The sequence below is a fragment of the Mytilus californianus genome, unplaced genomic scaffold (assembly GCF_021869535.1).
Source record: "Mytilus californianus isolate M0D057914Y unplaced genomic scaffold, xbMytCali1.0.p SCAF_12, whole genome shotgun sequence".
NCBI lineage: Eukaryota > Metazoa > Mollusca > Bivalvia > Mytilida > Mytilidae > Mytilus > Mytilus californianus.
Genome location: NW_026262604.1, coordinates 1,901,996 through 1,974,084, shown reverse-complemented (window position 1 = coordinate 1,974,084; position 72,089 = coordinate 1,901,996). Strand labels below are relative to the sequence as shown.

At 34.1% G+C, this 72,089-nt stretch overlaps 3 protein-coding genes across 3 annotated transcripts; 1 reads left to right on the top strand and 2 right to left on the bottom strand.

Moving 5' to 3' along the window:
- Positions 1-20,335: 20,335 nt before the first annotated feature.
- LOC127721196 (probable G-protein coupled receptor Mth-like 4) lies at positions 20,336-22,079 on the top strand. Its single transcript, XM_052227877.1, has one exon. The coding sequence runs from the start codon at positions 20,596-20,598 to the stop codon at positions 21,943-21,945; it is 1,350 nt and encodes a 449-aa protein (XP_052083837.1). The 5' UTR covers positions 20,336-20,595; the 3' UTR covers positions 21,946-22,079.
- Positions 22,080-36,665: 14,586 nt separating this feature from the next.
- On the bottom strand, positions 36,666-42,807 carry LOC127721197 (uncharacterized). The gene is made up of 5 exons (XM_052227879.1): positions 41,973-42,807; positions 40,621-40,794; positions 39,313-39,333; positions 38,281-38,346; positions 36,666-36,925 (listed from the first exon to the last, which is right to left on the bottom strand). The coding sequence occupies exons 1-5, from the start codon at positions 42,253-42,255 to the stop codon at positions 36,684-36,686; spliced, it is 786 nt and encodes a 261-aa protein (XP_052083839.1). The 5' UTR covers positions 42,256-42,807; the 3' UTR covers positions 36,666-36,683.
- A 537-nt stretch (positions 42,808-43,344) lies between these two features.
- On the bottom strand, positions 43,345-48,505 carry LOC127722329 (uncharacterized). The gene is made up of 5 exons (XM_052229217.1): positions 48,423-48,505; positions 47,826-47,897; positions 46,860-46,971; positions 45,282-45,367; positions 43,345-44,027 (listed from the first exon to the last, which is right to left on the bottom strand). Exons 2-5 carry the CDS (start codon positions 47,895-47,897, stop codon positions 43,926-43,928), a joined length of 372 nt encoding a protein of 123 aa, XP_052085177.1. The 5' UTR covers positions 48,423-48,505; the 3' UTR covers positions 43,345-43,925.
- Between the last annotated feature and the right edge of the window lie 23,584 nt (positions 48,506-72,089).

Genomic DNA, 72,089 nt, shown 5'->3' with positions numbered 1-72,089 from the left:
TAGAATAACATTCATTATCAACATTAACAAAACAATAATTAATGAAACTTAATGCTTTATTTTGAAATATATCCTGGAATATTAGTACAGTCTCTTGGTCTGCAACCCCCAAGGGTGACTGGGGAATAGAAGTATGGTCACCATTGGTCTTCCTCCGACCGGCAGTAAAACCCGTGCTAAAGTGGGGCGTCCGTTTGGCTGTGCGGGATGTACAAATTTGCAGCCACGTCCGGTCAGAATGGGGACGTTAAATCCGATGACTCGTGTAAAGAGAGTGCCACGCTCTTTGCACGTTAAGAACCCTTGCAACAACTCATTGAGGGGTCCGTAGGTGACCTGTTGCAAGGCTAAATTTCTGTCCCTATCCAATATACCCTCATTTCCCGTGGCAGTCTAAATTTCTCCGACCTAAATCCCTTAATCTTTTACAGAACCTACCTATTGTATTTATTGTGAACTTGTTCTTGTCCTGAATATGCATGAAATATTTGCCACTGGACGTTAAGCAACCAACCATCAATCAATCAATCTTGGTCTGCATCGTCCATTACAATAGTTGGGACAGAGAGCTCGTAGTGCTGAATCGCTGCAAATCTGTATTTCACAGTCAACCTTATGACATGCGTATTCAGAGAAATAATCTCCACAGACATTAGGTGTGTTAAGATGCGTCGTTACTACTGGAAGTAAAGTTGTATGTTGTATCATAGAACTGGCGGTAGTCTGAAGCTCGGCTGTTGAAGGAAATAATTAAAAATATCGCTATTGTTATCCTAATGTCACAGCTAGCAGTCATTTTCTAAACAGTTATTTTTGTATCGATAGTTATTAAAACTGTTTTGGGAAAACAATTCATTACATAAAGAGCGAATTGTTCATTTAATACTGTGTCGAAGTGTTGAAAATATCAATATCATAGTATTCTAAATGGCACAATGTGATTAACTAGGCCAATAGAGTCCTAACAACAATCAATTCAAAAACAAATACCCCCTCCCCAAATTACCAATGCGCGTTTTAAATTATATACTAGTTATGAATAGTTCCAAATTAGTAGTGAGAAAACATTGAGCCAGGTCAGTTCAACCATTTTTTGCTTTCAAGTTGATTAAGCTGGCAAGATATTAATACAGATATTACTAGTTATGTGTCTCATAAGCCAAAGCATTGCCTAGGTATTAATTGTAATTGTAAAAATATACAATCAATATGTGACACAATAATAAAATAAAATGTGTATTATTAGTATATGTATATATATTCAACTATTGGGATTTTTTGTTAAAAAATGCATAAAATTTTATTTCCTTTTGTTCTGATGCACCAATGGTTTTATGTGTCAAAAACCAGCATACCGCATGAAATATATTTCAGAAACACGCGGTGTGTGTAACGAACCTTTTTATAACCACTTGATCGAAGCCGATATTGGTGGATGTTTTGTCCCCTGATGTATCACCAGCCCAATAGTCACAACTTTTGTGCTGACATTAAACTTCATTGAAATGTTCTTTTGGGGTAATTCAATGTTTATAAACTGTAGACTTATTCAAAACACTGCATTTTTCTAAAATGTATTAAAAAATGCTCTCCAGCTTAGTATTCGATCAATCCTGTAAATGGTTTTGATTCGAGCGCCACTGATGAGCCTAACGAAGACAAAAGGCGCGTCTGAAAGTAGGAGAGGAATTATACAATTATAAGTCACTATATGGCCTCAATAATGGTTCAAATTGCCTGATTTGGTAAATGCTCAGAATTTAACTCTATGTACTTTGTCTATAAAGCGGGTATAAGCAATTTTGTATTTCTTTGTTGAAATAGTTGTTTTATAGTGAGTAAGATTATATTACAATGTTGACTGCTCTGCCGAAATTTTTGACATTTTTACTTATTGTGTCTGTTTGTTTTGCTCACACATTGATGTAAATATAATGGATTTCCAGGCCACTGTCATACAAGTGAGAGTTTTAGTTAGTTACATGTATATCACCAGGTTTAATCCACCATTTTCTACATAAGGAAATATCTGTACCAAAACAGGAATATGACAGTTGTTTTCCATTCGTTTGATGTAATTGAGCTTTTGGTTTTGCCATTTGAAATGGGACTTTCAGTTTTGAATTTTCCTTGTAGTGCGGTATTTTTGTTGTTTTACTTTTTATGTTGTATATTTTTCAACGGTGAATAGCTAGATCTTTACCAGAGAAGTGTTAGGTCAGAATCTCTTCTCACGTCATCATTAACAGTTATTTGCACATGTAATGCCACCGATAAACAATACATTCATGATAATTGTGTTTTTGTGAGAACTATTTTGAAAAAACTAATCGTGTTTTAGTAATCAAAAATTGTGTCTCACAAAATTACACTGCTGGACTCTAATTACTTACATGTAACAGTGGCTGCAGAGTTAGTGGTAGTCTGATCAGAAGGACTAGTTGATATTACTATTGGTGCTGAAATAGTATTTCAAAAACCAAGATTTGATAGTTTCCAACTAATTTCTAAAAATTCAAGCTTTGTTACGCCACTAACAGTTTAGTAATAGTAAAAGTTCAATGATAAGTTAATATTGATATTCAAGGACCTTCGAACAAAAAGGGATGTTAAGATCATAAGAGGGCGTGTCTAATTAGTCATGCCCGATTAACTTTCAGTAAATTGGACCTCAACTTAAAGACCTACACCGGGTTAATAAGTTCGAGGTACAATAAGTAAACATAAGAGATCCTTTATGAAATGAGATCGTCTCAGGTATCATAGATAATTATTTTGCGTTGAATAACAATAAAAAAAATGCACGAACAAGTTTGTAAGTATTGTTAGCCCTAGACTTTAAAACTTTTAAGGTATCATAATATAATGAAAGAATAAAGAGAGTATTGTTGTTTAAGACATCCCTCATATCAAACTTGATAATTCAACCATTCAACACTGTTATTAGATCTTTGAATATTGTTTTTCTTGGCTTTAATATTGATTTTGTTATCAGTAAATTAAAAGCAAACTAAATTTTTTTTTTTTTTTTTTGTCTTTTTTTATTTTTTATTGATCTTTTTGGTGTTCAAACTACAGTGCATACATACATTTTTACAAGCCATAAGTGGATGACATGACATTTATGGCATTGTTATACTATTGATATTATGCGAATAAGACATAGTAAAAAAATTACAAGTTGAAGATGTGCATACTCAGTATATAATACATCTTAAAAATACTTTGGAATACATTAAATATATAATCAGATTAAAAATAAATTTAATTAAATAACTTCCATAAATCCCCCAATTCCATGACGAGTAGAGAAATCAACTAAATGTGCATTGTGACTTTGACAAATCACCTGAAATCAGATTAAAATACAAACAAACGGAAATGTCATGATCATAAGACACGCCCGTCAACATCATGTACTGCATTAGAGTCCGTATATATCAGACTTTTAATTGTAATGCTTATAATAAGATAGATTACAATTGTTAGGCTTTAATGTATTCTGTATTTTTATAAACATTCCAGTCGATAACACGCGACATTTCTTAAATAATTAAAGTGTATATTATAATTCATTGGAAACTGTCTACAAGTCTGCGCCTTCCCAGCTTATGTTTTGCTAGGCATAAAAAGATACGGCAATCAACTATCAACAAATCCCTCTACCGAAACCAAGATTAAGCAACATAGTCCCAACCAGAAACTGTAAGCTGAGAAGATCCGACAAGGATCGCCAGGTCCTTCTTCACTAGTGGTTCTGTCGTATTACTTTTTAATAGAATGCGTTAATGAAACATATCAGATGTTACGGCATGCATATCAAAAGGATTGTTAAATCTAATTACCCAAATTTGGAGACTTTTAGGATCGTTGCACGCGAAAACAATATTTCTTTTAGAGTTCCGAATGTGACATATTTCATGACATAATTTCTCTCTATCAAACATACCCTTTTTTCAAGAGGCATTTAAATTTTTCAACTTTTTTTCGGTCAAATGATTTAGAAAGACTTTTCTCATAGATTTGTAAGTATATCGTTGTCCTTCTGAGTATGCCTGATATTTACCACCAGATGTTAATCACACGTAAATTATTTAACCAGGCGTACATTTATTCATATTTCCTTTTTTAATAATTAATTTTCCATTATCATTTGGAAAATTTGATCCTTACAATTCACGTTTAATGATATCTTCAAGCTATTTATTTTCTTTAGCTGCATTCCACGTCGTAGGGGTTAATCTGACTAAATAACACGACCCATGGACATTTTAAAATCCAGCTGGACATTCTATAATATTGTGTGTATAAAAATTATTGACAAACGTATGCATAACGACTTTATATTAAAAATGAAATTCAATTCATAGAATGTTCAGCATTCAAACAACACCGAACAAGTTATGTTATATTCTGCTTTAGAACATATACTAATTTCAAAAACTTAGATACAGAAAACACATTTATTTGGCCTATTTCATGTGTACACGAAGAAATATGCAACTCTGTGGACTTGGTTTGTTATAAATGTTTTATAATATCAAAAAAAAGCTGCTATAGTTAATTACATATCACTTTCGTTTAGTTCTTGTATTTTTTTAATGCTATTATTATGTTTTTTGAAAGTCAACTATCCCATTAAATGCAAGGATAATATCAGAATATATTTTAAAACTTAGGAATGCCTTTGCTAGCTGCCATTGGCTGTCTCTTTGCTAAAGGTATAATTATAAGACAAAACATTGCATTTTGTATATGCATTAATTATGCTGCTACGTTTCTGTCAGAATGTTTGTTGAGTATGTTTGTTATTAGAAGAGGGAAGCTTTATATCATTGTCCAGTTCTTACATTTTTCATTCTAAGTAAAAAATGTATCTGATAAACATATAATTGATATAAAACAATAATTTCATTTCATGAGAACAGTGTGACTTTGTTGAAAGAGTTGTCGACCCTAAATTTATAAACAGAACTTTAAACTGTTATCATTTGTACAAATATGTTTTTCATAGATTTACATTTTACACTCGAACGACAATAATGAATACTTTAAACAAATTTCTCTTATTCTTATCAGATTTATCCTTTTCCTGACCCGTTAATTATTTTGTTCAAATCAACGCGATCTCAGTTCTTCATTGGTCAAAATTCGATTATGACGTCAATTTTTCTTGCTTTCCTCTGAATTTCCTATTGTGACGTCATGAAAAAAGGCGACCATGCCTGATGACTTCACATAGAAATAACACTTTTTTTGCAGATTATTTGAAGGATTAGATTTTTCTGCATATCGTATAAGAATCAATTGAGAAACAGATTCCACCACCAAATCTCGTGCAATACGATATTTCTACCCTCTTTCGGAAAGTTAAATCTTAAACATTTAAATCATTCGGCGAGCCTCGAGTTTAAAATTTGAAAATTTCAATGTCTCTACTTTATAAATATCGAATCACACTCGATGCATTGGAAGAAGCTATATATATATATATATATATACCATCTTTCCACAAGTTTATTGTTTTCTGTTTGGTATTTAATTAATATTAAGATCCATTTTGTTAGATCTGGTGATCAATTTATTTGGCAATTGCCAATGGCAGTCAGCAGGGTTTAAGAACATCAGTTGTTCGACCTGTTAGTCAAATGCGTTTTGTTAAAATAGACTTTTTCACTTTTTTTTGGTCTTTTGGAAATTGTTGTTTGTGCTGTATTTAGACCCCTCTACCAAGAAATTTGTTTTGCATGCACACGTATAAAAATTGCGGTTTTTATCCAACGCAATCATAGGTTTGAACGTTGTTTTCAATTTAGACTTTTTATATTTTTTCGTTTGGGCTTGTATTACATTTTCCTTCGGGTTTATATGATCCGTTCATCCTATTTCGACTCTTTAAAATTCAAGAGTCTATCCTAAATTGAGGTAAATCATATGGCCTTCCAAATACCGTTTCGATCCCTAACATCACTGAAGAGACATTTATTGTCGAAATCCGGATATGGTGTACAAATTTTTGCACCTCATGTTTGTGGTATACCATCTTTTCCACAAGTTTATTGTTTTCTGTTTGGTATTTAATTAATATTAAGATCCATTTTGTTAGATCTGGTGATCAATTTATTTGGCAATCGCCAATGGCAGTCAGCAGGGTTTAAGAACATCAGTTGTTCGACCTGTTAGTCAAATGCGTTTTGTTAAAATAGACTTTTTCACTTTTTTTTTGGTCTTTTGGAAATTGTTGTTTGTGCTGTATTTAGACCCCTCTACCAAGAAATTTGTTTTGCATGCACACGTATAAAAATTGCGGTTTTTATCCAACGCAATCATAGGTTTGAACGTTGTTTTCAATTTAGACTTTTTATATTTTTTCGTTTGGGCTTGTATTACATTTTCCTTCGGGTTTATATGATCCGTTCATCCTATTTCGACTCTTTAAAATTCAAGAGTCTATCCTAAATTGAGGTAAATCATATGGCCTTCCAAATACCGTTTCGATCCCTAACATCACTGAAGAGACATTTATTGTCGAAATCCGGATATGGTGTACAAATTTTTGCACCTCATGTTTGTGGTATACCATCTTTTCCACAAGTTTATTGTTTTCTGTTTGGTATTTAATTAATATTAAGATCCATTTTGTTAGATCTGGTGATCAATTTATTTGGCAATCGCCAATGGCAGTCAGCAGGGTTTAAGAACATCAGTTGTTCGACCTGTTAGTCAAATGCGTTTTGTTAAAATAGACTTTTTCACTTTTTTTTGGTCTTTTGGAAATTGTTGTTTGTGCTGTATTTAGACCCCTCTACCAAGAAATTTGTTTTGCATGCACACGTATAAAATTTGCGGTTTTTATCCAACGCAATCATAGGTTTGAACGTTGTTTTCAATTTAGACTTTTTATATTTTTTCGTTTGGGCTTGTATTACATTTTCCTTCGGGTTTATATGTTCCGTTCATCCTATTTCGACTCTTTAAAATTCAAGAGTCTATCCTAAATTGAGGTAAATCATATGGCCTTCCAAATACCGTTTCGATCCCTAACATCACTGAAGAGACATTTATTGTCGAAATCCGGATATGGTGTACAAATTTTTGCACCTCATGTTTGTGGTATACCATCTTTTCCACAAGTTTATTGTTTTCTGTTTGGTATTTAATTAATATTAAGATCCATTTTGTTAGATCTGGTGATCAATTTATTTGGCAATCGCCAATGGCAGTCAGCAGGGTTTAAGAACATCAGTTGTTCGACCTGTTAGTCAAATGCGTTTTGTTAAAATAGACTTTTTCACTTTTTTTTTGGTCTTTTGGAAATTGTTGTTTGTGCTGTATTTAGACCCCTCTACCAAGAAATTTGTTTTGCATGCACACGTATAAAAATTGCGGTTTTTATCCAACGCAATCATAGGTTTGAACGTTGTTTTCAATTTAGACTTTTTATATTTTTTCGTTTGGGCTTGTATTACATTTTCCTTCGGGTTTATATGATCCGTTCATCCTATTTCGACTCTTTAAAATTCAAGAGTCTATCCTAAATTGAGGTAAATCATATGGCCTTCCAAATACCGTTTCGATCCCTAACATCACTGAAGAGACATTTATTGTCGAAATCCGGATATGGTGTACAAATTTTTGCACCTCATGTTTGTGGTATACCATCTTTTCCACAAGTTTATTGTTTTCTGTTTGGTATTTAATTAATATTAAGATCCATTTTGTTAGATCTGGTGATCAATTTATTTGGCAATCGCCAATGGCAGTCAGCAGGGTTTAAGAACATCAGTTGTTCGACCTGTTAGTCAAATGCGTTTTGTTAAAATAGACTTTTTCACATTTTTTTGGTCTTTTGGAAATTGTTGTTTGTGTTGTATTTAGACCCCTCTACCAAGAAATTTGTTTTGCATGCACACGTATCAAAATTGCGGTTTTTATCCAACGCAATCATAGGTTTGAACGTTGTTTTCAATTTAGACTTTATATATATATATATATATATATATATATAAACACGTCTAAATTGAAAACAACGTTCAAACCTATGATTGCGTTGGATAAAAACCGCAATTTTTATACGTGTGCATGCAAGACACATTTCGTGGTAGAGGGGTCTAAATACAGCACAAACAACATTTTTCAAAAGACCAAAAAAGTGAAAAAGTATATTTTAACAAAACGCATTTGACTAACAGGTCGAACAACTGATGTTCTTAAACCCTGCTGACTGCCATTGGCGATTGCCAAATAAACGGATCACCTGATGTAACAAAATGTATCTTATTATTAATTTATTATCAAACAGAAAACAATAAGTTTGCGGAAAAGATTGGAATACCTCAAATATGAGGTGCAAAAATGCGTACACCATATCCGGATTTCGACAATTAATGTCTCTTCAGTGATGTTGAGAATCGGAACGGTATTTGGAAGGCCATATAATTTACCTCAATTTAGGTAATATTGTATATATATATATATATATATATATACTGTAGGTAGACTAGCATAAACATTTTAACTTACAACAAATTTCACAATATCTTACAGTTTTTTTAAAAAACTAGGATTGCTACACATGTCCGGTTCGATGCGTTCCATTATATCACATGCTTTAGTATCAAGATCTTCGCATACCTTTGAATTCGCTATGCAAATTGCCGCTGCTGTTGAAATTATAATAAAACCAATGACATATATGATAATAAAATGTTTGACTTTACATATAATACGTATGAAAATACATATTCAAAAGTAATAGAATAAGAAGATCTTAAGAATATATCAATTAGACAGCAACCCAAAAATATCTTAAGGTTAACACATGATCTTTAAAAATATACACGTTCCTGATTCGTACTTTATCTAGGTTTGATGTCGCTCTGTCAATACTAATCTCTCAAAACGTCAGTGCTAAATATTGAGATAAATTCCATAGCAGCGTATGAAAAGTATAAATATAAGACAATGTGGTATGATTTCCAATGAGACAATTATTCACCAAAGACCAATTGATGTAGATGTAAGTAACTATAGGTTACTGTACTACAGCCTTCAACAGTGAACAAAACCCATACCGTATTGTAACCTATAAAAGGCTTCGAAATTTCAACATGAAGACCGATGTACAATATATGTTTGACTTTAATTGAACAAGATCTAGTTATTAAATACTTTTCAAATTGGTCTAACTGGATTTGAACTATTTAAACTTAACGAAATTATTTATTTCAAATTGACAAAATTTTGAAGATTATTAAATGTACTGTTACACATTAAAGACAGTCAACCTACATTTTGCCAACTACAAACACAAACAAAGGTAGCTCTAGCAAAGTCAGGATAAAATGCTCATCTCTTTCCCATTTTCTATTCTTTCGTTTGAAAGACGTCATTTAATGTAGTTTTTAGTTATTTATCTAGTAGACTAATTCCCAACATTATCCACACTTATGTATAGAGTTGATCTGAATAATGTAATGTTCTTGTCTTATATATATAATCTTATCTATCTATTTATATAGACGGTGACACGGTGCTTTAGATGACATGTCTTAATTTATAACAGCCAGTGAGCCACAATTTAATCTTAATTTGCATATGATTAAACACATAATTGACTGACTAGGTCAATGAAAAATGTAATGGTCCCATTTCTTCTTTTATTATGTAGTAAACACACAACAGCAAACGCTATATTTTTTTATAAATACATTAGGTTAAAACAGTTTCTTCTTCCAATAATCTGACGATTAAAATACTTATTGGACTGTCACAACTTCTGATGAATTCAATTAAATGCATGATGAGATTTCATCAACCCTTTCTAGAGGTTAGCTAACTTATGTTGTAACACATCTTAACCAAATTATGTGCCGTCTGTCTTATTTGGCTTGTTCAAGTATGTGGTGAACCTGTTCGTAGCTGCAATGTGTAGGTTTTAATTGTGTGTTATGATTATACGACACACGGTCTAGATAGGCCAAAGTGCTGGTTTTGTACAAAGATTTTAATGGTTAAATTCCTACATATTGTGTGCCTATATTAAGTCCGACTTTAGGACTATGTGCTGATTTTTGTATCTCTTTGTTGTTTATCTTTGTTTGTCTGTTTTTTCTCTCGATATAATCGGATGTTGTGTTTTTGTACCAGTTTATTTTTTATCTTTTTCCTGTTATTGTTTTGATGAGTAAAGAACTCATCACAGATACCAGGCTTATGAAATTTACAAATTCTCATGTCACAAATGAGCTCCATGTTCTTGTTGTAAAGTTTGAACAAACGCATCAACAATCACTAAAGTGCTAAGAGGAATATTTCTTCTTTATGTATTATTTTAAAAATATTTGTAAAACATCTGGGAATATTGTCATCCATTTTACTGTGTTGTGTTCGGTTATGGTACTTATTCCTAATCGTGATAAATATATTTTGTGTTGCTCTATCTTTGATAATTATGTGATTAATGTAATATTATTTGTAATCTTTCGTAAGTGTTATTTAGGTTTTCATCGTCGCCGGATAAGAAGTGAAACGGTAAATACTCGTATGATTATTCATTTAGGAATAATAGAATAAATATCGTATAATAACTTTGACCTCCGAAAGATATTAATGTAACCATTGGAATTCATATTTGGTTCGTATACACCAACTTGATGTATTGAACACTTTTGTGTTAAAATGGGAGATGTTTATAAATGAACGTGTATCGTGTGTAATCAAGACTCTTCGGCATATATGCGACTAAGATAGGTCCGAGAACAACCGCATGTCTCCTTTCATTACCCTGTTCTGTTGAACATCAGGGAAAAGAAAATATCAGCATCTTATTCAATTTGTGAAATATTGAAAATAAACATTGTAATATTATCTTAACGGTCATACTAAAAAATAAATAAAAGATAAATTAGTTGCAGTAAGCAAACATACAACATGTACAATATTAGAGAAAGATATGTTAATTTCAAGAGTAGTTTTAGAAAGATAGCGCCATACAATCTCTATCCAAAATCGGAAGGGTTAAATTAAGGTACCTAGGTGGGACATGTATTTTTGTCTATACCTGTGTCACCATCGTATTGTTCGAGACAAATAAAACGGTGTTGATGTGTCGATGTATGTCAAAACGAGGACAGATAGAAATGACTGTGATCAGACAAACGTAATATGCATATGCATGGTCATCTTCAAAAATTAAAGGCCTGGTCGTTCAACAAAATGCATTATGGAATTTTCGACAAAATGACGCCTTTGAAATATAGCTTTTTATCATAGTATATGCTTAAGTATTGTCGTTTACAATATTTCACATTTTTCATATTGGGGCCTTTTATAGCCGACTTTTCGGTATTGGTTTTTATCATGCTGAAGGCCGTACGGTGGCCTATAATTGATTAATTCCACTTTATTTTGACTCTAGTGGATATTTGTGTCATTGGCAATCCTACCGCATCTTCTCATCTTTATATAGATTGCATATTATCCCCAAGACTGTAACGACATCAACAGTTGGATATCAACTAAATATGTAATAAAAAATATCTCCTTCTAAATTATACGTCCTAATCTCTTTAATTTCCTGAACGGTACCAAACATATTCGTAAATAAAGAAAACATAATTTTCGTAATAGACATAATACGAAAAAAAGGAAGGCAAAAAGCTATCGATTTCCAACTTTTGTTCACAGAGTATAGAATCTGTAAGAAAAGAGGCGGAAGATACCAATGGGACATTCAAAGTTCATAGCACGAGGAGAAACTGACAACAAACACAATACAACGAAATGACAAACACATCTCATGGTCAACTACGACAGTGAATATAGAAACGCATTTGTCTCTTAATTGTGAGGTTGCAAATACAGAAAGATCCATTAACGTATTAAAGATATGGCTTAAAAAGTCGAGATGAACTAAACATATTTAACGATATTTATAAGATTGCTTCCATTTAGGTATGAGATGTGGTTGTGTATTAACCAAACAATACAAAAGGAAATAACCAGCACAGGAGCTTTTTTAATTGAATAGAACTGACCATTTGTAAGTAGAAAAAGTAGGTTACATTTATCAGTGGTATCACACGATTAATATTTACAAATTGTTATATGATGACACACTAGGTGATGTCTCATTTAAATAAACAATGATAAACTAATACCACGATTAATTTAGTACGCCAGACGCGAGTTTTGTTTACAAAAAAACTCAGTGACGCTGGATTCAAAATAGTTAAAAAGCCCACATAAAGTACGAAGTTGAAAAGTGTTGAGCACAACAAATTCCGAAGGGTTTTTCAAAATACAGCTAAAGTAATCCTTTCCCGGGTTAAGAAAAAAACATAAGTATTTCGCAAATTCTTTAGTTTCTAAGCATATAGTTTGTAGTTATGAGCATATCAATGATAATTCATGTCAACACAGAAGTGTTGATTACTGGGCTGGTGATACTTTCGGTGAGAAAGTTCATTATTTAGGGGTTATTTGTTATAACATTTAACGAGTCACTTATCGATATTGTATATCACTTGATCAATTCTACCAGAGTAAACAACGGCAATGTCATGAATTATACATATTCGTAAATGGGATTGTAATAATATTCAAAGTTGGAAGTGTTCCAGAGAGAATCACATACTTTACTCAAATAGCACAATACTAAATTGTATTACCTTATTTCATATAAAATATAATCATTTGAAATTCTCAAAACTCCTCAAAGCGACAGTAGCTCTTAGGATTAAAATGTTCTTATAAACTGTCATTAAATTATTAATTAAGTTTAACGTGCTTAATGATGATTGCGTTTGTCACATATAAAAGCTCAGATTGCGCAGACTAGTTTGAAAAGTATCACTGGTATGAAAGGAAATATAATATCTGAGAAGAGGTTTGTATAAATCATAACAATGCAGTAAAATATTTAAATTATACTAATAGCAATTGAAGATTTGAAGGCATACGACGTTATAAAGAAAGTTTAATAAAAGTAAGAGAAAATAGTGTGGGAATATAGGGAATTTGTTTACTTCCATTAATATAGATTTTTATAATAACATATTGTAAAGACGCTTGAGTTTTGTTGAAAACAATGATGACATCAAAATGCATTTGATTGTTTATGTCGTCAGATTGCTGTCTCGTTTACATTTTTCCCATAACTCCTGTTGCTTTCATGTTTGTATACGAAATCATTCAGTTGTGTAGGTTCTTATTAAATAATTGAGATTGAACATCGGTATATTATCTTTGTCTAAATTTAAAACAGTATCTACCTTTTTTAAACCGTACTAGAAATATGTAATATAATACCTTTAAAATCATTGTGCAGGACCATGACGGTAATGTACAATTTTTCATGGTCTGTTTGTTTCTATCAACAATGATGTACAATCCACATTAATTTCCTTATAAATACATCATTTTCCTACGAAGCATAGCATAAGTATTTATTTTGATATTTAGATGTGATAAATTGTTGTCAAAATATTTTTATTGTAATTGAATATCATAGGATTTTTTCTTGCTTTAATCAGGTTTTTCTATATAAACTCCAGTTTAAGATTCTTTGTGTTCTTTTGTAGCGTAATAAAATATATTTCCGCTTAAACAAGGATTTTGGCCGTTTAAAAGTTGCATGTGGTTGCATTTTTATCGGATCATAATTGAAAAGATATACTTATCGTTTTCAAACATTTAAAGTGGCGTAAACATAACATACCAGTGAAGCTTATAAAATTAGTATAATTATACAGAATCAACTTTGATAGAAAAATGGAGAATAGAATAAAACAATTTGATAGTACATTTGTAACTAAATGTCTTCCGCAAGCTCTTGATTTTTATTGACATTTTTTTTGTTGTTGTTCTTTTTTTTATTGTTTATTTTTTTTTTAAATGAAAATACGATACTGTAACATTCATCTTTCATTTGAAGGATCCAGCCATATCTTCTTGGAACTCAGTATGACATTTAAGTCATGTGTGTCATTTGAAAAAATGAAATAAGCAGTTGGTATTTAATGCATTGGACCTTAAATTTTCTTTCATGTAAGTTCTACTCATTTTAACCAATTCATTGTATCAATTCAATATAATCACATGACATACCTCTCACACTTGTGTAAAGATAACAATAACAATAACACAAACAACTACAATTTAAAAACAACTTATTGTCGAAACATAACATGAACTATCAAAACGACTACAAAGTGGCAGTAGACCAACATCACCACAACAAGAAGATAACAAAATCTACATTACATTTTGTTTTTCTTTGTTGAAATAGTTATTTGTGTTTATAAGGGACTTTCCGTTTTGAATTTTCCTTGGAGTCCTGTATTTTTGTTATTTTACTTTTTATGTCATCAACACACGGTAATGATACCCATCCGTAATGACCCGTCAGAAATCATCCATTCCCCTGTGCCTGTCGGTTCAAACTCTCTTGAACATCATTCTACAACATAACCTTTATCTCAGACGTTCACATGTTCACTGTCGCAACAATAAATTACACATATTGCAATGCAGTTGAAAGAAATTTTACTCATTAACGGTATGCCGGATTGTGTCTAGGGTGAAACATCGGAGAAGACTACTGAGCTTGTCACGAAACTAATGAAGTATATAGACGGTAATTTTCAAGAGGGAGACACGGTTAGGTCACAAAGAATAGGCACACTACGAAGTTATCTGAGACCAGTCAAAACACCATAATTCAAAGACAAATCATCGTCAGATTAAGAGACACAGCTATAAAGAAACAGACAGTTAAATGTAAAAGGCATATGAAGGAAAGATTGAACCTAAAAAAATAAATATTAAAGAAAAGCAATAGTAGTATACCGCTGTTCAATAGTCATAAACCGATTAAGCGAAAACAAATCCAGGTCACAAACCAAAACCGAGTGAAACACAGAAAACCTAACAAAAATCTGCAATAATGTTGCTTAACATTTGAGACTGGTGAAAATCGAAAGCTTGCTCAAAGATAAGTTTCCAGTCAACGAAAATATTCTCGTCAAAGACAACCACGAATAAGTAAACGTCGTCAGTACTATGGCTGCATTTATGAAATTCTGTTCTTTGTACTGCTTTTCAGGGACTTAAACTTCTTTAGCAGACTTGATCTTCAGGCTAAAGGGAGGCGGTATGATATAGAAGTACAACAAGCCCAAATAAAAAACTTTAAACATATGCCGAACCTTTAGTCGCAGCATAATCCGGCGCTAACGGTCAATCCTGACAATAAATCGTGTGCTCGTCAGTAGAATATCTATTATAGTTACTTTCTAAAAATAATTTATTTACTTTTTAAAGACTTAGTTGTAGTATTAATACTACGCGGTTCTATATAACTTCTATACTCTACTATTGTGATTCCTTATTACATCAGTAATTAATTGCACGAAGTAGTACCATTTCAACAGAGACAAAATGTGTCTCTCTTTAATTATTCAATATTATTATGGTTATTATCTTTCCTATCTATTTTCTTTTTATTTTCATTTTCGTATGTCAATATATATTTAGCGTTATTTCGTAATAATACCAGCAATGAGCTGAACTATCCACACAAATGAGTTTCATTTGATACATCTATACAAAGCAACAAATAATGAAATGGAATATTTAACAAAAGAAATATATGTAGTGAGTTCGAACCCTGCAGATGACAGGTGCGTTTGACTTCATCTTAATTGACTAGGATTATCAGTTTTCCTGTCGAAAGTCAGTGGTTTCATCCGGGCACTCCATCGCCCGTCACCAATTAAAACTGACCGCCACAAAATAGTCTATAGTTCTGAAAGTGGCGTTAAACATCAATCAATCAATCAATCTTAAAGAAATAGACCGACACAATCCGTTTTTAGCGATCCTTTTACATATTTGTACTCTGACACATTACATTATTCATCGCATATATTATGTTTTGAAAATGTTTTAACAATCCAAATATATGTATAAACCTGTTTTATTGAAAAGTACAGTGAAAATGTACATCTATTAATTCAAAACGATTTTTCTCTTTCCAGATGTTTAATTATTTTGTTTTGGACAAAGTTGTTGTCAGCAGTTGAGAATCTAAAAGAGGATTCCTATCATATTAAACTTTCAGATTGACATCCTTTCTGTGGAATTATCAGGAAATCTATAGCAGCTCTCATGATGCGTTTCATTGTAATGTTCTTTTGGGTCTTTACACCAGCGTTGATGTACAATTACAGCAATATCATAGAACATTATCTTCGTGTGTGTGGTCCAGAATATATGTGCCACCATGATTATGTGGACTCTTCACACATACCAGACAATTCTTACAAATATCTAAAGTTGTGTCCTGAATGTTTTTGTAATTTGACATGCATTCTGAATGAAAACTGTTGTCCGGATGTATTTTTCAAACTTCCTGAACAAACCTGTGTGGAATCCGTGATTCTCGATTCAACCCAATACAACTTCACTGAAGTATATCCAATGGTTACACGTTGTCCATTTGGGTCCAATAACACAGAAAGTAGACTGTGCACAACGAACAATACTATGTTAAAACGTATAATAGCCCCTCACGTGACGTCTAAGATCACACATATGACATACCTCAATAAACACTGCGCATATTGTCATGGTGAAACCACATATTACCAATGGGATTTGAATATTTCATGTTACCAGTTTTCTGATTTTAATTACTTATCTACCCACCAACAGGTTTTAGACCATGCTAAGGCGAGACAGTGCGTTATAAAGTACCAATCTTATCCCGGTGATGTACGAAACTGTTCCCGAAATGAAGAAGTTCCTTATAACAAGTGTAATATGACAGGTTTGTGGGACAAATTTGATCCCGATCTTCAGTTCGCGTGCGAATCTACATATATGTTAAAATACAAAGTTTTTCAAAACATATTTTGCTACATCTGTAATCCGATTGATCGAATAAATAATAAATCTTTTCGGGATTGCAACGTAACTGGTTTTTGGACTCCTTATGACAAAGGACTTCAGAAAGCATGTCAGTTCTATCGACACACAGACACCAAGTTTTCTTTTATAAATGTATTTTGTTTCTTATGCAATAGAAATAACACCAATAGCAGTTCATTTCAAGATGCCGAGGCTGCTGTAACATTTTTCGCTAAAGGGAAAATTTACTTTTATAAATTAACAAATATTAAAAATTATAACCTACCGAGTTTTAAACAATATATGAAAGAACAAATGAACAACACCATTGCTACTACCATTGGAAACAAGAGTTTTACGTTAAACTTTACACAGGTTTTGCTAAAAGCATATGCACATACTCCTCTTCTTCCGGGATTATGCAACGACACGCTACTGCAGCCCCATGCTCTCAACATAATTAAATCAACAATGAAAGCATGTAGTTGTAATTTGTCCTCATTTTACAACGGAGATTTACCACTTTGCTTAGATTTGTCTCTTTCTAATCCATTTATTTGTGTCAGCAATGTTATAAATTTTGGATATTATGGGAAAACTGGAGAACGCATTTATGCTATGGTAGGAAGGTGTTCTGTAAATGTTTATTCCACAGTACTTAAAGAAAGGTGTGCATGGAATGCAAATGATATCTATTCATTTCTCCCCGTAGTAGACACACTGATGAATATTCAATACAAAAATGTCCATTGCTTTATTTGCAACCAAGTTACAGATGTTGACGATGTCGATAATGTTTTTAACAGTGATAATTATAGGTCTATGTTTGCTATAAATATCATTTGTAAACAGACGTATATTGATATTTCGCGATCGTTGTCTTTAACGGAGATAATACGGATTGCGTTGATAAATAATTGTAGAATTAGCCTTTTAAATCCTATAGTTCACCCTATATCGTGTCATAATGACGGGATAATGGAACTGAACAGTATACACCAGTGTAACAATTCCGGATTATGGCCAGAGCTTGACTTGGATATTAAGTGGGCATGCGAACAGTTTTCTTATGTGGATTTTAGGATGGTCGATGTTAATAATGAATTATTCAAGAATATGTTTTGTTCCATTTGCAACCCTCCCTATTTTGATGAAGAAATGATAACAAATTGTAGCATATCCGATTCCTGTCCTATCATATCTGAAAACAGAGCAACTGGATGTCGCGTATTTCCAAAGGTGGTCAAGCATCTGCCGTATAAAAATGATTTTTGTTATATGTGCAATGAACACCCTTGTCGTAAGAAATTTCGTCCAGAAATAGATATTGAATTCATGCCAGATACTGGTACATGTCTTCCATATGATTTTGAGCCTTACAATTGTGCTTGTCTCGGTCCAGGATGCGCTGTTCCGAAAGACATCCCAGGAGTTAAAATCCGAAATCTGTTTCGCATTGATGAAATCAAAACACATATGATACGGCCTGCTGCTCAACATTGTACTAATGGACAGTTTTTCGACCTTTTTGAGGTAAGTTATTCGTATAATTATTATGTAGTCATAACATACGTGTACATCTCTGCATTCAGTCAAATAATTGATCAATGGTTCAGTATTGTTTAAATATAATGTGACAAGATAAAATATTCATCAAATAAAGGAAAAAAGTACTGCAGTGGAAAAGTTGCCACGGTCAACTGTCAATTTGACGGTCGAATATTCGGCAACACATAGCGGAGATATTTAAACGGGATTTAGCGACCGTCGAATCCCATTAGACTGTGTCAACTTTTCAATTACCGTTTGTGTTTATTTTTCTATTCTAATGCATCACAAAATGAAATATTACATACGAACTTGTAAAATGTACAAAGTTTAATAAAATAATTATCTTCGAAACTTGATGAATGATTTTGGTGTAAAAATCACAACAAATGACAAACTGAATGTTAATTCATTACTTGTAAGATTAAGATCTGGATAATATCTCATTAAAACTGCATTTCTGAGGTAGGTGTTGTTGCATTTTCGATCGTATTATACTAATCGAACTTACGTGGATTCCAACAATTCAATATGGCGGCTTAAAATATGGTAATTATGAATTTGACGGTACATGTTACCTCATGTAAAAAATTGATACTTAAAGATTTCATTATAAAAGAAAGGCGATAGATACCAAAGGGACATTTAAACTAATAAGTCGAAAATAAACTGACAACGCCATGGCTAAAAATGAAAATGACCAACAGACAAACAATAGTACACAAAACACAACATACAAAACTAAAGACTGAGCAACACGAACCAACCCAACCAAAAACTGGGGGTGATCTCAGGTGCTCCGAAAGGGTAAGCAGATCCTGCTCCACATGTGGCCCCCGTCGTGTTGATCATGTTAGTACAAACCCGGTAATAAGTCTAAATCGGTAGGTCACATTCGGGGAAAAGGGGACGGGATTGTAGTTACGATATTTGGAAACATTCCGCTATCATCTGTGAAACGGATAATCTGTAACGGTCAGCCAACTCTTGATGGCGTCCGTAAAATTCACGAAGGGATGATTCCAACTTCGACACTTGGAACTCTTGGTTTAATAGCTTCCATGTGAGCAGAATCCTCTATCAAGGAAATCATGATAGGAAATACAAGCCCTGGAATATCGTATCAACTTGGAGATATATACTCCGTATGCCGGCTGCTGGAATGTTACGACATAGAATAATTAATTGTTATGATTAAAATCATCAACAAAGAGGAATAAAAAATGATAACAACACTTTATAAATTTAATGCGTCCGACAACTTTTCTGGATTTATACCTTCAGCACTAAAACTGAATATTTGAAAGCTTAGAATGTAAGAGAACCGAAACATTTGAAGAGGTATAAAATAAAACAGGACCTTAAAATAATAAATAAATCCATTTCAGGTCAACTATGCAATCTTTGAGTACTAGTTTGAGAATAAGTTAAACACGTTATTATCATTAAAGTATTGAAAAAATATTAATGAAATTTAATGATTCAGATTTGTGATCACTGCAAGAACACATGAGATATCACAATTTTGTTCTTGTATTACACTCTCAAACAATGAGCCTCCTCATGAGGTTTTTGATTATATGATTACTTGGCCGTTTTTATAGTGATTATTTGATAACCAGACCAAATATTTCATGATTATTTGATTATTTGATAATCTAGGACTGTATTTCTGATTATTTGATTATCTTGTTTAAAAAAATAATTAATAACTATGTGATTATATTGGCAAAAAAATTGTGATTATGTGATTATAATTGGACATCCCCATGAGGGGCCTCAACAAAAAATTGCACCATTTGTGTTATGGTTGTCATATTATTTTTTTTTTTAATTTTTAATTTTTTTAAATTTTATTTTTTCCAGAATATCTGCCGCAACGTTACCTGCTTTCCTGGAAGGTATTTAAAAGATGACAAATGTGATCCTTTGTTCCCTATTGCAAGGAATATTCGATATAACTTGGGCATCTTCATAACAAATCAGACAAGACTATGGAAGGAAACAGAACAAATCTTATTAAGATTGTTAGAAGATATTGTCAAAAATCATTCAGTTGGCATAACAAATCTACTTATTCTTAAATATAAACAATTCTCGAAGTCTTTTAACTTTGGAGGTCCGTCGGATTCAAAGATGATAACTTATGTTGCATTTGATTTGTTTATTAAATCAAATATTAATCGAAATGACCTTGAACAGTCGCTTCTAAACATAGCACAGAAAAGCAGCGATAAACGAAGCATTGACATACGTTTAGCTTCATCTTTGCCTGAGCTACTTAATTCTGTTTTAGCGGATTATGATTTCAAAAATGAATCTCACTGTTGGACATTTGAGGAAAATAGAGACTATTTAGAAAAATACGAGAGGTATGCATCGACAAATATTCAGAAGCAAATATTCTGTCCGCAATTGGAATTGGAATTTGATCAGTTTGATATAGACGGGTCTTCTTTACTAATAACTAAACATAATATAAAAATTCCTAAAGACAAATTTCTAATGGATTCAAATTACAAAATAAGGGTTTGTGTTGATGATTTTTCTTCGTTTTTGTCGAAGAAGTCTATAAAATCGTCCACAGAATATGCCCTAGAAATAACGACAATTGTGTGTACATGCGTTTCTCTGTTTTGCCTGCTATTAACATTTATTACCTACAGTCTTTTTCCATTACTACGAACATTGCCTGGCAAAAATAATATGTGTCTAATACTATCCCTTTTCATTGCACAAGCATGTTTGCAATTCGGAACAATTTGGACAAATCGTCTATTCGTCTGTGCAACCATTGGCGTCATCCTTCATGTATTTTGGTTGGCAACTTTTGCCTGCATGAATGTCTGTTCATATCATATGTATTCTGTGTTCACCATTTTAAAAGCTACTGCAAGTTCGTCTGAGAATACCAAACTATTTTGTAAATATTTATGCTATTCATTCGGGACACCTCTCTCTATAGTTATTATTAATATAATCATTCATATTGTTCTATCAGGTGGAACGAAGATTGGTTATGGTGAAATAAATTGCTTTATTTCTGGTCATATTCCCAAGCTTGCTGCGTTCATATGTCCAGTGGCTGTCATCTGTGTTATCAATATATGGTTATTTGGGTTCACGGCTTACAAAATTTACAATCGACCTGTCATTCAGAGCACAGCTAACACTAAACATGACTTTTTTGTATATATTAAACTTTTCTCGCTAACCGGAATTACCTGGATCGGGCAAATAATAGATTCATTTGTTCCTTTATCATTGTTCTCTTTTGTTGTGACAATACTTACAGGTTTACAAGGGTTATTTATATTTCTAAGTTTTGTTTGTAACAAACGAGTTATCAAATTGTTTTTGGAAATTTTCAATGTGATCAGAGAGAACAAAGGCGGGAAAGTAGCAGATCCATTATCAAAAACAGATAGCAATCCTTACCCTAATTCGAGTACATCTATTACATCTGACAGAAATCGTCCTCCGTAAGGGTTTCACAGCACAGTAGTCAACTCTTTTGTGTTGACATGATTTATTATTCATATGGTTATATTCATAAATTTGCTGTTAATAAAACTTTAATTATTCGAATTACAAAGGATTTGTTTACCCCCAGAATAGATTACCATACCTTTATTCGGAATTTTGTGTTCCCAATGCCCTTTAACTTTTTATTTGTTTATTAAATTATCTTAATTTGTGCATTTATAGTTATGTTTTTTTTGTTTTATATAGTCGTATATCGAGAAATTTGAAGCACAGGTACTACATGTAAGATATTGTCAACGGCAAAATATTAACTCCTATTACATTAATAGCACAAATAGTGTCTATAAGTTATTCATGTGTGTTATGTGATCTTGTCAATCAACACGAATACAATGTATGTATTTATACGGAACACAGACTGTGTCACATTGTTAAAAATCATTTTACCTAACAATTTATGTTCGTCTAAAATATCAAGACTTGTGAAAAGTACACATACAATAGAAAAACAAAGGATATGGGGTATCCATCCATGACACAAAATCAGTACATGCACAGCAAGAAAACACAAAATAAGCAAAGTGATGCCTTCAAACCGGAGCAAATAAAAAACTCTCACCTCACTGCAAGTTTAAGACGGCCCTTAGCACCGACATACAAGACCATATAATGAAACAAAAACTATACAACAATAATATAATGCTCTGCTTGAACACCCTTTTTCATCAACCTGTATATGAGGTTCTTGATTTGGGGTGGGGAAGGAGGTCCTTTGTTTCTTTATTCTTTAGTTTTGAAGACCGTTTTGTTCCATTCTTTGTTTAGTTTGTCTCTATTCTGTATATTTTAGCTGCCAATTTTTCTCTATTTTCAATTTTTCTTCACTTTTTTTTTGGCCTACTTTTTTTGTGTGTATTTTTCCCCTGTTTTCTGCACTTGTTGCACATTATTCCCTATTCTGTAAACCTCAAACCAGACCCTCGTTTACCGCCCAAAAACAAGCGCTGACAAACTTGTCAAAAGCAAACCGGTCGATGTATAGACGAACAAGACAATAATGTGAAGGAAATGAAAAATGAATTGTTTTGTCTGCAAATATATCTATCAATATAAGAGTTTTCAAATTACTGTTTTAAGGATGTACTTAGGTCAGGTTTAGGAATTTTTGTCAGATGTTCGGACTCTTTGGTTTGTTTCCTAAGATACAGGGTAAAATATTTTGCCCCATAACACTAATTAGTAAAGGCAACAGTAGTATACCGCTGTTCAAAAGTCATAATAAGTCTTTTCACATAAGACTTCAATAGCTAATAAAACATTGTAAAAGGCCATTTACCAAAATTTAAGCAGATTCTTGATTTCTTTTCTTTCGATTTGAGACCCAAATAATACCAATGCAAATATAAGGTAAAATGCTGAGTCAGCCTTTCCCCCCATTTTTAAAAAATTAAATATCTCGAAAAGGAACTTCATAACCTATCAATATTTTTAGCTTATTTTGTTCCTTAACTAATGTTCTTCTGACTTACAGTATCAATTTTAAATTCTAGTTTTTTTTTTCATTCCACCTAAGTACATCTTTAAAGGAGTTATGCCTTATCCTTTCCAGTTATTCAATGAAAATTGTTCATTGGGTCATCAAATATATCTTTGGTTATGTGAGGAGGGATTTTGCATTTAACTGAAAGGTAAATACATCTAAAGGTTATGATTATTTTAAAAATGATTTAAAATAAATGTTGTGTAAACATTTCGATATTTAAGTGAAACGTATTTACCGCTCTATAAGGTATGCTGAGAATTTCGAGGCAATTATACAAATATGTTTTTGTCATTTGTTTTTAGAAATAATAGATGATACAGTGTAAGGACCAATTTAAAAAGGTATCTTGTTTAACATGTAAACATGTTGTAAATGTTGACGTAATATCATATTTTTCTTAAGCTTTACAAAAGAAGTATCCATGAACACATTATTAATATTATTTAATTAAAATAATTATAAATACAGTTTTTTTTATCAATTCTGAAATATCTATGCATAGATCGGTTGATAATTTCTACACTACATTCATGAAAGATGTCAAGTCAATAATACATTTTTTTTATGAATTTTACATATGAATTAATGGTGGTAATTTATTTGATATGTTAACATCTTGTAAATATTGATTTGATGTAGGTTTATACAATGAAGATGAAATTATATCTAATTTACGCAATCTAAATTATCAGTCGCACTATGTATAACATAATTGACGAAGTGAAAAATACAAATATGTATCTATTCTGAAAAGATGTGAACAGATCGGCTGTTTATTTCACGACACATTTTATCAAGGTTTGAAAATAGGTATGAATATAATTCTTAAAAAAAAATGAGAATATCTCGGATGAATATATATTGGAAAGAGTGAGACATAGACTAAGGGTAAAGATATTGTGAAAATATCAATACAAAGGTAGGAAAATAATTAACGTTGGAAATATTAAACGTGAAATTAATTTGTGTGTAAATCCGTTTAAAAAATCTCTAAATCTAATTCCAATAAACAACGTATGATTGAAGATTTTCTAACTAAGGTTTTTATTCAGTAACATCTAATTTATTCTCAATGTATTCAAACGGAGTGTATGTATAATGTATGAATTTACTAGTATAAGTTAGTGTTTAGGATAAACTTGAAACCATCTTTACAAGAAAGGGCGAAAATGAATAAAATCGTTGTGATACAAAAAAGCAACGTCCGAATATTCATGCCATTACCGAAGTACACGTGTTCGTGTGAATTTTGACAGTTCGTATCCACTGAATGTATTTTATCTAACTCTATAACCATGTAAACTCGATCAATTTAGAAATAACACGATTTTGATTATTTCACTACAATATGTATTTACACCATATGACATTTAGAATAACTGCCTGCATATCACACATCTTTTTTTCTAAGAACGGATTTTCGGTATCAAATAAGAGATCGATAAATATTATAAACATATTAAAGAACAAGTAGACTTTCATACACATATTTTTAGAAAATCTTTAAAAACAACATTGTGATAAAATCTCCTCCATTATTAAAACCACTTGAGTTTTTACATACTAGTACTAAAAGTTCGTTTAGAACAATAAACCTAAACAGAATATATATATATATTAATAATGAGATCTATTTTGTTACATCTTTTGATCCGTTTATTTGACAATCGACAATGGCAGTAGGCAGGGTTTAAGAACATCCGTTGTTCGACTTGCTAGTCAAATGCGTATTCATTTGTTAAAATATACTTTTTCACTCATTTGGTCTTTTGGAAAATGTTGTTTGTGCTGTATTTAGACCCCTCTACCAAGACATTTGTTTTGCATGCACACGTATACAAATTGCGGTTTTTATCCAACGCAATCACAGATTTGAACGTTGTTTCAATTTAGACTTGTATATATTTATATATATATATATAAGTACGTCTGAACCAGTGACGACTCTACAACAGATTTTATCCATCGGATAACCAGCAGTGATGTTGATACATGGCTGAAAATACATTCTGTGTATATAATTCGTCTAAACAACAGCCCAACAATGTTTAATTTTTGTTGTTCTTCCCTGTCCGGGATTCGAACTCATGCTACTGAGATATCGTGGCACCAAATCGCCTTGCACTATGCCCGACGTGCTAGACCACTCGACCACCTAGGCTCTATAATAATAAAGCTTTCGGTGGCCGGGTGTTACCTTTCCTCGTCAGTTTATATCTAGCGTCGTAACACAGTACATGATATATAAGTCATGATGATGGAATTGTTACAGATCAGCTGAATTATCTATTGTAAAGGATCCTACAAATTAATGTAAGATGCAGTCACAGAAATAATTATATTATAAGTACGTCTGAACCAATGACGACTCTACAACAGATTGAATCCATCGGATCACCAGCAGTGATGGTGAAACAAGGCTGAAAATATATTCTGTATATATAAAATTCTTTGATCTCGGTTATTCTTAAAGGGTAAGCAGTTCCTTCGTCACTTGTGACAGATATCGAGTATAAGAAACAGTGATAAATCATAATCAGAAAAGGATTTGTAATACTAAAGTTTTAACATATAGTAAAACAATCAGGTATAACTGTAAAAAACTAAAACATATTGATTAGAAAAGAATTCAATGGCCAATCAAAAATCAATAAAAGGCTTCATCACCATGACTAAAAAGATAAAAAACGAAAAAGAAACAAGAAATCAATGGCCAATCAAAAATCAATAAAAAGGCTTCATCACCATGACCGAAAAGATAGATAACGAAAAAGAAACAAGAAATCAATGGCCAATCAAAAATCAATAAAAGGCTTCATCACCATGACTGGCCAATCAAAAATCAATAAAAGGCTTCATCACCATGACTGGCCAATCAAAAATCAATAAAAGGCTTCATCACCATGACCACAAAGATAAATAACGAAAAGACAAAAATATTCAAATAGAAAAAAAACTTACGATTAAGCAACATGAACCCACTAGTAACTGTTTTTCATACTGAAACGGTCATTTTAAACTGAACAACTCTTAATTGCCTGAATTAACCGCAAGGAAAAATGTCAAGATCTTTTTCAGTTATTCAGGACCTGTTCAGTACCCTGATCCGCGCGGGAAATCCAGTACAGTTCAGTACTGACTCAGGTAATTAAGAGAAAACGCATTGCATTCGATCCAGTAGCGTCAAGAACGTTTTCGTACAAATCAGTACATCGATGAAATAGTTGTCTGGGAATTTTCAGTACTGTTCAGTGCCAGTTAGGATTGAATCCTATATAAATCATTGAATCGATAGTATAACACTCTTATAGTAAAATCAGGTAAGAAATACAGGGGAGATGTAGATGGCTATTGATCGCGATCGTTAATAAAATTTCATGTTTCTTGCGATCTATAAATATGACATTGTAGCATATAACATCGCCTAACCAAAAACCTATACCCCACTGCAAAGCAACAACTATAAATTGTACCAAAAATGAAAGTTTGTTAATTGGTTGAAAACCATTTCATTTTAGATAAAATATATAAAACAATTTATTTTTTGCACACTCACTCACTAATCGGTATTTCATTTTCAACTAATATCTGCAAAACTGCATAAATATATTTTCTCTAATGACTCCGGAAGGAAAGTGAAAAATGATATAACTTAACAAAAAAGTCAAATATACATTTAATCAGAATAGAATGATCATTTCAAATGAATAGAGAAGTTACTGTTAGCATCAGTAATTAAGGTAAAGCTATCATGTTTGTCAGACCCTATTAGAAATGTTTCAAATTTGTAAATAAATCTAGAACGTATGTTTTGGAGGATCTCTATAGCTAACTGGCGAGTTTGCAAACAGAAATATATGTAGTCATGTCATATTGGGAAATTATTAATACATGTAGCAAAGTTTTTTATCAGACATTTGCAAGGAAGTCACTGAAGTTAATATTGCATTTGTATAATTAACATGTTATGACTTCACACCAAAACATTGCACGGTACTTCTTGAAATAAGTCACTTGAAGCAATATAGCGTGTTTTAGGACAAAAAGTGTTTTACTACATCTATCACACAGAACATAGTGCCCGATACTTTTGTCTCTTCTTCTTCCAAATACTGCCCACATACAACATGATGAATGGTCTCTAACTAAACAAGAGAAGAAAATAATAGTGTGCTTGTTTCCTTAGCCAAAGGCTTAAGTGCAGACGATAAGCCCCAGTACATGATAGTGTGGTACACAATATTGTTTGATTAATATAAAAGCAACAAAGCCATCATCATAGTTTATACATGGATCAATAGTCCATTAATAGACATCTAAAGTTGCCACTGCAGTTTTCACAAAATTTACACTTGTGTACTAGCGAAGAGATTTTAGAAATTGTATGATTTTACAAATATAAGGCAAATATTTCGATGCTTATGTTTAAAAAAACTAAGGGTGTTGATTTCTAAACAGCTGTATACACCTCCTCCTTCTTTGATGAAAATGCTTGGTAGATGTTTGTCGGTATTATTTTGCAAACAAACATTCTTGTACAGCTCAGGACTATTTTTAACTAAAGATAGTTAACATATCTTCAAAGAAATGTACTTACGTTACTTCTTGAAATGCTATCAGACTATTGTATGTAAATATTATTAAATGACAAATGGCGAGAATTAATAGCGTGGGTATTTTCGGAAGCTATCGGGACTCTTCATCATTATAACCGTAACGAATGACCAACGCCGAATACGAAAGTCTTTCATTCTTAACATAGAAAGTCGATTTGATTTTTGTTATTTCAATAAAAAAATAATTTATCAATAATTTTCACTCTTGCTATTTATATCAAAGATTGTAAAGTAAGTTTCTATACAAATCATTGTTTTACTACAGTAATAATCACGGAACACATACACCATGTAAACATATATTTATACATATATTTATTTGTTTATTTAAACATTCATTGTTATTATCTTATAAATAATTTTATTTCGATTTCTTTTAAGACCCTCTGCTTGTCAAAGGGAAGCAATCCCTGTATTGTTCTATTGCACTGAACGGTACTAGACGTTTAATCTATCGATGTACTGATTTGTACAAACACGCTCTTAACGGTACTTAATTAACTGCTAGTGGTCGTTTCTTAATTACCTGAACCAGTACTGTCCGATACTTGATCGCTCGCGGTAGCCAGTGCACTGAACATGTACTGAACGACTGAAAAAGATCTTGACATTTTTCTTGCGATGAATTCAGACATTTAAGAGTCGTTCAGTTTATAATGACCGTTTCAGTAGAGAAAACAGTTACTAGTGACCCAAACAAACAATGATGGTTAACTCGGGTGCTTCAGAAGGATTAACATTTCCTGCTCAACAATTGTCAATTATAAAGAAACTAAGGTTTCAACTCCCTCAGGCAAAGTTGGCTTTAGAAGGATTTGGCAATAATTTTAGGTCATTTTTGATTATATAGCTCTTCAACTGTGTCGGATTTATACATCAAGTATTCGGCTTTGAGCATTCCATATGAAGGTAAATCCAGAAAAGCGCTTCGGACGCATTAAATTTATAACGTGTTGTTTTCATTTTTTGTCACCTGTTCATAATCAGTATATAACGTAATTCACTGAAACATTTGCTTTAAATACCCGTAGCTAAAAATTCAGGACACTTTAATTTCAGATTGAATATACAGCGATGAGAATTCAAATAACGATTTTCTAAAGTTACAGAAAACACAATGTTCAGAAAAAATACAATACAAATTGTAGTTATTACATTGATGTGTCAGAGTGTATTGTGGATCTGGATTTTACATCAAATAATGGATATCGAATCCGGAAATCAGCTTGGAAATTCACAGAATAGAAATTTAACAAAATCATCAACAAAGTACAAGTTTAATTGTACCAACATTAAAGACATCAATTTTTTCAAGTACGATGTTGGAGATGGATTATCGAAAAGCGTCGACATTGGTACCTATGAAGGAGAAACGGTTGTAGTGAAGAGGATTTCTCCACATAAAAACCCAAAAGACAGAGACGAGCAATTAAGAGAAGTGCTGTTTATGAAAGATATCCTTATGCAAGATCAACTGGATCATCCGGCACTTATCAAAATGTTAGGTTATTGTGTAAAACATTTGAGACATGACAAAAGTTATGATGGTTTTAAAAAAATCGGTGACATTTCCGCTGTCTATGAATATGGAAAACAGTTTGATATAAACAAAGCACACTTAACAACAAAAGTTAGGCTTAATCATGCTTTGGACATAGCTGATTTCATATTCTATCTTCACCATTCTCCATTGGGGTCATTGAAACTTGTTGATTTCATGCCTAACAATCATTTCTTTTTAGTTAACGGTAAAATCAAAATGATTGACATGGATTATACAAGTGATGTGGAACCATCGTGCCAGTTATCAAAAGGTTGCTATTATTATAATATTACCTGTCAACCTCTAAATAGCGACGAACTACAAAATACTTATTGTAAATCTTTAACAAATTGTACACTGGGAGTGTGCAGAGGAACAAATTTAAAACACAATATGGCAAGATTTACTGAATCGTTCTTCATTCATCTTTTGAGTCCAAAATTTTATCCTGTCGAAATGCACCAGGTGTTGTCACAAATTCTTAAGCGTTTAAATGAAAACGATATTCACATAGATGATCTTGTAATTGAATTAAAAAAATATCAAACACTCATACATGAGTAAATAAACATCAAAATATTGAATTTTATGTCTGTATCACAACTCACGAGGGAATTTTTTTCGCTGTCTTAGACCTTAAGACACACAAATATTGATCTATATTGTAAGTTATCCGATTTTGTTCTATTCCATATAGAAAGACATTTTGACTAAGTATTGAATCATTGATTCACATTGTTGGCCGGATATGAGAAGGGATAACCATTTTAGACTAGATCTAAAATTTTTAGATCAAAATAAACAAAAAAACACTTTCAATTTTATTAGTATCAAATTATAGAGTCCTTTTCCATTTTTGTGTCTTTAAAATATTTGTCATTTTCTTGTGTGTGCCGAGGTAAACACAAATGTATTATTATCCGTTTAAATCTATAACGTTCACTGTTGTCATTCGTGTAAAATATATAATTTACCAAGCATACATCGTTCAATAAATCTAAAATTGTAAGTCGTCTTTGAACTCCAGAGTTGAATATCGTAACATATGTAAGCATTTCTTTTGAGCCTGTTCTTCCAATACGTGACAATTCGATTATCATCATATGTTGCAATGTTCATTTAAAATGTATTCAGTCAAATAATTACAAATATGATAGTATTGTATGGACCTGTTTATTCATGTATAACAGAATGTATAAACTATATTAACTAAATTGATAATACATTTAGAAATTATAAAAAGCTATATAACAGTGTAAGGAACATGTTGCACAAATTTGGTCGATATTTTAACTGTTATTTACTATTTGTAATTATCTTTGCTCTACAATATTTTGGTCTCGCGGTATTGTGATGGAATTAAATTCCGTATAGTAAATTTTATTTCTCCGTTTTTAAATAGAACACCAAAATTGCAATGTATATCAAGCTGTAGTATTTTGATAAGTGGCTATAGCAAACCAAATAAAAGAGGGGCGAGAGATACCAGAGGGACATTCACACTCATAAGTCGAAAATAAACTGACAACGCCATGGCTAAAAAGGAAAAAGACCAACAGACAAACTATAGTACACAAAACACAACATACAAAAGTAAAGACTGAGCAACACGAATCCCACTAAAAACTGGGGGTGATCTCAGGTGCTCCGGAAGGGTAAGCAGATCCTGCTCCACATGTGGCACCCGTTGCGTTGATCATGTTAGTACAAACCCGGTAATAAGTATAATTCGGTAGGTCACATTCGGGAAAAAGGGACGGGATTGTAGTTACGACATTAGGAACATATCCGCTATCATCTGTGAAACGAATATTCTATAACGGTCAACCAACTCGTGATGGCGTCCGTAAAACTTACAAAGGGATGATTTCAACTTCACCACTTGGAACTCTTGGTTTAATAGCTTTCTTGTGAGCAGCAACACTCTATCAAGGAAATAATGATAGGAAATACAAGCCCTGGAATATCGTATCAACTAAAATAACAGTTTAGAATAAAGGTAAGAATTAAACTCTTTCCACATTATATTTTACTGAGTGTTTTGATAAGAAAGATAAATAGAAAAAATATAAATCAATTGTTTTAAAAACAATTGTTAAACGGTCTTTCCCCTCCGAAACATGATTAATTGGTTTTTTGGTTGGTTAGTTGGTTGGTCGGTCGGTCGGTCGGTCGATCGATTGATTGATTGATTGCATGGCACTTTCTCTGTGCGACGCAGCTAACTTAAATAACGCCTATATTCTGACCGAACGTGACTGCGTACTTAGACATCCCGCACAGCCAAACGGACGCCTGAGATGTCCTCATAAAAATTGATCCTAGCATCATTCGTTTATAAATTTTCTCTAGTTTCTATGTTACCTCGGACTTCCATTTTTCATCTATTTGTTGTGTATGCACTTTGATTGAATTTGTAGGAAAACGGAGTAAATTTTATCTTGGAAGTTTTATTTTCCCTCATTTGGATATGCAATGTTTTATTCTAAATTTAGGTCCGCGCGCGAGATGGTGTTGTGAAGTCTTGGAAGTTTTATTTTCCCTCATTTGGATATGCAATGTTTTATTCTAAATTTAGGTCCGCGCGCGAGATGGTGTTGTGAAGTCACGTGACCCTCGAATATATATGTCTGGAGTTAGAATATTAATTTCTTTTCAGGGGAGACCGTTGAACAGAGCACATGTGTATTGATCAAAGAAACACGATAACTATTGTTTTTATTTTGTACAGGTCATTGATGTCGGATCATGCATACATATTACGTACACATGTTTACGGGAGCACAGATTTGTATTTTAATGCATGTTTAGAAATTTGAGTGTAGGATTTCAGTAATACATTGATTTTAATTTCGCAATCAAGCGGACCGCACGTGCCTCATCGATTACTTTCAGAAAATACATGAATTGGAGCAGATTTTTGCAGGGATGGATTTCTATTTCAGAAAGAAATTTGTACATAAGAAGGATTAGCATTTTACAGTATAATGTACGGGACTAAAAGCGATCTTCTTTTCTTTGAAATGGGATAACTTAAAAAAAAAATCAGTTGAAAAAAAGGGGGGGGAGTGTAGTGGTAGACTGTGGTTCATTATTGAGATAAGAAACATTTACAACATGATAGCTGCAAAGTTTGAAGTTTTGATAAGTAATTTGTTGATTCGACCATAACAGGGACATTGACCCTGCAATAAAATGACGCGTACCATTTTGACCAAAAATTTCTAGTTAACACGTGTCGCGACAAACTTTTTGGTTAAATTGTTTTGTCGATATCTATATCTCTTTCTAGGAAGAAGCCATATGAACCTAATGTAAAAAATCACAACATGACCTTGACCTAGTTTTCTATTCTTTAGGACCAAGGACCTCAAATCAAAAGACCCTAGGTCTCTATCACTTATGTTTTACCAGTTACAAATGCATATCACTTATTTCAAATGCATTAGGGGAAATAACTCTCATATGGAGTCTTCGTATCGCTTCCGTCAAAATTGGAAACAAATCCTGAGGATATAGCGAGCCATTTGGTAAAATAAATTTGTCGCTTTCTTTTACGGTTATGGAGGAGATGCAGTCACAAGGAAAACAGTGTTCAGGGAGATAACTCCTACAAGGAAAATTGTTCGGCTTAGAATGGGTGAAAATAAAAAGCGCATAAACTGTATGATACTATATAAGAAATATCTAAGCGACATCTTGCGAAACAAAAAATTTTACGCGAGAACAAAATTAGGCAGAAGAAAAAAATAATAATTATAATAATAATAATAATAATAATCAGAACAAATACAATAGGTCTTTCCACAGAAAAGTGGAAAGACCTAATAAATATGCACTGAAGGTATGAGAAAATAGGAGCCTAAACACCGATTTAAAAAAATTATGGTTTCTATGTAATTTCACTTGAAATAAGGGTAATTATTAGCTACTTTTGTTTTAGGAAATTTTACTACTGATGTCATATGAAAGGATATTTAATACTGAATAATAAATATATGGTTTCTATATACTTTTCCTTAAAAAAAATATGTAATTTGCTACTTCCGGTTAAGAAAATATCACTTCCAGTCTCATATGAAAGCTTTCTTTGCACTTATGAGAAAACAGGTAGCCTAAACACCGATTCCAAACTTTTATGGTTTCTAGGTACTTTCACTTAAAATGGGTAGTTATCAACAACTTTTGTTTTAGAAAATTTTACTTCTGATGTCATATGAAAGGATATTTAATACTGAATAATAAATATATGGTTTCTATATACTTTTCCTTAAAAAAGAGAGGTAATTTGCTACTTCCGGTTTAGAAAATGTCACTTCCTGTATCATATGATAGCTTTCTTTGCACTTATGAGAAAACAGGTAGCCTTAACACCGATTCCAAACTTTTATGGTTTCTATGTATTTTCGGTTGATATTTTTCAAGGTCATATGTCATCCAACCTTTTAAAAAGACCCCATGACTTTATTATGTACCAGTATAAAATAATTAAATAACCTAAAATTTCACAATTTCAGGGGCAATAATTCATAAAAGATGTCATCATATGGCTTTGGACCGAATGTACCATTTCTTATTTTCAATAATCCAAACATTTTGCATAGTTCGTTTTCTACCTACCTTTTATAGTTTGTGAGGAGACGCACACACAAGCAAAGGGCAAAATTTAGAACATGACATTGAACAATGACCTTGACCCCATTTTATTTTTGGTGGACCAAGGACTTATAAACGAGATATCTCTTATTACTTACGGTTAATGATCTACATTTATATATCACTTATGTCAAATATAAATAGGGAAATAAATCTCATATGAAGTCTTTGCATTGCTTCTGTTAAAATTGACCAAGCATCCGGAGGATTTAACCAGCAATTTGAAAAAAAAACAAACTTTTTCGATGTTTTTTACGGTTACGGACGACATGTGCAAGAAAACAGTGTTTTGAGAAAAATTCTTACAATAAATATATCAATTTATCATAATATGCAGAACATCAAAGCGACATCGTGCGAAACCACTATACACTACAAGAACAAAATTTGGCGGAAGAAAAAAAATAATAATCAAAACAAAATCATAAGGAAAAGTTGAAAGACCTAATGATAACATCAGTATATGTTTACCATTCACACAAATCGTGTTTCAGGATTACTATTACCTTCATCAGGTACACTCGAGACCAATGGTTTTGAACAGTTGACGTTGGTGAACATTACTTGAGTGGTAGCCTTGTCTTTGACCAATTCACTTAGTTCTTAGAAATGACGTATGGGCAGAGAGAGTTAGAAGGGACCAATTAAGTCATAAATCGATCAAAACAGAATAACAAGACTAAGAAGAAAAACTACGAAATGAAAAACAGCACTCTACAAAAGACTACACAGTTGATATTACAGAGAGGCGAAAGTGTAACAATGAGTGCCGTTGGTTTTTTTTTTTTTTTTTTTTTTTTGCATACAATTGAGTGTCCAAATTGCAATTATTCATTTGATTTTTTTTCAGAAATTATTTTTTTTTCATCAAAAAGTTTGATTTACATGTTGAAATATCTGATTATATGTGAATTAAAACTAATTCTGAAAAGTAAACTATGAAAGAACCATGTAAAAAATCTAAATAACAACTAACTTTACTATTTGCATTTATCTGAACAAAAATCTTATTCAAACATCAAATTGATCTTGCCCTCAAACTGACACCTGAAGCTTTTTTTACAAACCATACTACCAATCGCAATATTTTTCATATGTATCATATGTTTAGGTCTATATTGACGAAAGATATTCATTTTATTTCTGTATAGGTTGCATTTGAATTCTACCCTAAAACAAATATACTTATAAACATCACTCAGAAAGTATATAACATTAAGATGAGGTAGTTTTTGTTGTTAGTTCAGCAGTGCAACCATGACTCATATTTGATACTCTATGTATCTACTAAGTAAAATTATTTTTGAACAATAAAATTGAAGTTGGCTAATTTACCGATTTTTCTTTGAATATTAGACATCATTTCTGTTATTAGACTACATAAGGTATTTCAAGCAGGAAATATCCACATAAAAAGACACAAGAAGTTCATATAGATTTCAAAGAACATCAACGGCACCAATGTCTCGTTAGTGGTGATCAAGGCCAAAATATTTGAAAATCCAAAACTTACTATAAAATGAAGAGCTTATAAACCAAAAGGGAGAATTGTTAACTCAGTATTATTTATTTATAATAGTGTTCATGTAAGAAGGTACATATTAAATGAAAATGTAAATACTGTGGTTATAATTAAGACAAAGAGGTAATGAGTGTTTACTAAAAATAGAGGTCGTCTTACATTACCACTGCAGAAAAAGTTTCTATTTTGATTCTAGTATCTATTCAAGTAAAAATATGAAATAAATAAAGTCAGCAATTTTGGCAATGTGGATCATTTATCAGCTTTTGTATTTTATAATGAATATACATTTCTATGACTTCCTTTATATTCATAGAACTTTATAACGATCAGCTTTATTGATGTAAAAATTCCTGGCTGCAAGTAAGTATCAAATTGTCGCACACTGTTAAATCGAGTTGCATCTAAACCACAGTCAGGGATTAATTCCTTTCGTATTATGGATAACAGTGTGTCTTCCTAAAATAACAGTTTACCAAAGTTACTATTTTCATTGGGATACTGCGTTTAGTATTAGTACAATTAAAAGTTCATTGATTAGAAAATAAATTATGTGGTTCCATTTGTTCCTTTACCTGTTTTGCCGTGTTAATGTCAGGTTTTTTTTACGACGTACGAGTTTAAATGTCCCTTTGGTATCTTTCGCCTCTCTTCTTTAAAGATTTTCAGGGTTGATGTTGCCTCTAATTGTCCTACGAGTTGTGCTTTATTTCAATAGACTATAGAAAAGCGAAATTAAACTGGGAGTACAATCATGTATATTTATTAATAATTATAGCACTATGACTATTCAATATTTTTCAAAAGACGGATAAGAATGGCATTCATTATCAACAATAATTAGTCAAACTTGTTGCTTTATTTTGAAATATAACCTGGAATATCAGTACAGTCTCTAGTTCTGCATCGTCCATTACAATAGTTTGGACAAAGAACTCGTAGTGCTGAATCGCTGCAAAGCTGTATTTCACAGTCCACCTTATGACATGCGTACTCAGAGAAATAATCACCACAAGCATTAGGTGTGTTAAGATGTGTCGATACTACTGGAAGTACAGTTGTATTTGGTATCATTGAACTGGCGGTAGTCTGGAGCTCGGCTGTTGAAGGAAATAATTAAGAATATTGTTATTGTTATAATAATATCTCAACTTGCAGTCATTTTCTGAACAGTTATTTTTTTATCGATGTTACTCCCTGGTAAAAAAAATAATTAAACAAAGAGCGAATTGTGTATTTAATACTGTGTCGAAGTGTTAAATAGATCAATATCATAGTATTCTAAATGACACAATGTGATTAACTACGCCAACAGTCCTAACAACAATCAATTCAAAAATAAATACACCTTCCCCAAATTACCAATGCGCGTTTAAAATTATTTACTAGGTAGGACTAGTTCCATATAAGTAGTTAAAAACATTGAGACAGGTTAATTTCAACCAGTTGTTGCTTTCAAGTAAAATACGCTGGCAATATATTAATAAAGATATTGCTCGTTATGCATATATATTCAACTATTCAGCTGTTTTGTTAAAAATGCATAAAATGTTATTTCCTTTTGTTCTGATGAGCCAATCGTTTTATGTGTTTCGCTTTTTCAAAAACCAGCGTACCACATGAAAGTTATTCCAGAAACACGAGGTATGTGTAGCGAACCGTTAAGATAACCACTTAATCGATGCCACTGTTGGTGGATGTTTTGTCCCCCCGAGGTATCATCAGACCAGTAGTCACACCTTTTTTGTTGACATGAAATATCATTGAAATGTCCTTTTTCGGTAAATTTACTGCTTATGAACTGTAGAATTAATCGAAACACTGTGATTTTCAATCCTTATGAAGATATTGCCTTTGACGTATTTGCACAGCTTTTCGATTGAAAATGCTCGCTCAGCTTCGTATTCGATTAAGCCTTCAAATAGTTTTTCGAACAGCGGTATACTACTGTTGCCTTTATTTGATTCGAGCCTAATGTAGTCAAAAAAGCGCTTCTGAAAGCAGAAGAGGAATTATGCAATCATAAGTCAACATATGGCTTCAATGAAGGTTCAGATAGCCTAATTTGGTACATGTTAAAATTTCAACCAGTCGAATGTGTGCTCAATATTTTCCTTTGTTTATATACTAATAGAAAAACAAAGGATATGGGGTATCCATCCATGACACAAAATCAGTACATGCACAGCAAAAAAATAGTATGCTTAATATTGTATATTCTTCAATAGTGAATAATTAAATCTTTAACAAACAAGTGTTAGGTAAGAATCTCTTCTCACGTCGACATTAACAGTTATTTGTTCATGCAATACCACCGATAAACAATACATTCATGACAATTTTGTTATTTGCAAGAACTACTATGGAAAAAACTATTCGTGTTTTAGTAATTAAAAAGTGTGTCTCACAAAATGACACTGCTGAACAATTTTATCGTTTGACTCAAATTACTCACATGTAACAGTGGCTGCAGAGTTCGTGGTAGTCTGACCAGAAGGACTAGTTAATATTACTATTGGTGCTGAAATAGTATTTCAAAAACCAAGATTTGATTGTTTCCAACCAATTTCTAAAAATTCAAGCTTTATAACACAATTAACCGTTTAATATTGTTAGCCTGTAGACTTTAAAACTTTCAAGATATCATGATATAATGAAAGATGAACAGGGTTCGTTTATTTAAGACATCCTTAATAGATAACTGGATTCTCTGCACCACTCAACTTGCCTGAGATTTGTGAATAAGGTCTTTATTGGTGATCTATTCAATCCTAACTTATCATTGATATGGTTATAATTATAAATTAAATATTAACAAAACGTTGGATTTTTCGATTACCTTATCTTAGAGCGTCACTGACGAGTGTTTTGTAGACGAAACGCGCGACTTGCGTACATTTTTTTAGCCTGGCATCTATGATGAGTTTATTTATATATGTTTTTATAAGTATGTTAAAACCAATAGATATCTTTATCACCTTCAAATAGTGCTATCTAATAACTATATATTTCAAGAAAAAATTGGAGAGTGAACACAAATGAATTAAAAAAGATATAACGAACAATTTGAGAAAAGAAATTTGTCGATATATTTAACAGTTGCGAAGGAACAGTCATAACAAGTAAAGGAGTGTCCAAGTAGACAATTCTTGCAAAGATACGTCTTCGGTTAATGATTGTCAGTAGAAAAAAAAAACGTATGAACTGTTTGATATCATATACCAAATTTCTTTTTGATATCTTACAAAAATCATAATACAGCGCAACATCATGGCGCTAGAAACAAAAATATAGTTATTAAGAGAAACAACTTCTATATTCAGAAATAGGTTTGTATTAACCGTTTGCTAAATAATAGCACTAAATATGTGAAAAAGGTAAAACACTTATATGTTTTATTGAGAATATATTAATGAAAATGGTTGATATAAAACTTTCAGCAATTTCTATAAAAAACTAACACTTAGGTCAACACTAAATCACTCACCTTGTGTTATCACTGGGCTTTCTGAAATATTAAGAGGGGTCTTTACTACAACAACAATATCTATTCGACAGTTTCAGAATTAGTATGTTGGTTGAACAGTTATATGAAGATTACATTACATGTTATTCAGGGGTTGAATTTTGATTGGATGTTATTGACCAATCGTTCTGGTGATCAATTTAAAATTTATTACCAGTGTTTGGAACTCCTTTCAATCGGAGACCAACACATGACTTGATACCCAAACACGACTCTTTTGAACTTTAGTGCGTTAATTATTTTAACTCCAAGGGGTATCTGGGATATGGAAAATTGGTTAACGCTTTGTAAAGACCCCTTCCTTACAGAACCTACCTATCGTATTATTGTTTATTTGTTCTCACATTGAACATGCATGAAATATGTGCCACTACATGTTAACATACATTATCGATCAATCAATTATTGATCGATATTGGTTTGATTCCAAGGTTTTTGGTCTTTCATGCGCACTGCAATAGGTGTCATACGATTAGTGTAAACCAACTCATTTTTGCGAGAGATTTATTTCGCGTCTTTCGCAAGGAGAAAAATAACTAGAATATAAATAGTCGAAAAACCTTGAATCTTTCCTTATTTAACTATTTATAACTACATCAAGTAAATTTGAAATTCGCTACATTACATTGCCTCGAAGTGGGCCAGAAAGTGCTAAACGCGAAATAAAGGATCCACCAAATAAGTTGGTTCATAGTATTTTGTTGTAGACTAATAATTGGTAGTATGCATAAGATAACTCACTCGGTATATTTCAAAGTAGGGTACATTTGTAGACATGCAACTAACCCTATATACAATACGTAAATTTCTTGACTCAGTCGAAAAATACATCGTAATTCCGGTAGATTTTCAGGTGAGTACATATTTGTTATGACATTTTTAACTTATTAACTGTGAACCAAGAAACATAGGAATGTCATCTTTCGGCTTAAAATAATCAATAAACTGTGCATTGATAAAAGTAACCATTGTTGTATTTCACAGACAGATAAAAACAAATACTAATAGCTAGAGAAAGTGGCATAATACCCCCCTTTGTATCCCATGGTGATTTGATATCTTACATGTATCATGCATTATGCTATACAAAGTTAACTTTCGGACTGAACATTGGGGGGGGGGGGGGGGGGGGACTTTACGGTATAGTAGTTGCATTATTAGCCAGACACATGGATAACAAGGTTAAAGTGACTTTTATATATATATCTCAAAAACTGTAAATAAAAAATAAAAACTTTATTCAAATATTTGTAATTGTATAATACTCACGGCATATTCCACATGTTTCAGGGCAGAAATGGTTCCGAATGTCGGGCATAGCGCATGCGCTTTCACCATTTTTCAAAGCGACAGAAATTACTAATATGCAGCCATATGTATCGATATCTTCACAATTGTCAGAAGAGGGTGTTTTTAAAAGCTGGCAACCAGTGGCATTAGTACCTGAAACACAACTAGGATATTTCAATTCGCGAACATTAACAAGGATTTATCACTCACACATATGTTTTACCCGGCAATCTTCGTTATGTTCCGGTCCGAATTGAGTAGCCTCTAATTCAGTGGTTGTCGTTGGTTGCTGTTTGCATGTCATATTTGTTTTTCGTTGCAGGTGTTGTCATTCAGTTACTCGGTGGTTTTCGTTTGTCTACTATAGTTGAATTTGATTAGTTTAGCATAAGTCAGGTCTTTGGTTTTCGCGTGCGTATTGTTTCGCATTCTGTCATGCAGGGGTATTTTAAAGCTCATTATACGGTAAGGGTTGTTTAATCGACCCAGAAGACAGCACTTTAGTGTTGACATGAAATATCATTGATAGGTTAATTTTCTGTAAATCAACTACTTATATTGAAAACACTTAGGTTTTCTACACCAAGACAGACTGCCAAAGACATATTTGGCACAACATTTCGGAATTTTCGGTTTTAAATGCTATTCAACTTCGTATCTGATTTTGACTCCCAATTTTTTTATTCGAGCGCCACGGAAGAATCTAACGCGTGTCTCGCGTACTGAACTATAAGACTGGTATCTATTTGGAAACTTTTTTTACTCATTGTTGAAGGCCGAACGGCGACCTATACTTACCTCCTCGTCCTTTTGTCGTTGATGATTAGGCGTCTTATTGGCAATTATACCGCATCTCCTTAGTTTTATATATGTGAGACACACTTTCCTTATTTTGAAGACCGCTGGGGGCCTCGATGGCCAAGTGATCTCAGTAGTTTCTTTAAAGTTATTGCTAGCCTGTCAGCTATCGTGTCAGGTGCGTACTATTCCTATTCTAATTTACCATAATTGCCAGTTTTCTTGCCGAAACTGGTCGCAACGATGCTACAAAGAGTGCTAAAAGGAGAGTTAAACAACAACAACCAATGAATCATTCAAAACCCTTTGTTTTTTTTCACACCTTCATGTTATTTGATGTTTCATTGCATCGCTTTATTGATATATATTCTTTTATTCATAATGTCGAGTTAGCAACAAAGATGAGCAATATACACATCACATATCAAACAATAATTTACAGCAATACAAACTTTCATCAAACACCTATCAAAGATTATCAAAATGAGTTGTAGCAATAAGTTAGATAATATATTCTGATTACACTGTCTCACCATTTTTACAAAGCTCCCTGTTACAGTTTTCAGTCAAACAACCCATTGCACAAGGCGTTCCAAACATATCTTTAAATGATTGCTGTCGTTTGCCTATAACAGGTATAGGTGTACTGCCTTTTGTTGGAATGGCGACATTTCCTTTAGACGTAGTGTTTGAAGCACAATACTGTAACAAAATTGTTTGGGGGTTTATAAATGCCATTGGCATGTTCATCAACTGAAATATGTTCTTTGTAGAATTACCCTTCATAACTGTTGTTTGCTTTATGCCCAGTGGCATGCGTGTTCAGGACTAAGACAAATAAACAAAAAATGCAATAGGTTGGTCAAAATAACGGTTAGAACGGATGAAATACGTGAAATTTGGAATGCCACTAGAAAATGAGGGGATATGGACAGCAATTCAGCTTTGGAACAGGTCACCTACGGACCACTAAAAGAGTTTTGGAAGGGTTTTACGTGCAATGAGTGTGGCACCGGATTAAACGTTCCCATTCTGACTGGATGTGGCTGCGAATTAAAAAATCCCGCACAGTAAAACGAACTTCAGACTTTGGCAGGGGTGTTACTGCAATCGAGTTTAATGGACATCGGCAAAAAAAAATCATTTAATTTAATAAAACAAAATTGTTAAAGATTATCAAATTACCATATCCAACATTAGTTTTCAGATATTGAAATTTGATTGATTGATTGTTGGTTGCTTAACGACTAGTGTCAAATATATCATGAATGTTCAGGAAGAGAACAAATTAACAATGAATACAATAGGTAGGTCCTGTAAAAGAGGCCGTTCGGGATGAACGTCAGGGAAATTTTGACTGCCACGGTCAAATGAGGGTATATTGGACAGGGAGAGAAATTTAGCCTTGCAACAGGCCACCTATAGAACCTTCAAAGAGTTGTTGCAAGGGTTCTTAACGCGCAAAGAGCGTGGCACGAGGCTTCGGATTTAACGCCCCCATTTTGACCGGACGTGGCTGCGAACTTGTACATCCAGCACAGCCAAACGGACGCCCCACTTTGGCGAGGGTTTTACTGCCAGTCGGAGGAAAACTAATGGTGACCATATTTCTATTCCCCAATCACCCTTGGGAGGTATTAAAACTTGAGTTCTAGAAATAGAAACCCTGTTTATAAACAAATTCCCCCACTCAACTATGTTTTGAGGTTTTATTGCTTATAAAGCTTACGGTTTATAGGACTATACTATAACTAATTTTCAGGAGCAATTTATTTTTTGGTAAAATATAAATCTTCGCAAATATATCAATCTTCGCAAATATATCAATCTACGCAAATATATCAAACTTCTCAAATATATCAATCATATATCAATCTTCGATCTTATTCAAAATGAATGCATTACCAAAATTTAAAAATCAATTGCCGCTGTTAAAAATTTCGTTTACAGCATCTTCCATGCTAACCATGCATTGTTAGAATCTATCAATTTTCCTTGGAGTTTTGGTATTTTTGCTTTTTTCTCTGTTTCAGAATCCAAAGGAGTATGGCTTAATTTATTGTTCGTACCTCAAAATGAAAATTACATCAAAGCACTTTTTAACCAATCACAACGTTTTGTATTACACTTTTGAAAAAATTACCTAGATTGCATTATATTCAGAAATGGCGAACTCAGATTCCATTTATTTAATGAAACAGTTGACTGTTTCTCTGAAAAATTCGAACATACGGTATTGTACTAGTGTTGTTTGATCTCTATATTGTTGTGTGTCGTTTGATTGCTGTCGCCTCGTTGATATATTTATCATTGTTTAATTGTTTATACAAGTCCCCAAATTGTTATGAGATTAACTTTGAGATTTCAAAACGTCCTATGGAAATTAAAAACACTGACACAATGGAATGAAAGCAATGTAATAAAACCTTAATTTTTATACCTGCGGGAATGATACTTTCTGTATTATTTTATCAACAATGTTGTTATCAAATACAGATAATCTTGATCTTTATACTTGCATTCTTTGGTGCACATCCTAATCTATATCTAACTTCTTCATTGAATCTAAAGGCTTGTGTGTAGCATTGCTGAAATGAATAAATAGCATTATGGTTATTTAAATCTAGCGGCAAACATTTCATGCAAATCGCAAAACTTGATGTCAATGCCTAAATGTTTCACATAAAACAAATGTAAATCTTCAGTTGTGTTTGTGTTTAGTACCGATTCGATTAATATATATATAGTTAGTTTTATTAAAATGCTACAAATCCACTGTTCTATGTTAGAGGAAGGTTGAGCACATACAAACCTGCTTAACCAAGCGACTTTTTGTATGTGCCTGTCCCATGCGCGGAAAATGTAATAGAAGTACTAGGCTAAAGTCTTCCAAAACTGTTGTTCATTAAATGTTATTAGCTTACATAAAGCTGCTCGTTTCTATATTGTAAAGTTTCACAACTTGTTTACCGAGGCATTCTACAGCTACTATACGGATTATCATTTATCATGCCATTTTGTTTTTCTTTGTTGACATATTTGTTTGTTTTTATAGTGATTAAGATTATACCACAATGTTGATTGTTGTACCCCTGACATTTTCACCTATTATGTCTGTTTGTTTTGTTCAGACATTGTTGTCAATATAATGAAATTTTATGCAACTGTCATACAAGTGAGAGGTTTAGCTAGCTATAAAACCAGGTTTAATCAACCATTTTCTACATAAAGAAATTCCTGTACCAAGTCAGGAAGTATAACAGTTTCAATTCGTTTGATGTGTTTGAGCGTTTGATTTTGTCGTCTGATAGGGGACTTAAAGTTTTGGATAATCCTTGGAGTTCGGTATTTTTGTTGTTTTACTTTTTACTCATTATTGAAAGTAATACTTTGACCTGTTGTTGTCTCCCCTTTCGATATCAGTAGTATCAGTGCCAATATAAAGGCAAAATGAAGATGTTGCAAAGGTTGACATCATATACGACGTCGATTAGTCAACTTCGATTCATAAATGTATGAGAAAAGAAATAGTCCGTGTGCTTCACGTGTAATCCTAACCACGCCTTTGTAACTTCACCTAAGACATGGAGTTGAAAGTACTTTAACACGTTTTAAATTTCGTGCGTCTCAAGCGCTATTCCATATTTACATTAAAGAATGAACACTCAAAGCCAAAAACATATTAAGCCATGACTGTATAAATACGTAGAAAAGTAAGGAACTATGCGAATTTACGAGAAACCGAATTTATTAGATAGAATAGTTTTATTTCCTATAACGTCGTTGCCTGGTATTCCGATTAGGTTCGAAATTTTAGTTTGCATGAAGAAAAAAAAACTTACAGAATCTTGTGAACAAATTTTCACTTTTTTACAGTCTGAAGGTTTAAGTACATCATTACAGCTCAGACAACGGATGCCACGTTCTTCTGCAGAAAATAAATATATTGGCAATGCTATACAGTCATGTTTGTTTAATTATCTGTGCATTTTTTGAGTTATTGCATTGCATATTACAAAAACTTATTATACGATAGAATGCATGAGATGTATTTGGCAAAACATTTTGGAATGTTGGTCCTCAATGCTCTCCAACTTCGTTGTTTATTTAGCCTTTTAACTTTTATGATATGAGCGTCACTGATGAGTCTTTTGAAGACGAAATGCGCGTCTGGCGCACAAAATTTAAAGCGAGCTTATTTATTTTGTTAATAAGCTCTCATAATACAAAGGTAAGGTAAGGTAGAGTATTTATTTTCTATGATTAATGAAAGTGCAGAGTAGGAGAAACGTAATTATCATTTAAGCGTAGGGCGTTATTTATTAGTTGATTAATTGAAAACTGTGTATCTCTAAAGGGTACACCAGTTAAACAACCGCATGGTCTAGATAAGAATAGAAATTGACTGATTGATTGTTGGTTGCTTAACGTCCAGTGGCAAATATTTCATGCATATCCAGGACGAGAACAAATTAACAATAAATACAATAGGTAGGTTCTGTAATAGGGGCTTCTGGGATTAAGGTCGGAGAAATTTAGACTGCCACGGGAAATGAGGATATATTGGATAGGGACAGAAGTTTAGCCTTGTCCAGGTCACCTACGGACCCCTCAAAGAGTTGTTGCAAGGGTTCTTAACGTGCAAAGAGCGTGGCACTCTCTTTACACGAGGCATCGGATTTAACGTCCCCATTCTGACCGGACGTGGCTGCAAATTTGTACATCCCGCACAGCCAAACGGACGCCCCACTTTAGCAAGGGTTTTACTGCCGGTCGGAGGAAGACCAATGGTGACCATACTTCTATTCCCCAGTCACCCTTGGGGGTGATAAGAATAGAGGATATTTGTCCAGACCTTATAGTGGTATAACATTTTACAAGTTGTATCAAAATAAAGGTATCTGGTGAATGTTGTCGTTCCTTGTTGTTTGTCTTTCTTTGATATGATTGATTGGTGTTTAACACCACTTTCAGCACTATTAACTAATTCGTAGCTGTCAGTCTTCATCGGTAGAGGTAGCCGAACCACCGACAGTCGGCAGGAAAACTGACAATCCTAGTATTTTAGTCGAACGCACCTACAACGTGCGAGGTCCGAACTCATAAACTCAGTGTTTATAGGCTAGTGATATATTTTCTTATGATGACTCTGTTATTGATGGTTTGTGTGGTCTGTTGTACTGGTCAGTTAAGTGTCTCCTCTGTATCACCACAACATCCATTCCATCGTCACTGACAACTATCCTATTGATATAAAGACACGCGACAAAGATAAGTACTTTTTTCAATATTTAATATTGACTAGGATTGTGTACAATGGAATTCCCTTGAATTTGTGGAATTTTCAAATGAAAATTAGCATAATAAACAGTATTGCATTAGAATAGTAGTTTACATTTAAAGTATTAAAAGATACTAACGTTTTGGTACATCACATAAATCTTTATTGCAGAAAGACGTACTACAACAGTGTCGACATGTGATCGCTGAATTCTGTCTTTTACCCAAACCGATTGATATCGGGTTACATTGCTGGAAGTTTAAAATATGTCAAATGAAATAAAATAACCATTTCGCTATAAACGAAAAATATAAAAAAAAAAATTACACATTGCTTGTTGAAAATTGACACGAAACACGGGGAATAATGAGCTTTAAGCACGTGATTAAACTTTGCTGAAGACATCGCACGAAAATAACCCTTTACCGTCCACCACAAAGTGCAAAAATGGACAAAAGACACAATATTTACGCTGTATTAGTAAAGTAAAATAATGTTAGTTTGTCTCATTATGGCATGACGGGGTGACTTAACCATCTAATTTCACGTCATATACGCTTTTACTTGGTGTAAAACATTGACAGACAAATGGCATCGTTTATTTTTCGGAACAGCTTTAACCCGAAATATAATAAAGTTTTGAGATGTAGCGCGTGGGCGAATAAGGTTTAAAAGATGAGATTTAATGCATAGAATTTTGTGAAATTTGCCAACAGATTTGAAATATAGTAAAATTTATGAGGTATCATATTTTTTACAGAAAATTGCTTAACTATAAATAAATATAACATCGTAATAGAAATTAAAAACACTCATAATTGTTCAATATTGCTTTACGATTAACCAATGTCTCATAAATACTAATCATTCATTCATGCACATGAAAATAGATCACTTTAAATAGTAAAACCTCTTTTTTAGTGTCAATCTCACAATAATTTGACCATTTCGTTACAGAATCACATTGAAATCATACATTATATAAACAACATGTTATTTTGAAGCAAAATTATGATAAATTTCAAGTTAACGCTGTTGCGTGATTTTCTGACATGAATCTGTTTAATTAAAATTGAAGACATGGATTAACGTTATAAGTACGCACATCTCGATCAAAGCACATGGAATTGAATGATGTAATTCCATCTGGCGAAATCATCCGTTCTGTTTTACACATCTGAAATAGTAAATATCATCTACATTAGAAGGCCGGTGGTAGACACCTTTGATATATGCTAGCCTTAGTCTTATGTGTTGATTTTGTTTCGTTTCTGTTTTTTTTATTTGATATTTATAATCTTCCTTTTTCTATACATTTAAATTTTCCTTTTCTGTTTCTAAGGTCTTTTTTTGTTTTTGGGGTTAATAAAACACATTCAATAAATAAATCTGAAATAGCCAATTCATATTTGAAGGTACATATTGCAGGAAAGGAGAAGAAGTTAAGGCATGTTTGTAGTATTGAATATGTCTTAAACTTTCAGGACACTTAAAATCTGGTAATAGACCGACGATGATATCGCTAAACGTTGTTTCACATTTATAATTTCTGTTATTTTTGAGTCAAACAAATTAACATGCGATTTTTTTTTTATTTATATTTCTCCTTTTTTGTTACTTTTTTTTCAGACAGCACAGACACATAAGATGTGTATCGACACTAAGTTATACGACACTATCTATACAGAAATAATAAACATACCTCGTGCGATCCACATTCCACAATATTCCCACAGTCAGCCGGATGAGGTAAATTTTGACAAGAATAACATGTTACTGCATCTAGTTAATTAATAAATGACATATGAGGATAAAAGAGGATCTGGAGGGAAAATCCTTCATTTCTTTATTCTTAAAATTATGTTCTCTATTCTGTATCTTTTTAACCCATTGTTCTCTATTCTGTATCTTTTTAACCCATTGTTCTCTATTCTGTATCTTTTTAACCCATTGTTTTCTATTCTGCATCATTTTAACCCATTGTTCTCTATTCTGTATCTTTTTAACCCATTGTTCTCTATTCTGTTTTTTTTTTAACCCATTGTTCTCTATTCTGTATCTTTTTAACCCATTGTTCTCTATTCTGTATCTTTTTAACCCATTGTTTTCTATTCTGCATCTTTTTAACCCATTGTTCTCTATTCTGTATCTTTTTAACCCATTGTTCTCTATTCTGTATCTTTTTAACCCATTGTTCTCTATTCTGTATCTTTTTAACCCATTGTTCTTTATTCTGTATCTTTTTAACCCATTGTTCTCTATTCTGTATCTTTTTAACCCATTGTTCTCTATTCTGTATCTTTTTAACCCATTCTCTATTCTGTATCTTTTTAACCCATTGTCTATTCTGTATCTTTTTAACTCATTGTTCTCTATTCTGTATCTTTTTAACTCATTGTTCTCTATTCTGTATCTGTTTAACCCATTGTTCTCTATTCTGTATCTTTTTAACCCATTGTTCTCTATTCTTCATACTTTAACACCCGATTATTCTGTATTCTGTATTCTGTATTGTTTTGACCTTTGTTCTGCTCCTTTTGCCCGTTATTCTTTATTCTATAAACCCCAGCCAGACGCTCATATAATAAATACTGCAGTCACTAATACTTGAAATAACTTTTTAAGGATGTTTGTTCCTCTTGTTTTTTTGAATTTTTGCCAGACTTTCGGAATCCTCTGGTTTTGTCAATGTATTGCTATTAAAAAATGTTGCCCGCTAAACCCTACTAAGTTTCATAATTTTATTACATATAGTTTAAAAAGTCGTATTTGAAAATCTTATAAAATCCTTGTTAATTTTGCATGGTTTTTGAAACAAAAAAGAAGCGACTAATGTTAAAAGTATGAAAAATCCAGGGAGAATCATTTCCCGCCAAATTTCAATGGCTTATATAGATCTCCAAAACAAGCACACGGATCCTTCATTTTTCTGCCCTTTTAGTTCCTTTATTTATAAACTATCATGTTAAACAGTCTTTTAAAAAGGTTGTTATTTTGAAACAGAGTAGCGAACATCCTTAATGTCCAATTACAAATCAAATGCATATGCAGGAGGAAACATGAATATAAAAACTGCTTTTTACTTGACCGATACGTTAGCGGGATTTTTAACTTGCTAATTCATAAGGTAGCAATCCGCTAGAAGATTGATTGATTGATTGGTGATTGCTTTACGCCGCATCAGCACAAAAAGGCTATATCGCGACGAGAGCTATTTTAAATATTATAACAAGACGTTTTTTGTTTTTTTTAAACAGACAAAAAGTCTTTCAATTTACTAAAACTTTAGTTTAAAGCGAATATACTTATTTACAAATAAAAATTTATCAATAAGATTACATGATACAGACTTAAAATCATTTTAAACTAATACAGCAAATTCAAATTTTGGAATATATTCCAATTTCTTTTAAAAAAGAAACAATTGTTTTAACAGGAATATTATTAAACAAATCATACATATTATTTACATAAAAATGTTTTTTTTCCGGATATCGGAAAAGTCTATACATTCAATTAAAATATGTTTTATTGTACACTTGCAATCACAAGGTCTACACACTGGTTGAATTCCGTTTTTTTAAATATACTCGTGTGTTATTCTAGCATGGCCAATACGGCATCCCGCTAGAAGACATGCCACCCTAACCGGACAAATTTCGGACTCCAGTCTATGTTCTTATTCAAACTCCTTAACGACGGGTGCTAATCAGAGAAATAGCAAATACCGATGATAAAGAGTTTGACTTGACACGGCGGAGAATCGAACCCACAACAAAATATCGCACTCGAAGCCGCATAACAAGCTTCAAAGTTTAATATTTCTTTCCAAGTTTATCAAACTTTTGATGCTGGTTAACTCTTCTCAAATTTCGTTTCAGACAGTGGAAAAGTAAAAATGAAAAAAAAAATGTAAATGTACTTATTATTCTTCATTCAATCTCGGGTTTCAAGGACATCTACGATTACGCGTGAATAATTACATTACATGTACGTTTCATTAGAACCCGTAATTTTGGTTGGCTGACAATAATCGCGAGGCACTCCAATATCATATTTTATCTTACCTCCTATACATTTCTAGGAATATGATTGGTTAAAAGCGTCCGCGTGGAGACCGTGTATATTCCATATTAGGTTAGTAGGGAGGCGGGGCTTATTTCAATACACGGTTAGTAGTGGAGTTATGACTTTGGCACTATTTGCTTATTTGAATGTATTGAAAGTGATGTTTAATATTGTTATATCTAGGTTGTTGATATTAAATTGTTATTGTTGACATTAATTTTTTTTGTGCATACCAATGGAAGTAGGTTCGTTCTTAAAATTGAACACTTTAATATAAACATAAGAAGATGTGGTATGATTGCAAATGAGACAACTCTAGTCTAAATTCAACAAATAAAGATAGTCGGTAAGATAAGTTCGTTACATAGTGTGCTAGTGACCTAATACGATATATTCGAGCTTCGCTCGCACCCCATATGGAATTTACTGACCTTGTATATATCGTATTAGGTCACTAACACACTATGTAACTAATATTATTTCCGTATAAAATACAACAGCTATGATTGCACGTGCTATCCGTAACTTAAAATAATGCATTAAAAAAAAAACAATCGAAAAGCTTGATATGTAACTTTTTATTTCGTGGTTGTAGCAATAATGTAATTATAAGAATTAAATAATTCTTTTTATAATTTTATAGGGTTGTAAAAGCGTTGATCGTGCTCACATTTTTAATATGAATCGCGGAAATTGAACGTTAGCATTCAATTCTTAAATTTAAATTTATTAAACAATAATGTAATGCTATATAATAACCTCATTCAAGTTGACATTATCTTTAAATTCTCACAATCTGTGGTAAATCGGTACTCTGACGTAGAATAATAAATTCTGACAATCTTGGGTAAATCGGTACTCTGACGTAGAAGAATAAATTCTGACAATCTAAGGTAAATCGGTTCTCTGACGTAGAATACTAAATTATCACTTACTAAATTTAGATAGTGTAATGGTTTTGATAGAAATGAACAAAGGTCAGATAAGGTCTAATACATGTACATGTAACTTGTAAACCGGTGTCACCATTTTAGTATAACGTTAACCGTTTATAGTCCATGCTAAATTTGGAAAGTCGGTTTAGTTTTAAAAAAAAAATATTCAACTGTCACTTTTTAAACCTGTTATGAAAGTACTTCATAGAAGTATACATGATTAAATGTTCCTGTTAATGTCGGTACGGTTAACAAATATGCATGTTACAAAAGTAATTTGAATACATTTTATTCCTTTTCATCTTATCTTTAAAAAATATGTTGGTCCATCTTCAAAATAAATTTAATAAGAGAAAAAAAAGTTAAAACTGAATCTATGGAAAAAGGGTTATAAATTTCAAGTTCTCCTCAAATTTCTCACGGCCAATACGCACGTGTATAACCGTGAAGAATACTTCTTACCTGTATAAAAAACTTAGAGGAAATTGTCGTGTCTACAATTTTTTTGGTATCGTTTCTAAATTGATTGTTGGTTGCTTAACCTCCAGTGACAAATATTTGCAGCATGATCAGGTCGATATCGGTATTAAATGTCAATTTCAGCGTTAAAAAATGTTTTTCATTTATAGTTGTTTTTTGTTGCTTAACGTCAAGTGGCAAATATTTCATGCATGTTCAGGACGAGAAGAAATAATTACAATAGGTAGGTCCTGTAATAGAGGCCGTCCGGGATGAAGGTCTGGGAAATTTGGACTGCAACTGTTGAAATGAGGATATATTGGATAGGGACACAAATATAGCCTTGCAACATGCCGCCTACGGGTCCGTCATAGAGTAGTTGCAGGGGTTCTTAAAGACGCTCTCTTTACACAAGGCATCGGATTAAACGTCTACATTCTGACCGGACGTGGCTGCAAACTTGTACATCCCGCAAAGCCAAACGAACGCCCCACTTTGGCGAGGGTTTTACTGCCGGTCGGATGAAGAACAATGGTGACAATATTTCTATTCCCCAGTCACCCTGTGGAGTTATTTCATTTAAAATTTATCTATTTTAAATGAAAAAAAAAAGCTTGCTATGTTCTAAATGTTTAAATGTAGGCAATGTGATATTGCATTGCTTAAGTTAACAGCGGAACTTGAAAAGACGTTTTCATTTACGTATCTTATAAAATATGCTTTTTTAATTTTTTGGGGAAAATTTTAAATGTATTCTGAATACACTGTCGGCATTGCTGTTGTTGAAATGCAATATGTTAGTTTGAGTTTCAATGAAGTTTTTCACGACGCCATAGCAAAGCACATTAATGTTGTGAATACAGTTGTCCATTCCTTAAGATACAATATGATGGAGTTATTTCCACCTCATCTCAATTAGTAAGGGTCTGGATGGGGGTCCTTTAAATACTAAGATACCATACAACAGTTTATTTTAAATAAATTTCTTTCTTTTATTCTAAAGTATTGTTTTGAACATTACTCGTACAATCGGCTCTGCATTCAAATTTCAACCCTTCTCTGGAATGAATTTTGACATCAGTTGTATTTACATTTGTTTTCAATAACCGTTTTCGTATACAAACAATTGATTGTCGTTTTGTCATTAAGATTACTACTATTAAATCAAGATTTCATCCATTTGATAATACAAATGATATTAATAATACGTTACCTGCGCACTTCCAGTATAGGATGAACAATAAAACAACTAGAAAAGAAAAAGATAATCAAAACCGTTTCGAAATATAATGATTTAAATTTCAGTTTTTAAAAAGGTAGAAAAGACAACAAGGGACGAAAAAAGTATAAGTTGAATACCGACAAACAACACCATTGTCAAAAGTCAAACAAGCAATATAGATTGAGATATACAGAAAAAAACCCAGAGGTGAACATAGGTACCCCGGAAGGGTCCGTAATTACTACACCACTATTGATGGTCATCATTGTAAAACATGACAGCTAGTTTAATGTTAAATCAATCTTTATTGCGAAATCAAAGCTTCGGGTAGTAAAGAATGAAAAGAAAAGAACGAAAAGCTTATGTTTAATGGTACATAATACTTCACTTGTATATAACATTGATGACGCATCAAGATTACCTTTTAATGGATTTTTATTTTTAAGTACTGAAAAACAAATCCAGTGATAGTATCTACTATTACGCCTTCGTACGTATGTCAAAACTGAGTCCTGAACATTCATGAAATATTTGCCACTGGACGATAAGCCACCAACAATCAAAACTGATTGGTGGACACATGTATGTACACTGTTGCGTGTAGTTTATTTATAATTTCTGGCAGGTCATCAAACATAAAACTAAAGTTGCTAAAATGCAGTTAAATTAACACAATTTCGACTTTCTTGTATTTCAATGTGTCAACATATTTTAAAGATGATAAAGCATAGTAAACTCTTACCGTATATGTATAAGTACTTCATAATGGACGGAAGGACATTTTCTTATCTACACGTTAAACATGCTTCTTATCTGGTCATTGAAATAAATTGGAGAACTTGCGTTAAACTGATTTACTATATATTACTTTCTATTTATGTTCGTATATTAAATGAAAAGGTGAGATTCTTGTAACCTTGTATTTCAAAAGAATCAAATCCAAATTCTATTTTGAATATATTAAAATGTTTCAGCAAAAAATACAATGTTTAATGACCAGTGCATATACAGTGAAGTAAAATATGTTGACCTATGTCATATATTAAAAAAAGTTCAATTCATCTCGTGGAAAAAATCAAATGCATCAATCTAGAATATGTCAACACCTATGCACAATTTATTGAATAAAACATGGGGTTTCTCTCATGATTGCCTTGAAAGAACAATACTGCATACACGGATACTGTTTGGGTTTTGTTGAATCTCAGTGTCTAATGCTGCACATTGTCCAATGTTACTCACATTCTAATTCTTTGGTGTGAGATTGATAGGTGTCACATTGGCAATTTCTTGTTTCAAAAGAAAAAGAATATGATTAATTGATTGATTGGTGTTTAACACCACTTTCAACACTATTGTGCTATTTCGTGGCGGTCAGTTTTTATTGGTGGAGGAAGCCGGAGTACCCGGAGAGAACCACCGACCTTCGGTAGGAAACTGACAATACTAGCCAATGAATATTGGGAGTCGAGGCCCCTAGAAAAAGAAGAGAAAGTAATATTTTTGATAAGAAGTAAACTGTGCATGTTAGTGATTAAAACATATAAAATAATCTTCATAGTATTTTAACTTTAAATTTGAAGCCGTAATGACACACGGGGTTTACTTTTCAGTTTGCAGAAGTCAAACATAATTTAATGAAATTAAAGAAATGTTTATATTTTTGAAAAAGGTTGTAGAGCCAGCTAACCCAATAGAGAAGCCTAATGAAGAAATCCTGCCACCTCCTGCTGAGGCAAAGAAACACTCTGTAGAAGATCCCGCAGAAGCAAACCAAGCACAACAGGAAAAAAAAAGATATCATGCCATGTCAATAAACAATCTCGAATGAAGAACCCAATGAGCCAGACGAAACCGAAAATCCGATACCGATTCCACTGATTGATTGATTGATTGTTGGTTGCTTAACGTCCAGTGGCAAATATTTCATGCATATTCAGGACGAGAACAAGTTAACAATAAATACTATAGGTAGGTTCTGTAAAAGGGGTGTCCGGGATGAAGGGCGGAGAAATTTAGACTGCCACGGGAAATGAGGGTAAATTGGATAGGGACAGAAATTTAGCCTTGCAACAGGTCACCTACGGACCCCTGAAAGAGTTGTTACAAGGGTTCTTAACGTGCAAAGAACGTGGCACTCTCTTTACACGAGACATCGGATTTAACGTCCCCATTCTGACCGGACGTGGCTGCAAATTTGTACATCCCGCACAGCCAAACGGACGCCCCACTTTAGCGAGGGTTTTACCGCCGGTCGGAGGAAGACCAATGGTGACCATATTTCTATTCCCCAGTCACCCTTGGGGGTTCTTTGATTTTGAGTATTCTATCAATGTCGGTAGTCATAAGAATTTTATCATTACAACGGATAGAACTTGTGGAGATTAGTGGTATCATTGGCATTCATGGCACATCTCTTGACGTTTAAATTATTTGCTTTTATTTTCTTTTAGCCCTGTAAAATTAAGGTAATCTGTGGCTTTAAACAGTAAATTAAGTAAACAACATGAATATGAAAATAAGCAATGTACAAATTTGTAACCCTAATGAGTTACTGTTTACCCAAATGCATGATATGACTCATCACAGAAAATATAACAGGGTGTAGAAAACATCAGTACATTTTAGGACCTAGTATAGAGCTTTTGAAGTACGTCATAATGTAGCTGCACATCGTCTTGATAGCGCTAAGACAAAAGAGATACGTTAGGTTCTACAGCTTAAGTAAGACTTAATCCATGAAAGGACATTATCCGATATTTCGTAGGAGAATTCAAGACGTTTACTCAGAATCGGATGGTCAAAAACTTCAAACGCAACAGATATTTTTAAAATTACAAGAACAACACAACTTTAGTAGGAGATTTCTTGGTCATTAGATTGTGTCACCCCTCCCTCAGATAAATCAGGGGGATATGAAATAAAAGAAAAATAAATGCAGACCGTGTTAGCTGCAAAGTTTCAAGTAATAATACTAGTAAGTTGAATTAAACAGTTCAGGAACAACGACCACCAAAAAATATGATACGCAGTTCAGGAACAACGACCACCAAAAAATATGACCGTATCATTTCGACCAAATTTGTCCAGTAATAATGTTTTGAGACTAACATTTTGGTTACTGTTTATTTTGTTCGATATCTATAATGGTTTCTGAAGAGTATTGTAAAATTCAAAACCATGACCTCTGACCTTAAATCAAAGACCATAGGTCTCTTTTCCGTATGGCTGAACAAATATAAATGCATTTCCATTTTATTTAATACATAAAGGGAAATTATCTTTTTTAACACCAGTAAATAATCTGTATTGCACAGATCGTGCCGAGCTGAGAAAAATCGAACAAAGTCATCCCTTCGTAAATTTTACGGACGCTACAAGAGTTGGTTGACCGTTATGGAATATCCGTTTCACAGGTGATAGCCGATATGTACCTAATGTCGTAACTACAATCCCGTCCCCCTTTCACGAATATGACCTACCGAATTAGACTTATTACCGGGTTTATACTCACATGAGCATCACAACGGGTGCCACATATAGAGCAGGATCTGCTTTCCCTCCCGGAGCACCTGAGATCCCATCAAGTTTTTGATGGGGTTCGTGTTACTCAGTCTTTAGTTTTCTATGTTGTGTATTGTGTACTATTGTTTGTCTGTTAGCCTTTTTCTTTTTAGCCATGGCATTGTCAGTTTATTTTCGACTTGTGAGTTTGAATGTCCCTCTGGTATCTTTCGGCTCTTTTTAAAGAACATAATTATAGCAGAAGATCTCACAAAGCTGGTATTCATTCTCTTTTTACATAAAAAACAGACTAACGTAAAATGAGCATTTAAAAATGAGGGAAAGATCCACTGTACTCTACATGATGAATCAAAGGTTACAATTGATAGCCCTGGAGATTTGTTTTAGATAGGAATGGACAATGTTGATCACAAAGCCCTTAGAATTGCAAGAACTTTAATAACGCGAAGGAAGTTCAAATGATGATTCTTTTGAAAAGGAGCGTTGTGTTGAAATAAAATCAAAATGTGAAAATCAGCCCATATTGAATGAAAGTGATACTATAGTAAATAGTCAAAATTGTGAAATTAAAAATGAGAAAGGCAAGTTAAAAGTGCTGTCCTTAAATGTGCGGGTGGGTTTCAACAAGTTAATTCCCAGTTGTTTTTTGTTTTAGTTTATTATACCCCCGCTTTAAAAAAGCGAGGGTATACTGTTTTAACTCCGTCTGTCTGTCCGTCCGTCCATCCGTCCCAAGAATGTTTCTCGTCTTATCAGGATTTCTGAAATTTGGTTTAAAGGTTTACTTAAGTCAGCTATACCGTGTGATGCGTTTTCAGATTCATCACTCAACAACTTCCTGTTTATAGAACAATTTACATATTTTTACACTATTAAAATTATCCAGTTGCGGCGGTATCATCAGTGAGCAGTAGCTCGCAGTTTCACTTGTTTTATCCTATGATATTTTGTGTTTTACTGAATATAAATTTGGTGCATATGCAGGGTAGGAAACTCACTGGAAATGTCTACCAGACCACAGGGCTGGCTGCATAAAATAATTACCTGTCCTGATCAAAATTTACCAGCCCTGAAAATTAATGCAATAAAAATCAAATCCATTTTCCTTCAAGATTCTAAATTATGTTTTTGTGTTTTGAGATGTTTTAATGACTAGAAGTATTATTAGATAAACTTGAGGATATTTTGTGATAAAAATGACTTATGACTGCTTTTGTAAATACACACTGCAACAGACTTACAAGTGCACATTTAATTGACTGTTGATTGTTGGTTGCTTAACGTCCAGTGGCAAATATTTCATGCATATTCAGGACTTGCTTCCCCACAAGGGGTTGTGTGCATTGAAGTCGCCCATAAGTATAAATGGTGAGGGTAATTGATCAGTGAGGTTTTTGAGTTTAGCTTTATCGATAATTGAATTGGGTGGAATATATATAGAACATAATGTAATTGTTTTATCTAATGATAAACGAATTGCAACTGCCTGCAGATCCGTGGTGAGTTGGACTGTGCTATGAATGACGTTGTCCTTAACAAAAATGGATGATCCGCCTGCAGCACGTTCATCTACCTTAGAAAATGTGCTATACATGTTGTATCCTTTTAAAGATACATTGTCACTTTCTTTTAAATGAGTTTCTTGAAGACAAAATGCAGTAGGTAAAAAAGACTGAACTAGAAGCGTTAACTCGAGAAGATATGATATTAGTCATGATTTGTTAATAGACGGGCGAATGCTATCGAGTTTGCCAGCATTCTTATTTCGCTCACCCTGAGATTGTAATCTTTCGGGTGGCGCAACACTTTCGATTTCCATTTCTGATTCGTCGTTAAGTGTTGAAAATCTGTTGTGTGAGGAGAGTCGTCGATCTCCAGGACCATGCGCAGCTGGTTTTACTGCGCCTCGACCCCTACCCCGCGACCTCGAATCAGAAGACTTCTGAGAGGATGTATTTGCTGGCTTCTTTGGGACATCCTTCAGTTCTGGAGAACGAAGAGGAGACGGGGCTTTAGAAGACTTTGTACTAGATGCAGAAGATAAACTAGTTTTATTAGATGCAGATGAAGGAGGACTATTGGAGATGGAAGAATCATCTATGTCACTGGGAAGATCCCAGACAGATTCACCGCCCCAACTGTCTGATTTAACTGTATCTTTTTTATTTGATTTCTTTTTTTCATTTTTTTTAGATGATGACATTGAGCTCTGTAAGGAAGATTGAGTTGACTGAGTACTGGTTTTAGAAGGTGTTGGTTTTCTTGGAATTAATATTTTATCGTTAGGTTCTGTTTCAACAGGCAGCATTGTAAATGTCTCAGCATCAATTGGCCAGGTCATGCGAGTTTGTGTATGCTCGTGACTGAATGAGCGGACAACTTTGCTGGCGTACGATGGTCTGTTCGAAACAAGGAGATCATTCGAAACAGAAGCTATCTGTTTAGCTTCTGGGTAACTGATATTTCTTTCTGTTTTAATTTTGATAATATTTTTTTCTTTAAGGTAAACAGGGCAGTCCCAAGATGATGAAAAATGGGGTTCACCACAGTTTACGCATTTAGAAGATTCAGAGCTACAGGTTGTTCCCTCGTGTCCTTCGTCAGAACACTTGAAGCATCTCTGCGTACCACGACATTGTTTGCTTCCATGACCAAACGTTTGACAAGTGAAGCATCGAATTGGGTTAGGGATAAACCCGTCAACTCTGATTCCGAAGCAACCTAAAGTAATAGATGGAGGAGGAGTTGGAGTTCTAAATGTCAAAAGATATGTATTTAATTTGATTATATTTCCATTCTTTTTTATTTGAAATCTAACAACATCAGTTACACCTTGGCTTGAAAGTTCCTCACAGATTTCTTCCACGGTAAGGTCACCAAGGTATTGACTTCTGTCTCGAATGATCCCCTTACAGCTGTTCAAACTGTTGTGAGGAGAGGCAGAAACAGGAAAGTTTGTAATTGTTGTCAGTGTAAGCAAATTTGTTGATTGACTTTTGTTGGAACATTCAACCAACAAATTGCCTGATCTCATTTTTGAAACTTTTTTTACAGTACCAGCAACGCTTTGAATTTGTTTGTGAATCACAAAGGGAGATATTTTGGAAATTGGTTTTTCATCTGTTCCTTTTATTACAATAAATCTGGGCCAACTGTCATCTTCCTGACAGGGCACTGAATCATCACATTTTCTTTTTTTATGTATTAAAGCTGATTTAGAGGGTTGGTTTTGTTGTGCCATAGGAAATGAGAAAGATTCACCATTCTTGTCATCCACCCACCTCGGAGTGCCTACTAGGGCGATGCTGTGTTTCCGTGGCGAGCCGGGGTCAAGTGCTAATGCTGAAAACGAGCTCCAAGTATAACATGTATAACGTAGCTGGTCCCCAAAATTAGCACCCAAGATCCACTGCGGAAAGCACCAGATGTTCCAAGAATAGTATACTCAAGCAGAGCGTATCCATCAAGCGAAATAGAAAGCGTACCACTTGATTGACCCATGAGCCATCGCCTTCTTCAGTTATCCGAAATATAAATAGCTTTATTTAAAACACATGTGTATATCATGAAAATTGTTACAAGAAAGCTTATTGTTGAGGATTAACTGAAGGGCTCGACATGACCAGCCGATTGATCGAACCGGGTCCATCCGACCTCCCGTTTAGATGATATTGGAGCCAAAGCAGCTTATTGAACTATAGTCTTGTCCGTCCGGGTATTTTCTGACCGTAAGGAGTCTGGCTACAGCCCTAATTCGCAAGGATCTCGTCAACCACCGACACGGGTAGCAACCCACGGCCAACGGGTTGGAGAGCCTATTTTATTCAAAACATCGGGCAACTCGTACGATGTTCGGATCACTTTAGTCTGGTCTCTACCCTTCGACCTGTCCAGCATGGGTAACCCTACCAGGAGACGAAGCTCCAACTGGTATAGCTCTTGGGGTCACTGAGACACGCAAGCCCCCCGACCACGGCAAGGATAGCGATCCACCGGGGGGATCCTGATCGTAAGAAATTTTATGAATATATTATCATGATCCTTGACGCACCAGAAAATTTATTGAACACAGTGCAGTTTGATATTAGACTATATTTTTGTACAAAATCACAGGAAACTATGCACGGAATGAAAAAAAAAACATTTGAAGTTTTAAATGATCCAAAGTCTGGACTTAAATATGTCTCAAAGTGTGAAGATGAACTTACTAAAATCAAAGAGGTAATACTAGATTGATTGATTGTTGGTTGCTTAACGTCCAGTGGCAAATATTTCATGCATATTCAGGACGAGAACAAGTTCACAATAAATACAATAGGGTTGTTGCAAGGGTTCTTTACGTGCAAAGAGCGTGGCACTCTCTTTACACGAGGCATCGGATTTAACGTCCCCATTCTGACCGGACGTGGCTGCAAATTTGTACATCCCGCACAGCCAAACGGACGCCCCACTTTAGCACGGGTTTTACTGCCGGTCGGAGGAAGACCAATGGTGACCATACTTCTATTCCCCAGTCACCCTTTGGGGGGGGGGGGGGGGGGGGGGGGTAATAATAGAGAATCAACATCAGGTGTTATGCCCGTGTTCCCTGGATCACCCTATTGTCCCGTCAAATCGTTTGAAAAGAAGATCAGCAAACTAATTTATGACAGAGACCGAAGGAATCGTTCAGTGATGACGATACAGTTTGTTACTGTAACTCTCGATTAGGAGAAAAAACATAGGCATAACTTTCCCAAATTCACACAAACCATTCTTTTCGTCCAACTGGAGCAACAATATTGACACAAAATATGTGTAATCTATCTCAAATAATGGCAGTGACAGGACATAAATCGGTTCAGTCTCAGATTTTTTACGGTCACCTATTGCTTGATCACAAGCATCATCAAACCATGGTTTGCTGGGATGTTTCGGATTTGCCGAGGTCTTCAGAATAGTTCTGTTTGTGGTAGAGTATCCTGAGCTACCAAAGACTGCTGACCCCGAGTATGAAACATTGTAAACTATTTTTGTGACTTAAATATTGTTCTCTTTCAAATAACAAGCACAACATTTTACTTTTCTGTATTTTCAAACGAAACGCATTTACAAAAGACTAAACAAGCAAGAAAAATGATTGGTATATTGTGTATGGTGAGAGAACTCGAAGACTTAGTCGGTCTTTGTCCGTATGGTCCTTCGGTAAGAACATGTGCAGAGCCAGAGAGGAGTTCACCCCAAGTTCAAGGTTTGTGTCGTGTAGAGAGTGTATCTTACCATGTAGTAGAGTCTCCTGAGCTACCAAGGACTGCTGACCCCGATCAGTCGGTTGTCGGAAGCACCCGGTGTTACCCTGTTTTCAGCATTGCCATTTGAGGTAGAAGTCATTTCCTATTTAGATGACACTGTTGAAAATGATACAGCGCTGTTCGAAGAGGTAGAAGAGCACGACTTGGTCTTAGACAATGAGGATGACCCTTTTCTCAGCTTGGGATCAGGAACAGCAGCGAAATGTGTAGATGCAGTATGTTATCTCCAGGGTTTTACCTTGCTGTGGTCCTGTGGATATAGAAAAGGACGTTGTAAGTGATGTGGAGGATCAGTTAAGAGACTTTGTTGTCATTTAAAAAATACAATACCGTTCCAGATGAAACATTGTAAACTATTTTTGCGACTTAAATATTGTCGTCTATTAATTAACAAGCACAACTAAGATCATTTTACTTTTCTGTATTTTCAGACGAAACGCATTTACAAAAGACTAAAAAAGCAAGAAAAATGATTGGTATATTGTGTATGGTGAAAGAACTCGTAGACTTAGTCGGTCTTTGTCCGTATGGTCCTTCGGTAAGACCATGTGTAGAGCCAGAGAGGAGTTCACCCCAAGTTCAAGGTTTGTGTCGTGCAGAGAGTGTTCCTTACCAAGTGGTAGAGTCTCCTGAGCTACCAAGGACTGCTGACCCCGATCAGTCCGTTGTCGGAAGCACCCGGTATTGCCTTGTTTTCAGCATTGCCATTTGAGGTAGAAGTCATTTCCTATTTAGATGACACTGTTGAAAATGATACAGCGCTGTTCGTAGAGGTAGAAGAGCACGACTTGGTCTTAGACAATGAGGATGACCCTTTTCTCAGCTTGGGATCAGGAACAGCAGCGAAATGTGTAGATGCAGTATGTTATCTCCAGGGTTTTACCTTGCTGTGGTCCTGTGGATATGGAAAAAGACGTTGTAAGTGATGTGGAGGATCAGTTAAGAGACTTTGTTGTCATTTAAAAAATACAATACCGTTCCAGATGAAACATTGTAAACTATTTTTGCGACTTAAATATTGTCGTCTATTAATTAACAAGCACAACTAAGATCATTTTACTTTTCTGTATTTTCAGACGAAACGCATTTACAAAAGACTAAAAAAGCAAGAAAAATGATTGGTATATTGTGTATGGTGACGGAACTCGTAGACTTAGTCGGTCTTTGTCCGTATGGTCCTTCGGTAAGACCATGTGTAGAGCCAGAGAGGAGTTCACCCCAAGTTCAAGGTTTGTGTCGTGCAGAGAGTGTTCCTTACCAAGTGGTAGAGTCTCCTGAGCTACCAAGGACTGCTGACCCCGATCAGTCCGTTGTCGGAAGCACCCGGTGTTGCCCTGTTTTCAGCATTGCCATTTCAGGTAGAAGTCATTTCCTATTTAGATGACACTGTTGAAAATGATACAGCGCTGTTCGTAGAGGTAGAAGAGCACGACTTGGTCTTAGACAATGAGGATGACCCTTTTCTCAGCTTGGGATCAGGAACAGCAGCGAAATGTGTAGATGCAGTATGTTATCTACAGGGTTTTACCTTGCTGTGGTCCTGTGGATATAGAAAAGGACGTTGTAAGTGATGTGGAGGATCAGTTAAGAGACTTTGTTGTCATTTAAAAAATACAATACCGTTACAGATGAAACATTGTAAACTATTTTTGCGACTTAATTATTGTCGTCTATTAATTAACAAGCACAACTAAGATCATTTTACTTTTCTGTATTTTCAGACGAAACGCATTTACAAAAGACTAAAAAAGCAAGAAAAATGATTGGTATATTGTGTATGGTGAGAGAAATCGTAGATTTAGTCGGTCTTTGTCCGTATGGTCCTTCGGTAAGAACATGTGTAGAGCCAGAGAGGAGTTCACCCCAAGTTCAAGGTTTGTGTCGTGCAGAGAGTGTTCCTTACCAAGTGGTAGAGTCTCCTGAGCTACCAAGGACTGCTGACCCCGATCAGTCCGTTGTCGGAAGCACCCGGTGTTGCCCTGTTTTCAGCATTGCCATTTCAGGTAGAAGTCATTTCCTATTTAGATGACACTGTTGAAAATGATACAGCGCTGTTCGTAGAGGTAGAAGAGCACGACTTGGTTGATTGATTGATTGTTGGTTGCTTTACGCCGCATTAGCACAACAAGGCTATATCGCGGCGAGAGCTAATTCGAATATTTTTTACAATTTAAAGCATATTCTTAAAATCAGACAAAAGGTCCTTCAATAAACTAAAATTCTAGATTAAAGCAAATTGATTATTTACAAATAAAAATGAACATTAAGATAACGTGATAAAAATTTTAAATCGTTTTAAATATAATAACATTTTTATATTTTAGAATATATTCCAACTTCTTTTAAAAATGAAACAATATTTGTAAATGAAACATTATTAAATAAATCATACATATTATTGACATTGAAATGCTTCTTACGAATATCAGCAAAGTCAATACAATTGATTAAAACATGTTTAATAGTATACTTGCAGTTGCAAGGTATACATTGTGGTTCTACTTCATTTTTTAAAAGATATTCGTGTGTTATTCTAGTATGACCAATACGACATCTAGAAATAACACACTGATCTTTTCTGCACATAAAATTATTGAAAGGTTTACATAAATTAGGTTTAATTTCATGTAATTTATTACCATCTTTTTTACTCCATTCATTTTTCAATATATTAAAAACATATTCTCTAATATTAGATTTAAAATCGGTATATGGTATATCACAGTTAGATAAAGGGTCACCCAGGGCATTCTTTGCCTCAAGGTCTACAGCTGTGTTTCCAAGGATTCCAACATGACTCGGCACCCATAGAAATAATATTTCTTTAAGAAGAATTTTTAAATTCCTCATTACATATAAAATTTTGAGAATTGTTGGGTTTTTAATTTTAGTATTTTGTATAGCTTGTAAGCATGAAAGTGAATCAGAACATATAATAAATTTGGATTTATCTGAAGAAGCAATAAATTTCAAAGCCAAAATTATTGCTTCTGCTTCAGCAGTAAAGATCGATGCATCAGATGGCAAACGGAGAGTTGCAGCTCTGTCCCTGAAGACAGCAGCAGATGCAACTCTGTCACCATCTTTTGATCCATCAGTATAGACAGTTGAAAAATCTGAATAATTGGCTTTGATTTTCAGCATAGTGTTGCTGAATTAAAAGAGGATTTGTTTTATTTTTATTGTGTTCACGGAGATCAAATATCATTTTTGGTTTGGGAAGTTCCCATGGAGGACATTTGCAAGTTTCAACTTGAGCAACAGATTTTAAATCAAAAGAAGCTAAATGTGGTTTTAAACGTATACCTAACGGGGGAATTTTATTTTCATGTTTTGCAAAAATATCTTCATAAATTGGATTAAAAACACAGCTGTAGGCAGGATTATCTGAGTAGGCTTTTAGTTTGACAGCATATTGAAGTCCAAGCTTCAAACGTCTGTTAGAGAGTGAGTGCTCATCAGCCTCTACATACAGACTCTCAACTGGTGAGGTTTTAAATGCGCCAAGACAGAGACGCAAACCCTGATGATGCACAGCATCGAGAATCTGTATGTAGGACTTCCTTGCAGAGCCATACACTATAGAGCCATAATCTAGTTTAGATCTAACTAGAGATCTATATAAATTAAGTAAAATGTTGCGATCAGCACCCCAGTCGGTGCTGCCGACAACTTTTAAAATATCTAATGCTTTTAAACATTTCGATTTTAACATTTTGATATGGGGTAGAAAGGTTAACTTTTTATCGAAAATTAACCCAAGAAATTTGGTTTCATCAACCATTTTAATTGGGTTGCCGTACAAAGTGAGTTCTGGATCAAGATGCAATTTCCTTTTGTTACAAAAATGCATCCCGACCGTTTTTGAAGTGGAAAATTTAAACCCATTTTCCGAGGCCCATTTTTCAATTCTTCCAAGACATAACTGTAATTGTCTTTCTATGTTATTCATATTTTTGCCTCTATAACATATTAAAAAGTCATCAACATACAATGAACCTTCAATATTACTTTTTAAAACTTCAACAAGGCTGTTGATTTTAAGACTAAATAATGTAACAGATAAAATACTGCCCTGAGGGACACCCATCTCTTGATCATACAGATCAGACATGGTTGAATTTACTCTAACATTAAATTGTCTGTTAGATAAAAAATTCGAAATAAAATTTGGCATATTGCCTTTCAACCCCATATCAAACAGATCTTTTAAAATACCATACTTCCATGTAGTATCATAGGCTTTTTCTAGATCGAAAAAGACCGACACTACATGTTCATTTTTCGCAAAACCGTTACGGACAAATGATTCGAATCGAACAAGATGGTCAAGAGTACTGAGACCTTGGCGGAATCCACACTGGATATTGGCTAAAAGCCCATTGGATTCCAGGAACCAAACAAGGCGATCATTAACCATCCGTTCTAGTGTTTTACAGACACAACTGGTAAGAGCAATTGGCCGATAATTAATAGGATCCGTGTGATCTTTACTTGGTTTTGGAATAGGCACGACGGTTGCAAGCTTCCAGATTGATGGTAAATCACCAGATTCCCAGATGTTATTCATAAGCTGCAAAAGAGCTTCCAGCGAGGAATCTGGCAAGTGTTTTAACAGTTGGTAGTGAATATTATCAGGCCCACAAGCTGTATCATGGGCTTTTGATAGAGATGTTTTAAGTTCTTCAAGAGAAAAGAGTTTATTATAATTTTCACCATTTTTTGATTTAAAGTTTAATTTAATTTTTTCTTTTTGTTTTTTAACTTTTTTAAAATCTTCCCTGTAGTTGTTAGAAGAAGAAGATTTCGCAAAAGTTTCACCAAGCTTGTTGGCAATATCCTTTTCAGATGTTAATAAATCATTGCCATTTTTTAAATGTTTAACTGTGGCTTTAGAATTTTTACCTTTTATCTTTTGTATCATGTTCCATACTTTTGTCATCGGAGTGCGAGATGTTATCTCCGAGACAAATTTCTTCCAAGACGTTCGTCGTGCTTGCCTGCAAGTCCGCCGTGCCTTAGCGCGAAAAACACGGAAGTTACTCAAGTTTTCTGTCGTTGGTTGTTGGTTGAACCGTCTTTCAGATTTTTTACGGTCACCTATTGCTTGATCACAAGCATCATCAAACCATGGTTTGCTGGGATGTTTCGGATTTGCCGAGGTCTTAGGAATAGTTCTGTCAGCAATTGACGTTAAAACTGTATTAAAAGTTAAAATTGGATCTTGTACAGTCTCAAACATCTTTGACTGAAGTTCCGCTTGACAGAGATTCTCAAACAAGGACCAATCCGCCTTGTCAAGTTTCAAACGTGGTACTCTCTGTTGGGCAGAAGTAAAAAGATGTTCAAGTACTATTGGAAAGTGATCACTTCCACATAGATCATCATGAACACGCCATGAATAATCCAGAAGAAGAGAGGGATAGCAAATAGTGATATCAATAGCAGAATAAGACCCGTTTCCAGGATGAAGATAAGTATTAGATCCATTATTAAAAATGCATAATCCTTCTTGAGAGACAAAGTCCTCAATGATCTTACATTTGATATTATGAGACTTGCTTCCCCACAAGGGGTTGTGTGCATTGAAGTCGCCCATAAGTATAAATGGTGAGGGTAATTGATCAGTGAGGTTTTTGAGTTTAGCTTTATCTATAATTGAATTGGGTGGAATATATATAGAACATAATGTAATTGTTTTATCTAATGATAAACGAATTGCAACTGCCTGCAGATCCGTGGTGAGTTGGACTGTGCTATGAATGACGTTGTCCTTCACAAAAATGGATGATCCGCCTGCAGCACGTTCATCTACCTTAGAAAATGTGCTATACATGTTGTATCCTTTTAAAGATACATTGTCACTTTCTTTTAAATGAGTTTCTTGAAGACAAAATGCAGTAGGTAAAAATGACTGAACTAGAAGCGTTAACTCGAGAAGATTTATTTTAAGACCTCGGCAATTCCATTGGATGATATTAGTCATGATTTGTTAATAGACGGGCGAATGCTATCGAGTTTGCCAGCATTCTTATTTCGCTCACCCTGAGATTGTAAACTTTCGGGTGGCGGAACACTTTCGATTTCCATTTCTGATTCGTCGTTAAGTGTTGAAAATCTGTTGTGTGAGGAGAGTCGTCGATCTCCAGGACCATGCGCAGCTGGTTTTACTCCGCCTCGACCCCTACCCCGCGACCTCGAATCAGAAGACTTCTGAGAGGATGTATTTGCTGGCTTCTTTGGGACATCCTTCTGTTCTGGAGAACGAAGAGGAGACGGGGCTTTAGAAGACTTTGTACTAGATGCAGAAGATAAACTAGTTTTATTAGATGCAGATGAAGGAGGACTATTGGAGATGGAAGAATCATCTATGTCACTGGGAAGATCCCAGATAGATTCACCGCCCCAACTGTCTGATTTAACTGTATCTTTTTTATTTGATTTCTTTTTTTCATTATTTTTAGATGATGACATTGAGCTCTGTAAGGAAGATTGAGTTGACTGAGTACTGGTTTTAGAAGGTGTTGGTTTTCTTGGAACTAATATTTTATCGTTAGGTTCTGTTTCAACAGGCAGCATTGTAAATGTCTCAGCATCAATTGGCCAGGTCATGCGAGTTTGTGTATGCTCGTGACTGAATGAGCGGACAACTTTGCTGGCGTACGATGGTCTGTTCGAAACAAGGAGATCATTCGAAACAGAAGCTATCTGTTTAGCTTCTGGGTAACTGATGTTTCTTTCTGTTTTAATTTTGATAATATTTTTTTCTTTAAGGTAAACAGGGCAGTCCCTAGATGATGAAAAATGGGATTCACCACAGTTTACGCATTTAGAAGATTCAGAGCTACAGGTTGTTCCCTCGTGTCCTTCGTCAGAACACTTGAAGCATCTCTGCGTACCACGACATTGTTTGCTTCCATGACCAAACTTTTGACAAGTGAAGCATCGAATTGGGTTAGGGATAAACCTGTCAACTCTGATTCCGAAGCAACCTAAAGTAATAGATGGAGGAGGAGTTGGAGTTCTAAATGTCAAAAGATATGTATTTAATTTGATTATATTTCCATTCTTTTTTATTTGAAATCTAACAACATCAGTTACACCTTGGCTTGAAAGTTCCTCACAGATTTCTTCCACGGTAAGGTCACCAAGGTATTGACTTCTGTCTCGAATGATCCCCTTACAGCTGTTCAAACTGTTGTGAGGAGAGGCAGAAACAGGAAAGTTTGTAATTGTTGTCAGTGTAAGCAAATTTGTTGACTGACTTTTGTTGGAACATTCAACCAACAAATTGCCTGATCTCATTTTTGAAACTTTTTTTACAGTACCAGCAACGCTTTGAATTTGTTTGTGAATCACAAAGGGAGATATTTTGGAAATTGGTTTTTCATCTGTTCCTTTTATTACAATAAATCTGGGCCAACTGTCATTTTCCTGACAGGGCACTGAATCATCACATTTTCTTTTTTTATGTATTAAAGCTGATTTAGAGGGTTGGTTTTGTTGTGCCATAGGAAATGAGAAAGATTCACCATTCTTGTCATCCACCCACCTCGGAGTGCCTACAAGGGCGATGCTGTATTTCCGTGGCGAGCCGGGGTCAAGTGCTAATGCTGAAAACGAGCTCCAAGTATAACATGTATAACGTAGCTGGTCCCCAAAATTAGCACCCAAGATCCACTGCGGAAAGCACCAGATGTTCCAAGAATAGTATACTCAAGCAGAGCGTATCCATCAAGTGAAATAGAAAGCGTACCACTTGATTGACCCATGAGCCATCGCCTTCTTCAGTTATCCGAAATATAAATAGCTTAATTTAAAACACATGTGTATATAATGAAAATTGTTACAAGAAAGCTTATTGTTGAGGATTAACTGAAGGGCTCGACATGACCAGCCGATTGATCGAACCGGGTCCATCCGACCTCCCGTTTAGATGATATTGGAGCCAAAGCAGCTTATTGAACTATAGTCTCGTCCGTCCGGGTATTTTTCTGACCGTAAGAAGTCTGGCTACAGCCCTCATCCGCAAGGATCTCGTCAACCACCGACACGGGTAGCAACCCACGGCCAACGGGTTGGAGAGCCTATTTTATTTAAAACATCGGGCAACTCATACGATGTTCGGATCACTTTAGTCTGGTCTCTACCCTTCGACCTGTCCAGCATGGGTAACCCTACCAGGAGACGAAGCTCCAACTGGCATAGCTCTTGGGGTCACTGAGACACGCAAGCCCCCCGACCACGGCAAGGATAGCGATCCACCGGGGGGAGCACGACTTGGTCTTAGACAATGAGGATGACCCTTTTCTCAGCTTGGGATCAGGAACAGCAGCGAAATGTGTAGATGCAGTATGTTATCTACAGGGTTTTACCTTGCTGTGGTCCTGTGGATATAGAAAAGGACGTTGTAAGTGATGTGGAGGATCAGTTAAGAGACTTTGTTGTCATTTAAAAATACAATACCGTTCCAGATGAAACATTGTATACTATTTTTGCGACTTAATTATTGTCGTCTATTAATTAACAAGCACAACTAAGATCATTTTACTTTTCTGTATTTTTCAGACGAAACGCATTTACAAAAGACTAAAAAAGCAAGAAAAATGATTGGTATATTGTGTATGGTGAGAGAACTCGTAGATTTAGTCGGTCTTTGTCCGTATGGTCCTTCGGTAAGAACATGTGTAGAGCCAGAGAGGAGTTCACCCCAAGTTCAAGGTTTGTGTCGTGTAGAGAGTGTATCTTACCATGTGGTAGAGTCTCCTGAGCTACCAAGGACTGCTGACCCCGATCAGTCGGTTGTCGGAAGCACCCGGTGTTACCCTGTTTTCAGCATTGCCATTTGAGGTAGAAGTCATTTCCTATTTAGATGACACTGTTGAAAATGATACAGCGCTGTTCGAAGAGGTAGAAGAGCACGACTTGGTCTTAGACAATGAGGATGACCCTTTTCTCAGCTTGGGATCAGGAACAGCAGCGAAATGTGTAGATGCAGTATGTTATCTCCAGGGTTTTACCTTGCTGTGGTCCTGTGGATATAGAAAAGGACGTTGTAAGTGATGTGGAGGATCAGTTAAGAGACTTTGTTGTCATTTAAAAAATACAATACCGTTCCAGATGAAACATTGTAAACTATTTTTGCGACTTAAATATTGTCGTCTATTAATTAACAAGCACAACTAAGATCATTTTACTTTTCTGTATTTTCAGACGAAACGCATTTACAAAAGACTAAAAAAGCAAGAAAAATGATTGGTATATTGTGTATGGTGAAAGAACTCGTAGACTTAGTCGGTCTTTGTCCGTATGGTCCTTCGGTAAGACCATGTGTAGAGCCAGAGAGGAGTTCACCCCAAGTTCAAGGTTTGTGTCGTGCAGAGAGTGTTCCTTACCAAGTGGTAGAGTCTCCTGAGCTACCAAGGACTGCTGACCCCGATCAGTCCGTTGTCGGAAGCACCCGGTATTGCCTTGTTTTCAGCATTGCCATTTGAGGTAGAAGTCATTTCCTATTTAGATGACACTGTTGAAAATGATACAGCGCTGTTCGTAGAGGTAGAAGAGCACGACTTGGTCTTAGACAATGAGGATGACCCTTTTCTCAGCTTGGGATCAGGAACAGCAGCGAAATGTGTAGATGCAGTATGTTATCTCCAGGGTTTTACCTTGCTGTGGTCCTGTGGATATGGAAAAAGACGTTGTAAGTGATGTGGAGGATCAGTTAAGAGACTTTGTTGTCATTTAAAAAATACAATACCGTTCCAGATGAAACATTGTAAACTATTTTTGCGACTTAAATATTGTCGTCTATTAATTAACAAGCACAACTAAGATCATTTTACTTTTCTGTATTTTCAGACGAAACGCAT

What these genes read in the sequence shown, in the direction of transcription:
- LOC127722329 (XM_052229217.1), bottom strand. Translation starts at nt 47,897, where the DNA reads ATGTGTAAAACAGAACGGATGATTTCGCCAGATGGAATTACATCATTC. An exon ending in TTTATGTGATGTACCAAAAC is followed by an intron (nt 45,368 to 46,859) that starts GTTAGTATCTTT and finishes TATTTTCTGCAG; the next exon opens with AAGAACGTGGCATCCGTTGT. An exon ending in AAATTTGTTCACAAGATTCT is followed by an intron (nt 44,028 to 45,281) that starts GTAAGTTTTTTT and finishes TATTCATTTCAG; the next exon opens with CAATGCTACACACAAGCCTT.
- LOC127721197 (XM_052227879.1), bottom strand. Translation starts at nt 42,255, where the DNA reads ATGCCACTGGGCATAAAGCAAACAACAGTTATGAAGGGTAATTCTACA. An exon ending in TGAAACATGTGGAATATGCC is followed by an intron (nt 39,334 to 40,620) that starts GTGAGTATTATA and finishes TTAATATTTCAG; the next exon opens with AAAGCCCAGTGATAACACAA. An exon ending in AAGCCCAGTGATAACACAAG is followed by an intron (nt 38,347 to 39,312) that starts GTGAGTGATTTA and finishes ATACTATTTCAG; the next exon opens with CACCAATAGTAATATTAACT.
- LOC127721196 (XM_052227877.1), top strand. Translation starts at nt 20,596, where the DNA reads ATGATAACTTATGTTGCATTTGATTTGTTTATTAAATCAAATATTAAT.